This window comes from Pelobates fuscus, chromosome 5 (genome assembly GCF_036172605.1).
Source record: "Pelobates fuscus isolate aPelFus1 chromosome 5, aPelFus1.pri, whole genome shotgun sequence".
NCBI lineage: Eukaryota > Metazoa > Chordata > Amphibia > Anura > Pelobatidae > Pelobates > Pelobates fuscus.
The window spans coordinates 384,617,235-384,689,323 of NC_086321.1; positions in this window are offsets into that span (position 1 = coordinate 384,617,235).

Sequence of the window (72,089 nt, forward strand, 5' to 3'; positions counted from 1 at the left end):
GCCCATCCTACCCCCCTTGGCCCCCTCCCTATGGGTCTGATGCCCTCTGCATCTGCCCCGCCATTACCCATGGCCCATGCTGCCCCCTCTGGGGCTCCTTCTGCCATGCCAGTTTTACACACAGTCTTTACCACTTCTGCGGGTCCCCAGTTACCTGGGTTGGGTGGGCAGGGTTCTTTTTCACCTGTCCTGTCTTCACAGGTCACCCCTGGTCGGCTGACAAGTCGGTCCCCCGATGCTGTGACTGGTGCAGTGCTTCCTGCGGTCGCAGTTCCCTTGGGGCCGTTGCAGCCTGGTGGGCATGTTGAAGTCCCGCTACTACCTGCCAATTCAGCTCCTGCAGGTGAGTACTCTGGTATAACGGGGTCGGGTTTGGGGGGCGCTGGCGCAGGGGAGGTGCAAGAATTGGGTTCTGTACTCCAGGCTATGAAGCAGGTTTTGCTAACCCTTGAGCGGGGTTATCGCCCCGGGGCTTCCCCCCCGGTGTCGTTAGATAACCAACTTCGGGCGGGTTGGGCAGGTTCCGCAGGGTCTGATCCTTCTGCAGTCGCGGCGCCAATGCCCGCTAATATAACACAGGCCCCCATCCCCTCAACCTCGGCGTTACTGCCGGTGACGCCGGAATCTGCACTGGGCACGGCCGGGGACGCCGCTGCTCTCTCGGGTTTGGGGGTTGCTCCGGCTGCGCACGGTGTGGCGTACATGTGCTGGTCAGGCCCTCTGGGCCTCCATCTCACGCCGGAATTGCGCGCCAAAATAGACAAGGGGGAATTTGTTGAAATTTTTTCTCTCCTCCCTATGGAAGATCTTCCCCGGGTTGACGCTGACGCTAAAGAGTCCGAAAAGGACAAAGAAAAGTTTCGGTACCGGAAGATTCCGAAAACTTTCGGAAACTGGATCCGAGCCTTTTCGATCTTAGCCAGCGTGATAGGTGAGAAGACTCCCGCCAAATGTTCTTCCCTATTCTGCTACCAGGACGTCATATGGACCGCTTGTCGGGTGTACGGCGGTTTAGGTTGGTGGCGGTATGATGAGCAGTTCCGCCAACGTTTAGCGGTTCGGCCTTCCATGGGCTGGGATCAAATGGACATTGGCTTGTGGTTAGCTATCATGACCCGCCCAGCCTCACATCAAGGGGGCCTGTCGTCCTTTCTTGGGGGGGCCGGCGCGGGTTCTTCAACCGCAGCGTCGGCCGGGCAACGAAAAACAGGCTGCTGTTGGCAATATAACGATGGCCAATGCAAATTCGGGTCTAGTTGCCGCTTCAAGCATGAGTGTTCGGGGTGCGGTGGGTCTCACCCCGCTTCAAAATGCTTCAAACGAGCCAAAACTGGCGACAAAGGGGACTCCGTGGGCGCTAAGAGCGAGGACGCCGGTGGACGTCGACGCGATGCGCCCATGGCTAAATCGTTATAGGAATAAGAAGGCGGCTGCCTTATTGCTAGAGGGATTTGGGCAGGGGTTTTGGATCCCTCACCGGCCTCGGCAGGTCTCCGGTTTTTGCAGAAACCTGAGATCTGTTTCTGAATATCCAGGGGTGGTCAGGGAAAAACTGGCGAAGGAAGTGGCGCTGGGCCGAATGGCGGGCCCATTTCGGGATTCGCCACTCCCCGATCTAAGGGTGTCACCGTTGGGCGTGGTGCCCAAACGGGAACCGGGAAAGTTCCGGCTGATTCATCACCTGTCGCACCCTCATGGGTGCTCGGTAAACGATGACATTGCAGCTGAATTATGCCGCGTTTCCTATGCGTCCTTTGATGCTGCTGTGGGCATAGTCAGGGCCGCTGGCCCCGGGGCACTTATGGCAAAAACTGATATCGAGTCTGCCTTTCGCCTGCTACCAGTTCACCCGGAGTGTCATCATCTCTTGGGATGTGCATTTGAAGGTCATTATTACGTGGATATGTGTCTCCCCATGGGTTGTGCTATATCCTGTTTTTATTTTGAATGCTTCAGCTCTTTTCTAGAATGGGTAGTGAGAATGGAGTCCGGTTACGATTCCCTGCTTCACTACTTAGATGACTTTCTGTGTGTGGGCCCCGCGCATTCCCCGATATGCTCCCAGATCTTACAAGCAGTGTCGGATGTGGCCTGTATGTTCGGCGTGCCGCTGGCACCTGACAAGACAATTGGCCCTTCCACGTGCTTGAGCTTCCTCGGGATCGAGATTGATTCGGTCATCGGGGAATGTCGGCTTCCGTTGGACAAGTTGGCTGATCTACGTGGGGTGGTCCAGGAGGCGAGCTCCTTGCGGAAGATCACGCTGCAACGACTTCAGTCCTTGTTGGGCAAATTAAACTTTGCCTGCCGGATTATGCCCATGGGTAGAGTATTTAACCGACGCCTGGCGGCTGCCACGTCAGGGATACTGAAGCCGTTCCACTTCGTCCGCCTGACCAAACCGCTCAGGGAGGATTTAGCGGTTTGGGCGGTTTTTCTGGAAGAGTACAATGGTAGGTCTTACTGGCAGCAGCCCGAGGTAGCAAACTCAGTGCTGCACCTGTTTACGGATGCTGCGGGTTCGTCGGGTTTTGGGGCTATCATGGGAAAACAATGGTGCGCAGAACCTTGGCCAAGATCGTGGTTCGACTCGGGCCTGACCAAGAACATGGCGTTCTTGGAGCTTTTTCCCATTGTGGTGGCTCTCCATCTTTGGGGACCGGAGATCAAGAACAGGCGTGTCGTGTTCCACTGTGACAATTTGGGCGTTGTCCAGGCCATTAATCGGTTGACAGCCTCCTCTCCTCCGGTGGTCAGGCTCCTGCGGAGCTTGGTACTGCGTTGCCTGTCTTTGAACGTTACATGTCGCGCTGTGCATATTCCCGGTGTAGAGAATACCACGGCTGACGCCCTTTCTCGTTTCCAATGGCAGGTGTTTCGTCAGATCGCGCCCGAAGCAGATACGATGGGCCTTCCCTGTCCCAGAGAGCTATGGTCCCTTGGCCTGAGCGAATAAGGGAATGGATTCGGTCTTCAGTGTCGGATGCTACTTGGGCCCGGTACGGTAAGGCATGGGGTGACTGGGTCGCTCTAGAGCAGGACCAAGGTGGGTTTTCTTCATCTGCGGAGAGGGTTCAGGGGGTTTTACGGTTGCTCTGGTTTTGGGAGGCTAGTGGTTGTTCCCCAGCCACGGTATCAGGGAAGCTATCAGGTCTGAGCTTCTGGTTCAACCTGACTCGCGTGCCGGATGTGACCAAAGATTTCATGGTCCGGCTTGCTATGCGTGGCTGGCGTAGAGGTCCGCAGCCTCGGGATTCCAGGAGACCGGTTTCTGGCGCACTGCTACTTGGTATTGCGTCGGTCTTATCCAGGGTCTGTTTGTCCGATTTCGAAGCGCGTTTGTTTCGGGTGGCTTTCTCTTTCGCCTTCTTTGGTGCTCTGCGGATTGGGGAACTTGTGAGCCCTAGCAAGCGGATTCCAGGCGGCTTGTTGTTCCATGATGTGTCGGTCGTGGATGATACGGTGCGTTTTCTGGTGCGAAAGTCGAAAACTGACATTTTTGGTAGGGGGGCATGGGTGTCCCTTCGCGCCATTCCCGGCTCGGCTGTCTGTCCCGTCGCAGCTTTTCAATCTTACCTTCTGTGTCGCCCGGATGTTGTAGGCCCATTGTTAATCCATGGGGATGGGTCTTTTCTTTCCCGCTTCCAATTTCTCCGGGTTTTCCGTCTGGCACTCGAACATCTGGGTATTTCGAGCACAGACTTTGGGGGTCACTCTTTTCGGATTGGGGCCGCTACGGAAGCCTCTCGTTTAGGTCTCTCGGACCAGGCCATTCAAAGGATTGGTAGATGGGAATCGGGGAGGTTTCGGTCCTATGTTCGGCCCACTCGGCTGATCGGTATTCCCCTTGTGTTTTCTCCACAGGGCCCGGCCGACGGATCTGGATAATCGGTCATTCCTACATCTACTGGGCCCACCTGCGGGCTGGGGTTCGCCCGGGTGGGACAAGGCTTGGAATACCTCGGGAGCTGGCGGAGGTCCGGTGGTTCGGGTTCCGGGGCATGAAATGGGGTCAGCTGTTGCCTGAGGTCGTGCAGTTATCCACGTTATTAGGAATCCCGGATATCTTGGTGGTGCATCTGGGAGGGAACGATTTAGGTTCGCTGCCCGCGTGGGGCTTAGGGGAGCTGATCAGGCGAGACTTGGCGCGCTTGCGAGTACTTTTTCCAAAAATTTGCTTAATATGGTCAGGAATAGTTTCCAGGAACTATTGGAAGTGCGCACGCGATCAGGGTGCTATGGAGCGCTGTCGCATAAAGATTAATAAGCGGGTTTCCAAGTTTGTGCTAGGTATCGGGGGCTTGGCAGTTCGACACCGTACTTTTGAGCGGGAGGCGGCTATCTTTTTCCGCCCGGATGGGGTCCATCTCACTGATGTCGGTTTGGACTTGTTTAACCTAGAGCTGCAGGATGCGTTGGAACAGGCCATGGCGTTGCTTGGGGGTCGCGCCCGCTGATTTAGGCGTAAATGCAGCGGGGCTAGTGGCGGGTATGGTCCTTGCCGAACCAATTGGGAAGAGGAGTACAAGAAAAAGAAGGATGCTGGGTCGGGTCCCCTCCCCTAACCTCGGGAAAGGTTTGGGTATTTGCGCGTGCCCTCTGTGCCAGGAATGGTGGCCAGGGGTTGGCATGTGGTATTGGAAGGCCAAGGTGAAGGCCAGGTATCATGGACGAGGGGGGAGGGCTGATGCCTCGGTAGGGCGTGTACCCTAGAGGGTTGGTGGTACGGTTGGCAAGGACTAGTTCAAGTTAAATAATGTTTATACCTTGTTTTATTTATGGTTGGTTTTATAAATATGTTTGATAAATTATAAACGAAATATAAATAAAAGCTGTGGCCTTTTTATACCACACATATATGTTTCCTGGTTTTGATTGGGTTAAGGGTTTGAATGGGGGTGATGTATTGTGTCGCACCACACGTAACCGCTACCTACACACAAGGCCCAGAGGAGGCGGGCTGAAAGCTAGCCGGATAGGAGGCATGTGTGGGTGTGGTGGGTGTGGCTGTAAAATGGGTGTGGCATTTAGGTTAAGGGTTTGGGTGGGGTTGTATAAATAACGGACATTTTGTCCCCTTCACCTCAGCCATCTTAAAATAACGGCAAGGTGACAATCTCCCTCCCTCCCTCCCCTTTTTGCTGTTTTTGTTTCCTTCCTCTGTAGGTGTTCAATATCTTGTCACAGCTGGCGGGTATGGTCCTTGCCGAACCAATTGGGAAGAGGAGTACAAGAAAAAGAAGGATGCTGGGTCGGGTCCCCTCCCCTAACCTCGGGAAAGGTTTGGGTATTTGCGCGTGCCCTCTGTGCCAGGAATGGTGGCCAGGGGTTGGCATGTGGTATTGGAAGGCCAAGGTGAAGGCCAGGTATCATGGACGAGGGGGGAGGGCTGATGCCTCGGTAGGGCGTGTACCCTAGAGGGTTGGTGGTACGGTTGGCAAGGACTAGTTCAAGTTAAATAATGTTTATACCTTGTTTTATTTATGGTTGGTTTTATAAATATGTTTGATAAATTATAAACGAAATATAAATAAAAGCTGTGGCCTTTTTATACCACACATATATGTTTCCTGGTTTTGATTGGGTTAAGGGTTTGAATGGGGGTGATGTATTGTGTCGCACCACACGTAACCGCTACCTACACACAAGGGTTGTTCCCTAAAGGGGGATTTACTAGGAATTTTAAAGTGAGTGAATTTTAGGCCTTAATATATATTTTGCAGTTAGTACATTAACCTTCTGAGCTTTATCACTAAGCATTTTATACTACAACATGGTGGCAGCCATCATGGCCATTTAACGCTGTACCTCGTCATGTGCCAGGCTTGGACTCTGCAACAAAGAACTTCAATTTGGACAACATAAAGCATACCAAGGTTTTAACTAAGACTTCCGAATGATTCATAATCATAGCTTTTACAAGTATATATCCTGTTGAAAAGTGTTCTATAACCACACTTGATGGCCTTCTCCTGTTTCTCGAGACTAAACACATACTTTGCTTCCGATAGATAGATTTTTCACCAGCTGATAGGTATTGAGAATTCATTTATTAGCTTAGCAACAGCGCCGGCTCTTCCCGAATTTTCACCACATGAAAAAGTCTCAGTTCCTCACTCTCTTGATGTGGCTTCAACTTGTCCAAATGTTACACCGCCTTCTCTTTGCAGCCGCGGCGTTAAAAATAACTCTTCAACCCAGACGGCAAACCCTCAAATCCCAGTACTTGAAAAGGAGCATTTGGCCTTGGAGGAAATCTCACCGGTTATTTGCCACGAGACAGAACTACACCTATAAAGCGTTTTATGGCTTTATTCTCTCCATTTCACCCTTACTCTACACGAGTTCTGCTAGCGTTTTAGTTGAAATGGAAATTTAAAACTTGATTACTTAGGGGAAAATAGAAATCTGATTTGTGAGTGTCTCGGATGGAGGTGATAATTTTGAAAGGTTATTTTACTAAGTAACAAGTAATTTTTATGACCTTGGTGCAGACAGCAGATATTTCTTCTGCAAATATTTGGAAGAAACTGCATTGTTCTTTGTTACAAGTGCTTTAAATCAGTTTGCAAAGGAAACGGGAAACAACTGTGTCTGAAGCCATCCCTTTATAGTATGTCATTTTTTCTGCCCAAGCTGCCAAAAGGAACACATTAATGCTGTCACAAATAATCTATGACTGCCAAGAGTAAACTTTGGGCTGCGTTTTTGTGTGAGGTATAGGAATATTCAGCTTATCTCTCTCACTCGTCCTCACCTAAGGATAATCTGTGAGAAACTTGTGGATGGATAGATAGTGTGAGCGAGATGACACATCTCTGGATCTAGTTAATGCAGCGTCAACCCAAGGATAAAAACATATAAAAATAATAATAATAAAAAAAAACAAGTCATTGTGACCTTCTGTTATAACGGTACAGACAAGAGGTCGCCCACTGAGACTGCAAGAAAGGCGATTTCACTTACTAAGAAAAGGGATCTTCACGGTAAGAACAATAAAGATGTGGAATTCTCTGCCTAAAGAGGTTGTCTTATCTGATTCTGTTTTTTGTTTTTTAAAGGTCCTGGATGCTTCTTTGGAAAAACAAATTATTCAATGGTATCAATAATATTTATTTGGGTTGTTGATCCAAGTTGAAACCTGAATGTCATAATCGAGTAAAAAAAAAAAAAAAAAGGATTCTTTCCCCCCTATATGTGTCATAATTGCTCATTGCTTCAATTTATTTTTTGCCTTTTTTGGGATTAAAAGTCAGAGAATTAAACATTATCAGGATTGGCAAATTTTGGCTTAAGGTGGTTTGGCATGTTCCGAATTTCATTAACAAAAAAGATTTGAGAACTCGAAAAAAATTAACTGAAAGTGTGCAAAATTGGGCTAATCTGAGTACTCAAAATATATAGAAAATATAAAAATAAACACAATATTATAATTATTATGTATATATTTTGCAGTTATTGACTAATTTTTCTGCCATTTGGTTCCCAGATCAAGGAGAAAGAGTAACCGACAATGGGAAAAACAGGAGAAGAAGTAAGAGAAAACCTATGTGACAAACTGAACCTCGTCAAGGGTTCTTGGAAGGGCCTGCTGGACAGCCTATTGCCTCAGGACTATGGGCCCTGCAATATACCATGCCCAATGCACTTTAAAAGTCTCTCTTCATGTTAGTTATGCATTTTTGTACTCCAGACATAGAGACTGACCGTTAGCCCTGATTCCCTGGAACTGTTTTGGGCAAAGGACCATGTACACGGTCGGTCAAAAATAAGATTTCCAGGAAATTCCTGAACTGATCTGGATGATTTGGGGATATGTTGGTCACCCAGATCAGGGCTATCAGTGGATGTTGTGGTAGTTTTTCTTCTTTTAAATATAGTCTCCATCTTTACTGTGTTGATTCCCTTTATGTATTTAAATGTTTCTATCATATCCCCCCGTCTCTTCTTTCCTCCAAGTTATACATGTTGAGATCCTTTAACCTTTCCTGGTAAGTTTTATCCTGCAACCCAAGAACCAGTTTAGTAGCCCTTCTCTGAACTCTCTCCAAGGTATCAATATCCTTCTGAAGATACGGTCTCCAGTACTGCGTACAGTACTCCAAGTGAGGTCTCACCAGTGTTCTGTACAATGGCATGAGCACTTCCCTCTTTCTACTGCTAATACCTCTCCCTATACAACCAAGCATTCTGCTAGCATTTCCTGCTGCTCTATTACCTTTACGTCATCAGAAATAATCACCCCTAAATCCCTTTCCTCAGATGTTGAGGATAGGACTCTATCAAATATTCTGTACTCTGCCCTTGGGTTTTTACGTACAAGATGCATTATCTTGCACTTATCCACATTAAATGTCAGTTGCCACAACTCTGACCATTTTTCTAGTTTACCTAAATCATTTGCCATTTGGCTTATCCCTCCTGGAACATCAACCCTGTTACATATCTTACTATCATCAGCAAAAATACATACCTTACCATCAAGACATTCTGCAATATCACTAATAAAAATATTAAAGAGAATGGGTCCAAGTACAGATCCCTGAGGTACCCCACTGGTGACAAGCCCAAGCTTCGAATATACTCCATTGACTACAACCCTCTGTTGCCTGTCACTCAGCCACTGGCTTACCCATTCAACAATATTGGAATCCAAACTTAAAGATTACAGTTTATTGATAAGCCTTATATGTGCAACAGTGTCAAAAGCCTTACTGAAATCTGGGTAAGCAATGTCAACTGCACCACCCGGATCTATAATTTTAGTTACCCAATCAAAAAAATCAATAAGATTAGTTTGGCATGATCTCCCTGAAGTAAACCCATGTTGTCTCTGATCCTGAAATCCATGTGTTTTTGGATGTTCAAGAATCCTATCCTTTAACATGGTTTCCATTACTTTCCCAACTACTGAAGTAAGGCTTACTGGCCTATAGTTGCCCGACTCCTACCTATTACCTTTCTTGTGAATGGGCACAACATTCGCTAACTTCCAATCTTCTGGGACTACTCCTGTTATCAATGATTGGTTAAATAAATCTGTTAATGGTTTTGCTAGTACACCACTAAGCTCTTTTAATAGCTTTGGGTGTATTCCATCAGGTCCCATCAACTTATTTGTCTTTACTTTTGAGAGTTGAAATAGAACCTCTTCCTCTGTAAACTCACGTGTAACAAATGACTAATTTGTCCTTTTTCCTAAATGAGGTCCCTTTCCTTCATTTTCATCTGTAAATACTGAACAAAAATATTCATTGAGGCAGTCAGCTAGACCTTTTTTTAATAACGGTGTAGGTTTGCGTGTAACAGGTGGGTAGGACTAGCTGACATAATAACGGTGTAGGTTTGCCTGTTACAGGTGGGTGTCTTTTAATGACACAGCATATTTAGGCAGAGCATTAAAGAGGAACTTTCTCTTCTCTGGATGTTTAATATCCAAGCACTATAACCATCACCGCTTGCTGCAGTGGTCATGGTGCCAGGTGTGCCGTTGCATTGTTCCACAGTAAGTAATTAATCTACATGGTTGGACAACTTACCAACTTACCAGGGTCCCACTGGGCACGACACTTATCCCCGAATCTGATCTTCTCCAACAAGACAAGATGCAGCTGACGCCTGAACACTCCTGGCACCATAACCACTACAGCAGCTTCCAGCTATCTGTCGTTAGTAGCCGCTGTGAGTGGACCTCGAGGACCTCATCTGTGCTAAATGACGTGATCCGATTTTCATTAACAAAAAAGATTTGAGAAAACAAAAGAGACGAACTAAAAGTGTGAAAAATTGGGCCAGTCTGTGTACTCAAAATATATACAAAATATAAACATAAACACAATATTATAATTATTATGTATTATGTCATAACATTTATGACTTACATTCACATCTATAAATGTGTGTGTGTGTGTGTGTGTAAGCCAGGTGTGTATATGTAAGTGTATAAAAAGATACATATGTATGCATGTTTGCTTGTGCACATATGTGTATATGTGCATTTGTGGGAATTTATGTGCATAAATGCGTGTGTGTATGTGTGTGAATGCCTGTGTATAAAAGTTGTGTATTTGCATGAATGTGCATGTGTAGGACAATGTCTGTCTGAACATATGTGTGTGTGTGTATGTATATAAATGTTTGTATGTATATGAAGGTGTTTGTGTGTGTGTATGTGTGTATGTATAAATGTGTGTGCCTTGTCTTTAAATGTGTGTTTATGTGTGAATGTCTATGAATGTGTGTGCACATGTTTGGATGTCAATTAAGGTGTTTGTGTGTGTGTATGTGCAAATGTGTGTGTGTGCACACATATGTATCTTTTTATACACTTACATATAAACACCTGGCTTACACACACACACACACACACATTTATAGATGTGAATGTAAGTCATAAATGTTATAACATAATACATAATAATTATAATATTGTGTTTATGTTTATATTTTGTATATATTTTGAGTACACAGACTGGCCCAATTTTGCACACTTTTGCATATAAATGTGTGTATGTTTATGAATGTGTGTGAATGTCTGAATGTGTGTGTGCACATGTCTATTAAGGTGTTAGTGTGTGCATATGTGTGATTGTAAGTATGTGTATGAATATATGTGTGCGTGTATCGTATTAAGAGAACAATACTTTGAGATTGGCTCACACAGTATATTATTTAAATTCTATTCCGTATAAGTGACATCAAGGCATGTTTGGTGTGACATTTAATGTTTTATTGATTAATGTAAATGTGTGTTTTTCTATGTGATAATATAGATATACGTATAAAAGGCATTGAGAGCAGACGGTGACCCGGTGACATGGCCTTTCCTGCGAGACAGATCCTTCGATGTCAGGTGCGGGGGTCACACAGGTCAGACCACTTACAGAACAAATTACAAGGATTCAGCACGTGCTGTTCCTGTAACTTTACCAGATCATTTTCCTTGTTTTTGTTTTGTTTCTATAGCAACAATGGAGCAGAATGGTTCACAGACCCCATAGCCATTTTTCTGCGTCCCCGGAACACGAGGCTCTGTCTGTGTCCAAGTCAAGCTGTCACCCCAAGAATACATCTACAGCCCAACTGGGTTTTCTTACCCATAATCCAGGAATATCGATCTGCCTCGCAACTCTCACCATTCTCTAACAGGTTATTGTTTGCTGAGACTTATGGGAGTTCTAATCCATCAGCATTTGCAAGGCAGAGATTGACACCCCTGGCCTAGACACCCCATAAAATCCCAGAGTACCCCAAAAGTGTGTGAAATAGCAAAAAGACGATGATGGGACATATATTCATTTATTATGATATTTATCACTAGTTTTTACATAGTGCCAACATATTCTGCTGCTATTTATGATTATAGATAGGAAATATTAAGAGTGAAGATGGTCCGGCTCAGAAGAGCTTGCAATCTATGAGAATTTGAGGTAGGTGGATGTACATTGTGGAGGTAGGTGGATATATATCGTTAGGTGTCTTACCCGAGTTTCCCAATTCTAAGAAGCGATTTTATCACTGCTCTAACCAGCAGAGTACAGTAAATAAACAGTAAAAACATTACGTCCATGGTTAGGACCTCAAATGGACTGGACAGCCAGAACTCTGGTAGCGGGTCCCAACTGAGCGCTGGGTCCACAAGGGACCTTGTAAGATGACAAGTATCTCCCTTTTATTGACTCAGTCACTATTCATGGCAGCCTGTTTCTGTATGAAATTGTGTATCTGTGTGAGTGCGTGTCTGCGTCTGGTAGTGAGTGTGCGAGTCTATGTGAGTGAATGTATCAGTGAGTGTGCCTGGAGTGTGTATCTGTGTGAGTGCGTGTCTGCGTCTGGTAGTGAGTTTGTGAGTCTATGTGAGTGAATGTATCAGTGAGTGTGTATCTGTGTGAGTGCGTGTCTGCATCTGGTAGTGAGTGTGTGAGTCTATGTGAGTGAATGTATCAGTGAGTGTGCCTGGAGTGTGTATCTGTGTGAGTGCGTGTCTGCGTCTGGTAGTGAGTGTGTGAGTCTATGTGAGTGAATGTATCAGTGAGTGTGCCTGGAGTGTGTATCTGTGTGAGTGCGTGTCTGCATCTGGTAGTGAGTGTGCAAGTCTATGTGAGTGAATGTATCAGTGAGTGTGTATCTGTGTGAGTGCGTGTCTGCATCTGGTAGTGAGTGTGTGAGTCTATGTGAGTGAATGTATCAGTGAGTGTGCCTGGAGTGTGTATCTGTGTGAGTGAGTGTCTGCGTCTGGTAGTGAGTGTGTGAGTCTATGTGAGTGAATGTATCAGTGAGTGTGCCTGGAGTGTGTATCTGTGTGAGTGCGTGTCTGCGTCTGGTAGTGAGTGTGCGAGTCTATGTGAGTGAATGTATCAGTGAGTGTGCCTGGAGTGTGTATCTGTGTGAGTGCGTGTCTGCATCTGGTAGTGAGTGTGCAAGTCTATGTGAGTGAATGTATCAGTGAGTGCGTGTCTGCGTCTGGTAGTGAGTGTGTGAGTCTATGTGAGTGAATGTATCAGTGAGTGTGCCTGGAGTGTGTATCTGTGTGAGTGCGTGTCTGCGTCTGGTAGTGAGTGTGCGAGTCTATGTGAGTGAATGTATCAGTGAGTGTGCCTGGAGTGTGTATCTGTTATTGTGTAACTCTGTGTCTAGGAGAATGTGTGAGCGTGCGTCTGGAAATGTGTGTCTGGAGGGGTCTGGCCAATGTTTTTTTAGGGGCCTGAGGGACTTGTAAAGGCAGCCCTGCACAGGACACATTTAAACAAAACCAAAAGTATGTATCCCATTCTGTATTATCAGAATTAAAGGACCACTATAGTGCCAGGAAAACATACTCGTTTTCCTGGCTCTATAGGGTCCTTGGGTCCCCCTCACCCTCTGGGCCCCCCTCCCACCGGGTTCTAGGGTGAGGAAGGGGTTAATCCCTTACCTTTTTTCCAGTGCCGGGCTCCCTCGGTGCTGGGGACTCTCCTCCTCCTTTCCCGTCATCGGCAGAATGCGCATGCACGGCATGAGCCGTGCGCGCATTCAGCCAGTCCATAGGAAAGCCTTCTCAATGCTTTCTTATGGACGCTGGAGTCTTCTCACTGTGAAAATCACAGTGAGAAGCGCGGAAGCGCCTCTAGCGGCTGTCAATGAGACAGCCACTAGAGGCTGGATTAACCCATTTGTAAACATAACAGTTTCTCTGAAAATGCTATTTTTACAGCAGAAAGGGTTAATCCTAGGTGGACCTGGCACCCAGACCACTTCAGCTGGTTTTCAAGGTCAAATGTGTCATTAAGCTGAAGTGGTCTGGGTGCCTATAGTGGTCCTTTAATATCATTATAAGAATGAGATACATGATCTCCTTATCCTTATGTTATTGTCATATTGTATCGCCTTTCTGAACGCTGTATACTGTATTTCATTTTGTTGCACAGGATATAAAACTGACATTAGGGTAAAATGAAAAGCAACGTGCGCCCACTCTAAAAATATACGCTCCATCCTTTTTTTGCTGACAGAAATTCGATCTCAGAAATGACTCTTTCAGCAGATGTTTTGGCGCTGCAATCATCGTACCATTATATGATACTGATTTGATAGCAGAATGTAAAAGAGTTTAGTAAACTCGGGAGGAAGGGTCTTTCTCACTGCCTTGCACCCACACGTTTTACCATTGTCACACACTTTGCTGCTGTTACATGGACGATTAGAAGCTGGTTTTCAAGGTCAAATGTGAATAAACTCGGCGGCTGCTCCTCCCGGCCTCTCTGACAGCTGTTTGGGTTTAAAAATGTAGTTTTGCTCATAAATTGTTCTAATACAGTATATATTTTTGTTTAAGGAGAGAAGGTCAGAGGGAATTCTAATCAGCAGATAGACTCGGTCTAATTCAAGCATCAAGCGGCTTAAAGTGTGCGTCATTTGCTCCGGTCCCCATTTGTTACTTTCCAGATTAAGGGACGAGGTTACTGATGAGCTTACAGCTAAAATTACAACTAAAAGAGAAAAAAAAAAGGTTTGGGATCTGTTGCTGCAGCTGGGATTTGATTTAGTGGCAAACTGGACCAATAAATGCCAAAGGTGAAATGAAGGGGAGAAATCTATCCATGTGCCCCCGATGGCCAAACATTTCATCCCCCACTCACCTACATAAAAGCTGTGTAGTGTACTGTGTCTGTATTTTGTAAGAGCAGATTGCAGAGCGTTGTAGATCGTTTATTATATAAAATATAAATATAAAACTGTTTTTTCTGTGATTACCCAAATATTTTCAGTGTCAGAGTAAGCAGTGGCTGTCCTTGGTGGTACGGAACTTATTATCTTATAATTCTGTGTATTATCATATTTCTGTGATTAATAAGGGTTTACTTTTACAGTCACCCTAGTAATGTAAGCATTAATTATTAGCTAATTAGGCAAATCATCATAACCATCAAAGATCAGTTATTCATACATGAGTATACATATATAAACACACATTCACGCACAAACACTCTCATACACACACTTACACACGCAGATACACACAGTAACACACATGCACCAGAGTGTGGGTGTCCACCTTAGTATCAGCCTGTGGGTTCTAATCTGGACATCTCTGTACACACGCAGACACACACACACAATGTTCACCATTTACTATGAATGGGCCAGGTGCATCATGGGAGATATATTCAAAGTCCAAGAAGCCAATAATATAAAAATAATCATATTTTTATAAAAAATATCGAAAATCTACTGAACCGTAAGCCATTAGCCCCCATAGATTATCATTTTCCAGTCAAAGAGTTTCATGAACAGATTAGGAGATATGTATCAAAGTGTTCAGAATAGTGACAGTTAAAGGAACGCTAGCCACCAATACGACTACAGCTAATTGTAGTTGTTCTAGTGAGTATACCCTGTCCTTGCATGCATTTACATGTAAACGTTGCCTTTTTAGAGAAAAGGCAGTGTTTATAATGCTCCACTAGAGGTGCTTCCTGGGTCAGTGCTGCATTCAGCATCTCCATGGAGGCGCTGAACATTCCCCATAGAGATGAATTGAGTCAATGCATCTTTATGAGGAGATGCTGATTGGCCATCGTTGCATTTTGCTGCACATGCGCAATTGCCTCCCAATGCTTTCCTATGAAAAAGCATTAGATTGGCTGAGATTGTCAATTCTGATGATCTCAGACAAGAAGGCTGGGGGGGTGGAGCCAGCGCTGGCTTTTTAAGGGGGTTGTGTGGGATCAGCCACCTAAATAATGGTTTAGGGTCAGTAAAGAAAGTTTGTATTCTTGACCTTATAGTGTTCCTTTAAATGTATGCAAAGTATACTAAAACAGTATATATTGTATCTTTTAAGGTTTCCAGTAAATCAGACATTTATTAGCTGCAGCTGCAGATAGAAAGGATAATACTGGCAGTGCCTTAAAATGTCCCTCTCGTTACATCGCACCGTAAAATGTCCCTCTCGTTACACCCAGCACCGTAAAATGTCCCTCTCGTTACATCGCACCGTAAAATGTCCCTCTTGTAAAACTCCCACAACTCCCAGGCCTCACCTCACTCTCCCAGAAACAACAATACTAAAACTCTGCATTTAACATCCTGCAGTAACTCCCACAACTCCCAGGACTCATCCCACACTCCTAGAACCAACAATACTGAAACTCTGCATTTATCATCCTGCAGTAACTCCCACAACTCCCAGGCATCACCTCACTCTCCCAGAACCAACAATACTGAAACTCTGCATTTATCATCCTGCTGTAACTCCCACAACTCCCAGGCCTCACCTCACTCTCCCAGAACCAACAATACTGAAGCTCTGCATTTAACATCCTGCAGTAACTCCCACAACTCCCAGGCATCACCTCACTCTCACAGAAACAACAATACTGAAGCTCTGCATTTAACATCCTGCAGTAACTCCCACAACTCCCAGGCCTCACCTCACTCTCCCAGAACCAACAATACTAAAACTCTGCATTTAACATCCTGCAGTAACTCCCACAACTCCCAGGCCTCACCTCACTCTCCCAGAACCAACAATACTGAAGCTCTGCATTTAACATCCTGCAGTAACTCCCACAACTCCCAGGCCTCACCTCACTCTCCCAGAACCAACAATACTGAAGCTCTGCATTTAACATCCTGCAGTAACTCCCACAACTCCCAGGCCTCACCTCACCCTCCTAGAACCAACAATACTGAAACTCTGCATTTATCATCCTGCAGTAACTCCCACAACTCCCAGGCCTCACCTCACCCTCCTAGAACCAACAATACTGAAACTCTGCATTTATCATCCTGCTGTAACTCCCACAACTCCCAGGCCTCACCTCACTCTCCCAGAACCAACAATACTAAAGCTCTGCATTTAACATCCTGCAGTAACTCCCACAACTCCCAGGCCTCACCTCACTCTCCCAGAACCAACAATACTAAAACTCTGCATTTAACATCCTGCTGTAACTCCCACAACTCCCAGGCCTCACCTCACTCTCCCAGAACCAACAATACTGAAGCTCTGCATTTAACATTGTACTGTAACTCCCACAACTCCCAGGCATCACCTCACTCTCCCAGAACCAACAATACTGAAACTCTGCATTTAACATCCTGCTGTAACTCCCACAACTCCCAGGCCTCACCTCACTCTCCCAGAACCAACAATACTGAAGCTCTGCATTTAACATTGTACTGTAACTCCCACAACTCCCAGGCCTCACCTCACTCTCCCAGAACCAACAATACTGAAACTCTGCATTTAACATCCTGCTGTAACTCCCACAACTCCCAGGCACCACCTCACTCTCCCAGAACCAACAATACTGAAGCTCTGCATTTAACATCCTGCTGTAACTCCCACAACTCCCAGGCATCACCTCACTCTCACAGAACCAACAATACTAAAACTCTGCATTTAACATCCTGCAGTAACTCCCACAACTCCCAGGCCTCACCTCACTCTCCCAGAACCAACAATACTAAAACTCTGCATTTAACATCCTGCAGTAACTCCCACAACTCCCAGGCCTCACCGCACTCTCCCAGAACCAACAATACTGAAACTCTGCATTTAACATCCTGCAGTAACTCCCACAACTCCCAGGCCTCACCTCACTCTCCCAGAACCAACAATACTGAAGCTCTGCATTTAACATCCTGCAGTAACTCCCACAACTCCCAGGCATCACCTCACTCTCCCAGAACCAACAATACTGAAGCTCTGCATTTAACATCCTGCAGTAACTCCCACAACTCCCAGGCACCACCTCACTCTCCCAGAACCAACAATACTGAAGCTCTGCATTTAACATCATGCTGTAACTCCCACAACTCCCAGGCATCACCTCACTCTCCCAGAACCAACAATACTGAAGCTCTGCATTTAACATCCTGCAGTAACTCCCACAACTCCCAGGCATCACCTCACTCTCCCAGAACCAACAATACTGAAGCTCTGCATTTATCATCCTGCAGTAACTCCCACAACTCCCAGGCATCACCTCAAACTCCCAGAACCAACAATACTGAAGCTCTGCATTTATCATCCTGCAGTAACTCCCACAACTCCCAGGCATCACCTCAAACTCCCAGAACCAACAATACTGAAGCTCTGCATTTATCATCCTGCAGTAACTCCCACAACTCCCAGGCCTCACCTCACTCTCCCAGAACCAACAATACTGAAGCTCTGCATTTATCATCCTGCTGTAACTCCCACAACTCCCAGGTCTCACCACACTCTCCCAGAACCAACAATACTGAAACTCTGCATTTAACATCCTGCAGTAACTCCCACAACTCCCAGCCATCACCTCACTCTCCCAGAACCAACAATACTGAAGCTCTGCATTTAACATCCTGCTGTAACTCCCACAACTCCCAGGCCTCACCGCACTCTCCCAGAACCAACAATACTGAAGCTCTGCATTTAACATCCTGCAGTAACTCCCACAACTCCCAGGCCTCACCTCACTCTCCCAGAACCAACAATACTGAAGCTCTGCATTTAACACCCTGCAGTAACTCCCACAACTCCCAGGCCTCACCTCAAACTCCCAGAACCAACAATACTGAAACTCTGCATTTAACATCCTGCAGTAACTCCCACAACTCCCAGGCCTCACCTCACTCTCACAGAACCAACAATACTGAAGCTCTGCATTTAACATCCTGCTGTAACTCCCACAACTCCCAGGCCTCACCTCACTCTCACAGAACCAACAATACTGAAGCTCTGCATTTAACATCCTGCAGTAACTCCCACAACTCCCAGGCATCACCTCACTCTCACAGAACCAACAATACTGAAGCTCTGCATTTAACATCCTGCAGTAACTCCCACAACTCCCAGGCCTCACCTCACTCTCCCAGAACCAACAATACTGAAGCTCTGCATTTAACATCCTGCAGTAACTCCCACAACTCCCAGGCATCACCTCACTCTCCCAGAACCAACAATACTGAAGCTCTGCATTTAACATCCTGCAGTAACTCCCACAACTCCCAGGCCTCACCTCACTCTCCCAGAACCAACAATACTGAAGCTCTGCATTCAACATCCTGCTGTAACTCCCACAACTCCCAGGCCTCACCTCACTCTCCCAGAACTAACAATACTGAAGCTCTGCATTCAACATCCTGCTGTAACTCCCACAACTCCCAGGCCTCACCTCACTCTCCCAGAACCAACAATACTGAAGCTCTGCATTCAACATCCTGCTGTAACTCCCACAACTCCTAGGTCTCACCACACTCTCCCAGAACCAACAATACTGAAACTCTGCATTTAACATCCTGCTGTAACTCCCACAACTCCCAGGCCTCACCTCACTCTCCCAGAACCAACAATACTGAAGCTCTGCATTCAACATCCTGCTGTAACTCCCACAACTCCTAGGTCTCACCACACTCTCCCAGAACCAACAATACTGAAGCTCTGCATTTATCATCCTGCAGTAACTCCCACAACTCCCAGGCACCACCTCACCCTCCTAGAACCAACAATACTGAAGCTCTGCATTTATCATCCTGCTGTAACTCCCACAACTCCCAGGTCTCACCACACTCTCCCAGAACCAACAATACTGAAGCTCTGCATTTAACATCCTGCAGTAACTCCCACAACTCCCAGGCATCACCTCACTCTCCCAGAACCAACAATACTGAAGCTCTGCATTTAACATCCTGCAGTAACTCCCACAACTCCCAGGCCTCACCTCACTCTCCCAGAACCAACAATACTGAAGCTCTGCATTTAACATCCTGCAGTAACTCCCACAACTCCCAGGCATCACCTCACTCTCCCAGAACCAACAATACTGAAGCTCTGCATTTAACATCCTGCAGTAACTCCCACAACTCCCAGGCCTCACCTCACTCTCCCAGAACCAACAATACTGAAGCTCTGCATTCAACATCCTGCTGTAACTCCCACAACTCCCAGGCCTCACCTCACTCTCCCAGAACCAACAATACTGAAGCTCTGCATTCAACATCCTGCTGTAACTCCCACAACTCCCAGGCCTCACCTCACTCTCCCAGAACCAACAATACTGAAGCTCTGCATTCAACATCCTGCTGTAACTCCCACAACTCCTAGGTCTCACCACACTCTCCCAGAACCAACAATACTGAAACTCTGCATTTAACATCCTGCTGTAACTCCCACAACTCCCAGGCCTCACCTCACTCTCCCAGAACCAACAATACTGAAGCTCTGCATTCAACATCCTGCTGTAACTCCCACAACTCCTAGGTCTCACCACACTCTCCCAGAACCAACAATACTGAAGCTCTGCATTTATCATCCTGCAGTAACTCCCACAACTCCCAGGCACCACCTCACCCTCCTAGAACCAACAATACTGAAGCTCTGCATTTATCATCCTGCTGTAACTCCCACAACTCCCAGGTCTCACCACACTCTCCCAGAACCAACAATACTGAAACTCTGCATTTAACATCCTGCAGTAACTCCCACAACTCCCAGCCATCACCTCACTCTCCCAGAACCAACAATACTGAAACTCTGCATTTATCATCCTGCAGTAACTCCCACAACTCCCAGGCCTCACCTCACTCTCCCAGAACCAACAATACTGAAGCTCTGCATTTAACATCCTGCAGTAACTCCCACAACTCCCAGGCCTCACCTCAATCTCCTAGAACCAACAATACTGAAACTCTGCATTTAACATCCTGCAGTAACTCCCACAACTCCCAGGCCTCACCTCACTCTCCCAGAACCAACAATACTGAAGCTCTGCATTTAACATCCTGCAGTAACTCCCACAACTCCCAGGCATCACCTCACTCTCCCAGAACCAACAATACTGAAACTCTGCATTTAACATTGTACTGTAACTCCCACAACTCCCAGGCCTCACCGCACTCTCCCAGAACCAACAATACTGAAGCTCTGCATTTAACATCCTGCTGTAACTCCCACAACTCCCAGGCCTCACCTCACTCTCCCAGAACCAACAATACTGAAGCTCTGCATTTAACATTGTACTGTAACTCCCACAACTCCCAGGCCTCACCACACTCTCCCAGAACCAACAATACTGAAGCTCTGCATTTAACATCCTGCTGTAACTCCAACAACTCCCAGGCCTCACCTCACTCTCCCAGAACCAACAATACTGAAGCTCTGCATTTAACATCCTGCAGTAACTCCCACAACTCCCAGGCACCACCTCACTCTCCCAGAACCAACAATACGAAACTCTGCATTTAACATCCTGCAGTAACTCCCACAACTCCCAGGCATCACCTCACTCTCCCAGAACCAACAATACTGAAGCTCTGCATTTAACATCCTGCAGTAACTCCCACAACTCCCAGGCATCACCTCACTCTCCCAGAACCAACAATACTGAAGCTCTGCATTTAACATCCTGCAGTAACTCCCACAACTCCCAGGCCTCACCTCAATCTCCCAGAACCAACAATACTGAAACTCTGCATTTAACATCCTGCAGTAACTCCCACAACTCCCAGGCCTCACCTCACTCTCCCAGAACCAACAATACTGAAGCTCTGCATTTAACATCCTGCAGTAACTCCCACAACTCCCAGGCACCACCTCACTCTCCCAGAACCAACAATACTGAAGCTCTGCATTTATCATCCTGCAGTAACTCCCACAACTCCCAGGCCTCACCTCACTCTCCCAGAACCAACAATACTGAAGCTCTGCATTTAACATCCTGCTGTAACTCCCACAACTCCCAGGCCTCACCTCAATCTCCCAGAACCAACAATACTGAAGCTCTGCATTTAACATCCTGCAGTAACTCCCACAACTCCCAGGCCTCACCTCACTCTCCCAGAACCAACAATACTGAAGCTCTGCATTTAACATCCTGCAGTAACTCCCACAACTCCCAGGCCTCACCTCACTCTCCCAGAACCAACAATACTGAAGCTCTGCATTTAACATCCTGCAATAACTCCAACAACTCCCAGGCACCACCTCACTCTCCCAGAACCAACAATACTGAAGCTCTGCATTTAACATCCTGCAGTAACTCCCACAACTCCCAGGCATCACCTCACTCTCCCAGAACCAACAATACTGAAGCTCTGCATTTAACATCCTGCAGTAACTCCCACAACTCCCAGGCCTCACCTCACTCTCCCAGAACCAACAATACTGAAGCTCTGCATTTAACATCCTGCAGTAACTCCCACAACTCCCAGGCCTCACCTCACTCTCCCAGAACCAACAATACTGAAGCTCTGCATTTAACATCCTGCAATAACTCCAACAACTCCCAGGCACCACCTCACTCTCCCAGAACCAACAATACTGAAGCTCTGCATTTAACATCCTGCAGTAACTCCCACAACTCCCAGGCCTCACCTCACCCTCCTAGAACCAACAATACTGAAGCTCTGCATTTAACATCCTGCAGTAACTCCCACAACTCCCAGGCCTCACCTCACTCTCCCAGAACCAACAATACTGAAGCTCTGCATTTATCATCCTGCAATAACTCCAACAACTCCCAGGCATCACCTCACTCTCCCAGAACCAACAATACTGAAGCTCTGCATTTAACATCCTGCAGTAACTCCCACAACTCCCAGGCACCACCTCACTCTCCCAGAACCAACAATACTGAAGCTCTGCATTTATCATCCTGCAGTAACTCCCACAACTCCCAGGCCTCACCTCACTCTCCCAGAACCAACAATACTGAAGCTCTGCATTTAACATCCTGCTGTAACTCCCACAACTCCCAGGCCTCACCTCAATCTCCCAGAACCAACAATACTGAAGCTCTGCATTTAACATCCTGCAGTAACTCCCACAACTCCCAGGCCTCACCTCACTCTCCCAGAACCAACAATACTGAAGCTCTGCATTTAACATCCTGCAGTAACTCCCACAACTCCCAGGCCTCACCTCACTCTCCCAGAACCAACAATACTGAAGCTCTGCATTTAACATCCTGCAATAACTCCAACAACTCCCAGGCACCACCTCACTCTCCCAGAACCAACAATACTGAAGCTCTGCATTTAACATCCTGCAGTAACTCCCACAACTCCCAGGCATCACCTCACTCTCCCAGAACCAACAATACTGAAGCTCTGCATTTAACATCCTGCAGTAACTCCCACAACTCCCAGGCCTCACCTCACTCTCCCAGAACCAACAATACTGAAGCTCTGCATTTAACATCCTGCAGTAACTCCCACAACTCCCAGGCCTCACCTCACTCTCCCAGAACCAACAATACTGAAGCTCTGCATTTAACATCCTGCAATAACTCCAACAACTCCCAGGCACCACCTCACTCTCCCAGAACCAACAATACTGAAGCTCTGCATTTAACATCCTGCAGTAACTCCCACAACTCCCAGGCCTCACCTCACCCTCCTAGAACCAACAATACTGAAGCTCTGCATTTAACATCCTGCAGTAACTCCCACAACTCCCAGGCCTCACCTCAATCTCCCAGAACCAACAATACTGAAGCTCTGCATTTATCATCCTGCTGTAACTCCCACAACTCCCAGGCCTCACCTCACTCTCCCAGAACCAACAATACTGAAGCTCTGCATTTAACATCCTGCAGTAACTCCCACAACTCCCAGGCCTCACCTCACCCTCCTAGAACCAACAATACTGAAGCTCTGCATTTATCATCCTGCAGTAACTCCCACAACTCCCAGGCACCACCTCACTCTCCCAGAACCAACAATACTGAAGCTCTGCATTTAACATCCTGCAGTAACTCCCACAACTCCCAGGCCTCACCTCACCCTCCTAGAACCAACAATACTGAAGCTCTGCATTTAACATCCTGCAGTAACTCCCACAACTCCCAGGCACCACCTCACTCTCCCAGAACCAACAATACTGAAGCTCTGCATTTAACATCCTGCAGTAACTCCCACAACTCCCAGGCCTCACGTTATTAATATTAATTAATAAACTATAAATTTTTGGGGTGTTAGAATTTGGTTTCAATTGTATTCAGCACATGGTCTCCCCTCTCCTCTCCCCCTTTTTCCTATGCTCCTCCCGGCTTTAAATACATTGATATAACTTCCATCTCCATCTCTGTTCTTCAGGCCTCACCTCACACTTCCAGAACCAACAATACAGGAGCTCAGCATTTTCCCTCAGCACTACCCACCCGCCTACCCAGATTCCCCCTAAATATACAGCACGCTCCCCCAGCTGTTTGAGATTCTCACTCAATTACCTCTTCATTCCCTTTGTATTCCCTGCTACCTCTTGTCTCAAATCCCCACTGTATCCTTTAGATTGTAAGCTCACGGGCCATCTAGCCAAGCACTTTGTATAAAAGAGCTCCAATGGCTAGATATCAGCTTACGGGCAGGGCCATCTCTACCTTTTGTTTTTGTCTGTGTATATTGTACGTCCTCCACTAACTGTACAGCGCTGCGGAATCTGTTGGCGCTTCATAAATAGCAGTAATAAATAAATAAACATCTTAGAAGAGCCCTGTTCGATGAAATTGTTTGCATGGATTAGGTGAACAATCTCCAGATTACAGGTATGGACTACATCCAGTAGTTTGTTCATTTTTACACTCCCGAAATTGACCGACCGCAACCACTTTTCTTGCGGAACTATTTTTGGGCAGAAGCCACGTGTGCAGTCGGTCAAAAGTTGACTTCCATGGAAAATCCGAACCACTGGACCGATCTGTATGATTTTTGGATATGTTGGTCACTCAGATCGGCACTAGGCGACAATTTGATTCTTGTGGGGTTTCCATGGATTTTGGGGTGTTGTGAAATTATATGTTTTTATGTATCTAGTTGAGTTTGTACAGTTCCTGACTCAATTATCTCCCAGGCACAGGGGAGGAGGTTACTGTGTCTATAAATTCTGGGACTGTGCCTGCATTATGTATTTATTGATAATATTTTACCAGGATGGATACATTGAGATTTCTCTCGTTTTCAAGTATGTCCTGGGTCCACAAAACATTGCATTGATACAATAGGATACAATATTACAAAAATACAATATACAAACAATATATATATATATATATATATATATATATACACACACATATATAAATTTAACATATAACAGGTGATAAATATATTTAACCATGACGTTAAAGAGATCTACTCCCAGCATTAAGTCTCGGCTAACGTGTGAGGGGAATGCTATACTTGCTAAACCTGGGCATTTGTATTTGGACAAATTAATTTTCTCACGATTTGATTTTCTCCTACAGATGAATCTTACCTGTAACAGTAGAAAAGAAAAACTCTTAGCACAACTCTCAGACAGTTGAAGCTTCTGTAAAACTCTCCAGAATATCTCCAACCACACACTTAGAAGCAACACTTAGATGAAGCAATAATGTAATTCAAAAAGCCGAACTAGTAACCAAAATGGCACATATGGCACATATAATCATTCTTTAATTCGTTAGTTCTGTTCACTCCCATCAAATCTGTGCCTTTCGTTCATTGGTATTACTAGTTCGGCTTTTTGAATTACAGACAGGCACTGGCAGTGTACTGTCTGTTAAACTATATGCGATTATGTAATACATATTGCAAACTGCCGAACGAGCAATACGAATGCACGGATGCAATAATAATGGGAGTGAGCCGAACAACGTTCGCTCACAGAACAAACAAATCATTTGTGCATTCGTATGAATTTTTTCTGCTTTTTAATGTATTGCTTTAGCATAGGGGACGATATGGGGATGGTAGAAACAAATTAACTAATGAACTAATTTGCCTCAATGTGTTTATTCGTTCATTCAGATGCCTTGTATGAAACAAAGAGGAGGGGTATGGGAGTGAACTGATTTTAATTTATCCAATCAGCTCACTCCTGTGACATGATGCTGTGGAGGCTTATCCAATGGTGAGTGCTTTAGTTGGGATTTAAAAAATAACCAAACGGCAGTATAAAAGCAGGCAGGGGATCTTTCTCCGCCCTTCTTTGACTGAGTTTTGTTGGTGACACACTGTGCTTCTGTGCTGTGCTAGCCTCATTACTTGTTTTAGAGATTTTCTGGGAGTCTTGGTGTGCCTGCCAGTTCTCACTTGTTAAATTTGAGAGACTATTCCCGAGACTTTTTTTTTAATTTTAGTGCTTTCGAAGAGCTGTGCTGCTGTCAGTGTGCCACACGGTGCCTGGCTGGCACTGCCAGTGCCTGCCTTCCCTGCTTGCCTACAGCAACCAGGTTTTACTTTTTATAACAATTCTGCTTTTTTATTTACTAAAAAATAATTAGCTTAAATTGATTTAGATTTAGAGTAAAGGTAGAATCAATCAAGTACTTTAGCTTAGTGGGCCAGAGGGCTTCTGCCCTAGGGGTAGACACGTTTTTAGCCGAGAAGAAAATAAATATAGTTTAGCTGTTAGGTCTTTTTATCATTTTAAGTTAAAACTAGCAAAGCCACATTAGTTGTTTTTAGTTGTTTTTTTTATTTATTTTTTTGTTAGACATTGATCTCTCAGAGGTGCTGCTGTTGCTGCAGTGCGGTTTCATTCTGAGGGACCTGCTCTAATTTACTGCTATACAGCTATACTCTCTGGAGGAGAGCTTTAACCACTGGGAGCTGGACCCAGGACATCGGATCCAGGGTAGGAAGAGGCGTCGAGATCTCAGCCAAGCTGCGGCGGCTAGAGGCTGGAAGTGATTATGGTGTCCCGGTGATAACTAGGAAGCATGTTTGGTGGAGGTACCAAGTTGGGGTTCCAGGCTGTCTGTCACAAGGACAATATGCAAGAATATTTTAGGGCATTCAGGAACAAATGGACTAATCCAATACAATACTGGGTGATATCAGAACTCTCTCTACAGCGGACTACGTAAGCCTGCCTGATCCATGTATCTCATCCCCCCAGTCCTTCCATGTGTCTAATGCACCCCTTCAGCTCCTACATCTGTCTCATCCCCCAGCTTTTCCATATGTCCCATCCCCCTTCAGTCCCCCATTTATCTCATCCCCCAGTCCTTCCATGTATCTAATGCACCCCTTCAGCTCCTACATGTGTCTCATCCCCCAGCTTTTCCAAATGTCTCATCCCCCCTCAGTCCCCCATGTGTCTCATTCTCTCCCCAGCTCCTCCATGTGTCTCACCCCCTCAAGCCCCTCCGGGTGTCTCATTCCCCCTTCCATGTATCTCATTACCCCCACGAGTTCCTCCATGTGTCTCATCCCCATCAGCCTCCCAGTGTGTCTCATTCTCCCCTTCCATGTGTCTCATTCTCCCTTCCATATAGCTCATTCCCCCCAAGCTCCTCAATGTGTCTCACCCCCAGCCTCTCCTTGTATCTCTCTCACCCCCAGCCCTCCATTTGTCTTTCCACCATCTCCCTCTGTACCTGCTCTGGACCGCAGTACCAATCTGACAAGACGTGCTCTCAGTGAGCACTTCCTGTCAGACTGGGTGGAGGAAAACAGAGGCGCTTCTACCGGTGGTATGCTCAGCCACACTACATGCTGCGACCGGCTCCCAGGTTTTGCTGCCCGTGGTCGCAGAGGTAGACAGGCAACCCCTGCGACTGCGGAAGGTACACCACTGGGCTGATTCTTTATCACACCTTGGACAGTCTCCTCTGATTGCTGGACAGGGTCGGAGACAGTGATAATGGTCAATGCGGCTGCAGGGGCCTCTTTTCGATCCTGATTTATTTCAACCTTTGCCAAACAGTTTTATGGACAGGGATAAGCTCATAGACTATTGGTATCATAATGACCGTGAGAACGATCTGATGGGGTTGTATTACATTTTACCCAAATTAAAAGCATGATATGTGTCATCTGACATTTGTATCAGGATTTCTCATCCATTTGGCCATGCCCTCGAAGAAATAAATTAGAAATGAGAATGTTCATGCATTTCCCTTATAATACATCAGGGATGTTGAATTTTATGGTGTGGTTGAGGATTTGCTGGGATTTAGCCGTTAATCCTTGTTGATCAGTGAAATAAATATAAATCCTTTCTTAGAAAGACAATGACATTTCCTGATTTTCAACGCTCAGAAATTGCCACAATATGATCTCTCTTTGTGACATCAACCGTGGAAAACAAGCAAATCTAACAAAGGACTTGGAAAGGTTGGCAATATCTGTACCGGCAGAGCCGGCGTTCTGCTACCCTGCAACTAATACCAAACTCTCACTAGAAACATATATACATCATGTTCTCTTTATTTAGAAACTGATGCCTGAGAGTTTAATCACCAATCTGAGTCAGGCATGGACATGTGTGTCTGGGTGTAGCTCTAAGATTAAAGGGACACTATAGTCACCAGAGCAACTACAACTTAAAGTATAATATACAGTATAATATTGTAGTTGTTCTGGTGTCTATAGTAGTCTCTACAGGCATTTTCATCTAAACACTACCTTTTCATTGAAAAGGCAGTGTTTACATTGCTCCTTAGACCTCCAAGTGGCAGTCACTCAGACATTCACTAGAGATGCTTACTGGGTCAGTGCTGCGCAGTGTGCAGCACTGATGTTCATCGTCTCCATGCTCTGTATGGAGGTGCTGAATGTTCCTCATAGAGATGCATTGATTTATCGGGAAAGCATTGGATTAGCTGAGATCATCAAAATTGATGATCTCAGCCAAGGACGTGGAGCAGGAGCATGGTCAGTCATGAGGCGACCCAGGAAAAGGCAAGTAAAATACCTTTATCAAAGGAGTGCAGGCGTACTGGGGAGCTAAATTGTGTTTCACACCTACAGTGTCAGGAATACATGTTTTTATTCCTGACACTAGTGTTCCTTTAAAGAAGCCCTAACCTTACTCTTCAACCTTAACCTAATTTTAAAAAGCATGTAATATAAAAACACAATGGCCCCATGGTCATGGTCATGTGATTCAATATGCATAAATTGAAGTGACACTCGCAAAAAAGGCCATCGGTAGGGCGACGAGACCAGGGTGGACCATTCCCAAATTATCAGTAATCTTTATAAAAACTGGAGATTGGCCAAGTATAGATTGTGTTTAGACCAGATTGTATTGGAAATCCAGATATATATTGGAAAATGGTTTGTTGTGATATCTCCACAACCTATCGATGTACTTATAGGACTTAGTGCTACCAAACAAAAGCAACACTGCTACTCTGAGGGTGCTTACCTGGAGGAAGCAGCCAGAACTGAAGATCCGACCCATTACCCCCAGGGACATCTTTTTCTACAGGTCGTGTTTCTTTCCAGATTATGCTTGCTGATTGGCCATGCATTCAATGATCTGCGAGGTGGTGGGATACACAGGTATCCTTGAAGTCCGTCAGTGGCCACACAATCATGGAGGATACACAGGGATCCTTAATGTCCCTCAATGGCCACATATTCAATGATTGGTGTGGTGGAATGCACAAGGATCCTTGATGTCCATGAGTGGAGTTGGGAGTAGGCTGTAGCATTTAGCTAAATAGTATCTTGCTTTCTATCATCTTGGATCATCTTGGACCCAGGTTTGAGTCCTCCCTTCTCCTCCAAGGTAGGTGAGTCAAGGTGTCCTGGTAATAAAAGGTTCAGCTCTTTCCATTAATCTTCGCAGCAAGCTGCACTTTCCAACTACCCAGCTCCACATCACACAGCTAAAACCCAAACCCCAAATTCCCTCCTGGCACACCTCTACCCACACTCATAACAACCTTTACAAAAACAAACATTTGATGCACTCTACATGTTAACCCCTCCTTCACTGCCCCGCCTCCTCTATTCTAAAAATGTCCTTCCTGCTGGTTCTAGTACCTGCGTACACCTCTTTTTCTGTTTCCTCTCCTAATCTGTAACTTCAAATGACACAATTGGAAGCAGAGCAAAGCTTTTAAACGTAATTCCTATAAATTATCCTCTGAGCATTACTCAATAAGATTTAAAATCTGCTATCAACCCCTCATTACACACACACGCGCATGCACACACACATGCACGCACACGCACACACATGCACAAACACACACACACACTTATACTTTAACACTTGCAGTGCTGGATAAACACTCCTAACAATCAAGAGAATAGTATTCAAAGCTCCTGATTGGCCACATTATTCCCGGAGTGGGTCAGGTGGGAAACTGGTGATGCAATGTGATGATGCAATGTGATGATGCAATGTGATGATGCAATGTGATGATGTTATGTGATGATGTAATGATTGATGCAATGTGATGATGTAATGTGATGATGCAATGTGATGATGTTATGTGATGATGTAATGATTGATGCAATGTGATGATGCAATGTGATGATGCAATGTGATGATGTAATGTGATGATGCAATGTGATGATGCAATGTGATGATGTTATGTGATGATGTTATGTGATGATGTAATGATTGATGCAATGTGATGATGCAATGTGATGATGTAATGTGATGATGCAATGTGATGATGTTATGTGATGAAGTAATGATTGATGCAATGTGATGATGCAATGTGATGATGTTATGTGATGATGTAATGATTGATGCAATGTGATGATGCAATGTGATGATGTAATGTGATGATGTTATGTGATGATGCAATGTGATGATGTTATGTGATGATGTAATGATTGATGCAATGTGATGATGCAATGTGATGATGTTATGTGATGATGCAATGTGGTGATGTTATGTGATGATGTAATGATTGATGCAATGTGATGATGCAATGTGATGATGCAATGTGATGATGCAATGTGATGATGTTATGTGATGATGTAATGATTGATGCAATGTGATGATGCAATGTGATGATGTAATGTGATGATGTAATGTGATGATGCAATGTGATGATGTTATGTGATGATGCAATGTGGTGATGTTATGTGATGATGTAATGATTGATGCAATGTGATGATGCAATGTGATGATGCAATGTGATGATGCAATGTGATGATGTTATGTGATGATGTAATGATTGATGCAATGTGATGATGCAATGTGATGATGTAATGTGATGATGCAATGTGATGATGCAATGTGATGATGTAATGTGATGATGCAATGTGAGGATGCAATGTGATGATGTTATGTGATGATGTTATGTGATGATGTAATGATTGATGCAATGTGATGATGCAATGTGATGATGTAATGTGATGATGCAATGTGATGATGTTATGTGATGATGTAATGATTGATGCAATGTGATGATGCAATGTGATGATGTTATGTGATGATGTAATGATTGATGCAATGTGATGATGCAATGTGATGATGTAATGTGATGATGTTATGTGATGATGCAATGTGATGATGTTATGTGATGATGTAATGATTGATGCAATGTGATGATGCAATGTGATGATGTTATGTGATGATGCAATGTGGTGATGTTATGTGATGATGTAATGATTGATGCAATGTGATGATGCAATGTGATGATGCAATGTGATGATGTTATGTGATGATGTAATGATTGATGCAATGTGATGATGCAATGTGATGATGTAATGTGATGATGTTATGTGATGATGCAATGTGATGATGTTATGTGATGATGTAATGATTGATGCAATGTGATGATGCAATGTGATGATGTTATGTGATGATGCAATGTGGTGATGTTATGTGATGATGTAATGATTGATGCAATGTGATGATGCAATGTGATGATGCAATGTGATGATGCAATGTGATGATGTTATGTGATGATGTAATGATTGATGCAATGTGATGATGCAATGTGATGATGTAATGTGATGATGTAATGTGATGATGCAATGTGATGATGTTATGTGATGATGTAATGATTGATGCAATGTGATGATGCAATGTGATGATGTTATGTGATGATGCAATGTGGTGATGTTATGTGATGATGTAATGATTGATGCAATGTGATGATGCAATGTGATGATGTAATGTGATGATGTTATGTGATGATGTAATGTGATGATGCAATGTGATGATGTTATGTGATGATGTAATGATTGATGCAATGTGATGATGTAATGTGATGATGCAATGTGATGATGTTATGTGATGATGTTATGTGATGATGTAATGATTGATGTTATGTGATGATGTAATGATTGATGTTATGTGATGATGTAATGTGATGATGCAATGTGATGATGTTATGTGATGATGTAATGTGATGATGTTATGTGATGATGTAATGTGATGATGTAATGTGATGATGCAATGTGATGATGTTATGTGATGATGTTATGTGATGATGTAATGTGATGATGTTATGTGATGATGTAATGTGATGATGTAATGTGATGATGCAATGTGATGATGTTATGTGATGATGTTATGTGATGATGTAATGTGATGATGTTATGTGATGATGTAATGTGATGATGTAATGTGATGATGCAATGTGATGATGTTATGTGATGATGTTATGTGATGATGTTATGTGATGATGTAATGATTGATGCAATGTGATGATGCAATGTGATGATGTAATGTGATGATGCAATGTGATGATGTAATGTGATGATGCAATGTGATGATGTAATGTGATGATGTAATGTGATGATGCAATGTGATGATGTAATGTGATGATGCAATGTGATGATGTAATGTGATGATGCAATGTGATGATGTAATGTGATGATGCAATGATTGATGCAATGTGATGATGCAATGTGATGATGTAATGTGATGATGCAATGTGATGATGTAATGTGATGATGCAATGTGATGATGTAATGTGATGATGTAATGTGATGATGCAATGTGATGATGTAATGTGATGATGCAATGTGATGATGTAATGTGATGATGCAATGTGATGATGCAATGTGATGATGTAATGTGATGATGCAATGTGATGATGTTATGTGATGATGTAATGTGATGATGCAATGTGATGATGTAATGTGATGATGCAATGTGATGATGCAATGTGATGATGTAATGTGATGATGCAATGTGATGATGTAATGTGATGATGCAATGTGATGATGTTATGTGATGATGTTATGTGATGATGTAATGATTGATGCAATGTGATGATGCAATGTGATGATGTAATGTGATGATGCAATGTGATGATGTAATGTGATGATGCAATGTGATGATGTAATGTGATGATGTAATGTGATGATGCAATGTGATGATGTAATGTGATGATGCAATGTGATGATGTAATGTGATGATGCAATGTGATGATGTAATGTGATGATGCAATGATTGATGCAATGTGATGATGCAATGTGATGATGTAATGTGATGATGCAATGTGATGATGTAATGTGATGATGCAATGTGATGATGCAATGTGATGATGTAATGTGATGATGTAATGTGATGATGCAATGTGATGATGTAATGTGATGATGCAATGTGATGATGTAATGTGATGATGTAATGTGATGATGTAATGTGATGATGTAATGTGATGATGCAATGTGATGATGTAATGATTGATGCAATGTGATGATGTAATGTGATGATGCAATGTGATGATGTAATGTGATGATGCAATGTGATGATGTAATGTGATGATGTAATGTGATGATGTAATGTGATGATGTAATGTGGTGATGTTATGTGATGATGTAATGATTGATGCAATGTGATGATGCAATGTGATGATGCAATGTGATGATGTAATGTGATGATGTAATGTGATGATGTTATGTGATGATGTAATGTGATGATGTTATGTGATGATGTAATGTGATGATGTTATGTGATGATGTTATGTGATGATGTTATGTGATGATGTAATGTGATGATGCAATGTGATGATGTTATGTGATGATGTTATGTGATGATGTAATGTGATGATGCAATGTGGTGATGTTATGTGATGATGTAATGATTGATGCAATGTGATGATGTTATGTGATGATGCAATGTGATGATGCAATGTGGTGATGTTATGTGATGATGTAATGTGATGATGCAATGTGATGATGTTATGTGATGATGTTATGTGATGATGTAATGTGATGATGCAATGTGATGATGTTATGTGATGATGTTATGTGATGATGTAATGTGATGATGTAATGATTGATGCAATGTGATGATGTTATGTGATGATGTTATGTGATGATGTAATGTGATGATGCAATGTGATGATGTAATGTGATGATGCAATGTGGTGATGTTATGTGATGATGTAATGTGATGATGTTATGTGATGATGTTATGTGATGATGTTATGTGATGATGTTATGTGATGATGTAATGTGATGATGTTATGTGATGATGTTATGTGATGATGTAATGTGATGATGTAATGATTGATGCAATGTGATGATGTTATGTGATGATGTAATGTGATGATGCAATGTGATGATGTTATGTGGTGATGTAATGATTGATGCAATGTGGTGATGTTATGTGATGATGTAATGTGATGATGCAATGTGATGATGTTATGTGGTGATGTAATGATTGATGCAATGTGGTGATGTTATGTGATGATGTAATGTGATGATGTTATGTGATGATGTAATGTGATGATGTAATGTGATGATGTTATGTGATGATGTTATGTGATGATGTAATGTGATGATGTTATGTGATGATGTAATGTGATGATGTAATGTGATGATGTTATGTGATGATGCAATGTGATGATGTTATGTGATGATGCAATGTGATGATGTTATGTGATGATGTTATGTGATGATGTAATGTGATGATGTTATGTGATGATGTAATGTGATGATGTAATGATTGATGTAATGTGATGATGTTATGTGATGATGTTATGTGATGATGTTATGTGATGATGTAATGTGATGATGTTATGTGATGATGTAATGTGATGATGTAATGTGATGATGTTATGTGATGATGCAATGTGATGATGTTATGTGATGATGCAATGTGATGATGTTATGTGATGATGTTATGTGATGATGTAATGTGATGATGCAATGTGATGATGTAATGTGATGATGTAATGATTGATGCAATGTGGTGATGTTATGTGATGATGTTATGTGATGATGTTATGTGATGATGTTATGTGATGATGTTATGTGATGATGTAATGTGATGATGTTATGTGATGATGTAATGTGATGATGTAATGATTGATGTAATGTGATGATGTTATGTGATGATGTAATGTGATGATGTAATGATTGATGTTATGTGATGATGTTATGTGATGATGTTATGTGATGATGTAATGATTGATGTTATGTGATGATGTTATGTGATGATGTAATGATTGATGTTATGTGATGATGTAATGATTGATGCAATGTGATGATGTTATGATTGATGCAATGTGATGATGCAATGTGATGATGTAATGTGATGATGCAATGTGATGATGTAATGTGATGATGTAATGTGATGATGTAATGTGATGATGTTATGTGATGATGTTATGTGATGATGTAATGTGATGATGTAATGTGATGATGTTATGTGATGATGTAATGTGATGATGTAATGTGATGATGTTATGTGATGATGTAATGTGATGATGTAATGTGATGATGTAATGTGATGATGTTATGTGATGATGTTATGTGATGATGTAATGATTGATGCAATGTGATGATGTTATGTGATGATGTAATGTGATGATGTTATGTGATGATGTAATGTGATGATGTAATGATTGATGTAATGTGATGATGTTATGTGATGATGTAATGTGATGATGTAATGATTGATGTTATGTGATGATGTTATGTGATGATGTTATGTGATGATGTAATGATTGATGTTATGTGATGATGTTATGTGATGATGTAATGATTGATGTTATGTGATGATGTAATGATTGATGCAATGTGATGATGTTATGATTGATGCAATGTGATGATGCAATGTGATGATGTAATGTGATGATGTAATGTGATGATGTAATGTGATGATGTAATGTGATGATGTTATGTGATGATGTTATGTGATGATGTAATGTGATGATGTAATGTGATGATGTTATGTGATGATGTAATGTGATGATGTAATGTGATGATGTTATGTGATGATGTAATGTGATGATGTAATGTGATGATGTAATGTGATGATGTAATGTGATGATGTAATGTGATGATGTTATGTGATGATGTTATGTGATGATGTTATGTGATGATGTAATGTGATGATGTTATGTGATGATGTTATGTGATGATGTTATGTGATGATGTTATGTGATGATGCAATGTGATGATGTTATGTGATGATGTAATGTGATGATGTAATGTGATGATGTTATGTGATGATGTTATGTGATGATGTTATGTGATGATGCAATGTGATGATGTTATGTGATGATGTAATGTGATGATGTAATGTGATGATGTTATGTGATGATGTTATGTGATGATGTTATGTGATGATGTAATGTGATGATGTTATGTGATGATGTTATGTGATGATGTTATGTGATGATGCAATGTGATGATGTTATGTGATGATGTAATGTGATGATGTTATGTGATGATGTTATGTGATGATGTTATGTGATGATGTAATGTGATGATGTAATGTGATGATGTAATGTGATGATGTAATGTGATGATGTAATGTGATGATGTTATGTGATGATGTTATGTGATGATGTAATGTGATGATGTAATGTGATGATGTTATGTGATGATGTAATGTGATGATGTAATGTGATGATGTTATGTGATGATGTAATGTGATGATGTAATGTGATGATGTAATGTGATGATGTAATGTGATGATGTTATGTGATGATGTTATGTGATGATGTAATGTGATGATGTAATGTGATGATGTAATGTGATGATGTAATGTGGTGATGTAATGTGATGATGTTATGTGATGATGTTATGTGATGATGTTATGTGATGATGCAATGTGATGATGTTATGTGATGATGTAATGTGATGATGTAATGTGATGATGTTATGTGATGATGTTATGTGATGATGTTATGTGATGATGTAATGTGATGATGTTATGTGATGATGTTATGTGATGATGTTATGTGATGATGCAATGTGATGATGTTATGTGATGATGTAATGTGATGATGTTATGTGATGATGTTATGTGATGATGTTATGTGATGATGTAATGTGATGATGTAATGTGATGATGTAATGTGATGATGTAATGTGGTGATGTAATGTGATGATGTAATGTGGTGATGTTATGTGATGATGTTATGTGATGATGTTATGTGATGATGCAATGTGATGATGTAATGTGATGATGTAATGTGATGATGTAATGTGATGATGTAATGTGATGATGTAATGTGATGATGTAATGTGATGATGTAATGTGGTGATGTAATGTGATGATGTAATGTGATGATGTAATGTGATGATGTAATGTGATGATGTAATGTGATGATGTAATGTGGTGATGTTATGTGATGATGTTATGTGATGATGTTATGTGATGATGCAATGTGATGATGTAATGTGATGATGTAATGTGATGATGTAATGTGATGATGTAATGTGATGATGTAATGTGATGATGTAATGTGATGATGTAATGTGGTGATGTAATGTGATGATGTAATGTGGTGATGTTATGTGATGATGTTATGTGATGATGTAATGATTGATGCAATGTGATGATGTTATGTGATGATGTAATGTGATGATGTTATGTGATGATGTAATGTGATGATGTAATGTGATGATGTAATGTGATGATGTAATGTGATGATGTTATGTGATGATGTAATGTGATGATGCAATGTGGTGATGCAATGTGATGATGTTATGTGATGATGTTATGTGATGATGTAATGATTGATGCAATGTGATGATGTTATGTGATGATGTAATGTGATGATGTTATGTGATGATGTAATGTGATGATGTAATGTGATGATGTAATGTGATGATGTAATGTGATGATGTTATGTGATGATGTAATGTGATGATGTTATGTGATGATGCAATGTGATGATGTTATGTGATGATGTAATGTGATGATGTTATGTGATGATGTAATGTGATGATGTAATGTGATGATGTAATGTGATGATGTAATGTGATGATGTTATGTGATGATGTAATGTGATGATGCAATGTGGTGATGCAATGTGATGATGTTATGTGATGATGTTATGTGATGATGTAATGATTGATGCAATGTGATGATGTTATGTGATGATGTAATGTGATGATGTTATGTGATGATGTAATGTGATGATGTAATGTGATGATGTAATGTGATGATGTAATGTGATGATGTAATGTGATGATGTAATGTGATGATGTTATGTGATGATGTTATGTGATGATGTAATGTGATGATGTAATGTGATGATGTAATGTGATGATGTAATGTGGTGATGTAATGTGATGATGTTATGTGATGATGTTATGTGATGATGTTATGTGATGATGCAATGTGATGATGTTATGTGATGATGTAATGTGATGATGTAATGTGATGATGTTATGTGATGATGTTATGTGATGATGTTATGTGATGATGTAATGTGATGATGTTATGTGATGATGTTATGTGATGATGTTATGTGATGATGCAATGTGATGATGTTATGTGATGATGTAATGTGATGATGTTATGTGATGATGTTATGTGATGATGTTATGTGATGATGTAATGTGATGATGTAATGTGATGATGAAATGTGATGATGTAATGTGGTGATGTAATGTGATGATGTAATGTGGTGATGTTATGTGATGATGTTATGTGATGATGTTATGTGATGATGCAATGTGATGATGTAATGTGATGATGTAATGTGATGATGTAATGTGATGATGTAATGTGATGATGTAATGTGATGATGTAATGTGATGATGTAATGTGGTGATGTAATGTGATGATGTAATGTGATGATGTAATGTGATGATGTAATGTGATGATGTAATGTGATGATGTAATGTGGTGATGTTATGTGATGATGTTATGTGATGATGTTATGTGATGATGCAATGTGATGATGTAATGTGATGATGTAATGTGATGATGTAATGTGATGATGTAATGTGATGATGTAATGTGATGATGTAATGTGATGATGTAATGTGGTGATGTAATGTGATGATGTAATGTGGTGATGTTATGTGATGATGTTATGTGATGATGTAATGATTGATGCAATGTGATGATGTTATGTGATGATGTAATGTGATGATGTTATGTGATGATGTAATGTGATGATGTAATGTGATGATGTAATGTGATGATGTAATGTGATGATGTTATGTGATGATGTAATGTGATGATGCAATGTGGTGATGCAATGTGATGATGTTATGTGATGATGTTATGTGATGATGTAATGATTGATGCAATGTGATGATGTTATGTGATGATGTAATGTGATGATGTTATGTGATGATGTAATGTGATGATGTTATGTGATGATGTAATGTGATGATGTTATGTGATGATGTAATGATTGATGCAATGTGATGATGTTATGTGATGATGTAATGTGATGATGTTATGTGATGATGTAATGTGATGATGTTATGTGATGATGCAATGTGATGATGTTATGTGATGATGTAATGTGATGATGTAATGTGATGATGCAATGTGATGATGTTATGTGATGATGTAATGTGATGATGTTATGTGATGATGCAATGTGGTGATGTTATGTGATGATGTTATGTGATGATGTTATGTGATGATGCAATGTGATGATGTAATGTGATGATGTAATGTGATGATGTTATGTGATGATGTTATGTGATGATGTTATGTGATGATGCAATGTGATGATGTAATGTGATGATGTAATGTGATGATGTAATGTGATGATGTAATGTGGTGATGTTATGTGATGATGTTATGTGATGATGCAATGTGATGATGCAATGTGGTGATGTTATGTGATGATGTTATGTGATGATGTAATGTGATGATGTTATGTGATGATGTAATGTGATGATGCAATGTGATGATGTAATGTGATGATGTAATGTGATGATGCAATGTGATGATGCAATGTGGTGATGTTATGTGATGATGTTATGTGATGATGTAATGTGATGATGTTATGTGATGATGTAATGTGATGATGCAATGTGATGATGTAATGTGATGATGCAATGTGATGATGTAATGTGATGATGTAATGTGATGATGCAATGTGATGATGCAATGTGGTGATGTTATGTGATGATGTTATGTGATGATGTAATGTGATGATGTTATGTGATGATGTAATGTGATGATGCAATGTGGTGATGTTATGTGATGATGTAATGTGATGATGCAATGTGATGATGTTATGTGATGATGTAATGTGATGATGTAATGATTGATGTAATGTGATGATGTTATGTGATGATGCAATGTGATGATGTTATGTGATGATGCAATGTGATGATGTTATGTGATGATGCAATGTGATGATGTAATGTGATGATGTTATGTGATGATGTAATGTGATGATGCAATGTGATGATGTAATGTGATGATGTAATGTGATGATGCAATGTGATGATGTTATGTGATGATGTAATGTGATGATGTTATGTGATGATGTAATGTGATGATGTAATGATTGATGTAATGTGATGATGTTATGTGATGATGCAATGTGATGATGTTATGTGATGATGCAATGTGATGATGTAATGTGATGATGTTATGTGATGATGTAATGTGATGATGTAATGATTGATGTAATGTGATGATGTTATGTGATGATGCAATGTGATGATGTTATGTGATGATGCAATGTGATGATGTTATGTGATGATGCAATGTGATGATGTAATGTGATGATGTTATGTGATGATGTAATGTGATGATGCAATGTGATGATGTAATGTGATGATGTAATGTGATGATGCAATGTGATGATGTTATGTGATGATGTAATGTGATGATGTTATGTGATGATGTAATGTGATGATGTAATGATTGATGTAATGTGATGATGTTATGTGATGATGCAATGTGATGATGTTATGTGATGATGCAATGTGATGATGTTATGTGATGATGCAATGTGATGATGTAATGTGATGATGTTATGTGATGATGTTATGTGATGATGTTATGTGATGATGTTATGTGATGATGTTATGTGATGATGTAATGTGATGATGTTATGTGATGATGTAATGTGATGATGTAATGTGATGATGTAATGTGATGATGTTATGTGATGATGTAATGTGATGATGTTATGTGATGATGTTATGTGATGATGTAATGTGATGATGTAATGTGATGATGTTATGTGATGATGCAATGTGATGATGTAATGTGATGATGTTATGTGATGATGTAATGTGATGATGTTATGTGATGATGTTATGTGATGATGTAATGTGATGATGTAATGTGATGATGTTATGTGATGATGCAATGTGATGATGTAATGTGATGATGTTATGTGATGATGTAATGTGATGATGCAATGTGATGATGTTATGTGATGATGCAATGTGATGATGTAATGTGATGATGCAATGTGATGATGTTATGTGATGATGTTATGTGATGATGTTATGTGATGATGCAATGTGATGATGTTATGTGATGATGCAATGTGATGATGTTATGTGATGATGCAATGTGATGATGTAATGTGATGATGTTATGTGATGATGTTATGTGATGATGTTATGTGATGATGTAATGTGATGATGTTATGTGATGATGTAATGTGATGATGTTATGTGATGATGTTATGTGATGATGTTATGTGATGATGTAATGTGATGATGTAATGTGATGATGCAATGTGATGATGCAATGTGATGATGCAATGTGATGATGTAATGTGATGATGTAATGTGATGATGCAATGTGATGATGTAATGTGATGATGTAATGTGATGATGCAATGTGATGATGTAATGTGATGATGTAATGTGATGATGCAATGTGATGATGTAATGTGATGATGTAATGTGATGATGCAATGTGATGATGTAATGTGATGATGTAATGTGATGATGTAATGTGATGATGCAATGTGATGATGTAATGTGATGATGTAATGTGATGATGCAATGTGATGATGTAATGTGATGATGTAATGTGATGATGCAATGTGATGATGTAATGTGATGATGTAATGTGATGATGTTATGTGATGATGTTATGTGATGATGTAATGTGATGATGTAATGTGATGATGCAATGTGATGATGCAATGTGATGATGTAATGTGATGATGCAATGTGATGATGCAATGTGATGATGTAATGTGATGATGTAATGTGATGATGTTATGTGATGATGTAATGTGATGATGTTATGTGATGATGTTATGTGATGATGTTATGTGGTGATGTAATGTGATGATGTAATGTGATGATGTAATGTGATGATGCAATGTGATGATGCAATGTGATGATGCAATGTGATGATGTAATGTGATGATGTAATGTGATGATGTAATGTGATGATGCAATGTGATGATGTAATGTGATGATGTAATGTGATGATGCAATGTGATGATGTAATGTGATGATGTAATGTGATGATGCAATGTGATGATGTAATGTGATGATGTAATGTGATGATGCAATGTGATGATGTAATGTGATGATGTAATGTGATGATGCAATGTGATGATGTAATGTGATGATGTAATGTGATGATGTAATGTGATGATGCAATGTGATGATGTAATGTGATGATGTAATGTGATGATGCAATGTGATGATGTAATGTGATGATGTAATGTGATGATGCAATGTGATGATGTAATGTGATGATGTAATGTGATGATGTTATGTGATGATGTTATGTGATGATGTAATGTGATGATGTAATGTGATGATGCAATGTGATGATGCAATGTGATGATGTAATGTGATGATGTAATGTGATGATGCAATGTGATGATGTAATGTGATGATGTAATGTGATGATGTAATGTGATGATGCAATGTGATGATGTAATGTGATGATGTTATGTGATGATGTAATGTGATGATGTTATGTGATGATGTAATGTGATGATGTTATGTGATGATGTTATGTGATGATGTAATGTGATGATGCAATGTGATGATGCAATGTGATGATGCAATGTGATGATGTAATGTGATGATGTAATGTGATGATGTAATGTGATGATGTAATGTGATGATGTAATGTGATGATGCAATGTGATGATGTTATGTGATGATGTTATGTGATGATGCAATGTGATGATGTAATGTGATGATGTAATGTGATGATGCAATGTGATGATGTAATGTGATGATGTAATGTGATGATGTAATGTGATGATGTAATGTGATGATGTAATGTGATGATGCAATGTGATGATGTAATGTGATGATGTAATGTGATGATGTTATGTGATGATGTAATGTGATGATGTAATGTGATGATGCAATGTGATGATGTAATGTGATGATGTAATGTGATGATGTAATGTGATGATGTAATGTGATGATGTAATGTGATGATGTAATGTGATGATGTAATGTGATGATGTAATGTGATGATGTAATGTGATGATGTAATGTGATGATGTAATGTGATGATGTAATGTGATGATGTAATGTGATGATGCAATGTGATGATGCAATGTGATGATGCAATGTGATGATGTAATGTGATGATGTAATGTGATGATGCAATGTGATGATGTAATGTGATGATGTTATGTGATGATGCAATGTGATGATGTTATGTGATGATGTAATGTGATGATGTAATGATTGATGTAATGTGATGATGTTATGTGATGATGTAATGATTGATGTTATGTGATGATGTTATGTGATGATGTTATGTGATGATGTAATGATTGATGTTATGTGATGATGTTATGTGATGATGTTATGTGATGATGTAATGATTGATGTTATGTGATGATGTTATGTGATGATGCAATGTGATGATGTAATGTGATGATGTAATGTGGTGATGCAATGTGATGATGTAATGTGATGATGTTATGTGATGATGTAATGTGATGATGTTATGTGATGATGTAATGTGATGATGTTATGTGATGATGTTATGTGATGATGTAATGTGATGATGTTATGTGATGATGTTATGTGATGATGTTATGTGATGATGTAATGTGATGATGCAATGTGATGATGTAATGTGATGATGTAATGTGATGATGTTATGTGATGATGTTATGTGATGATGTTATGTGATGATGTAATGTGATGATGTTATGTGATGATGTAATGTGATGATGTAATGTGATGATGTTATGTGATGATGTTATGTGATGATGTTATGTGATGATGTAATGTGATGATGCAATGTGATGATGTAATGTGATGATGCAATGTGATGATGTAATGTGATGATGTAATGTGATGATGCAATGTGATGATGTAATGTGATGATGCAATGTGATGATGCAATGTGATGATGTTATGTGATGATGTTATGTGATGATGTTATGTGATGATGTAATGTGATGATGTTATGTGATGATGTAATGTGATGATGTAATGTGATGATGTTATGTGATGATGTTATGTGATGATGTTATGTGATGATGTAATGTGATGATGCAATGTGATGATGTAATGTGATGATGTAATGTGATGATGTTATGTGATGATGTTATGTGATGATGTTATGTGATGATGTAATGTGATGATGCAATGTGATGATGTTATGTGATGATGTAATGTGATGATGTAATGTGATGATGTAATGTGATGATGTTATGTGATGATGTAATGTGATGATGTTATGTGATGATGTTATGTGATGATGGTATGTGATGATGTTATGTGATGATGTAATGTGATGATGCAATGTGATGATGTTATGTGATGATGTAATGTGATGATGTAATGTGATGATGTAATGTGATGATGTTATGTGATGATGTAATGTGATGATGTTATGTGATGATGTTATGTGATGATGTTATGTGATGATGTAATGTGATGATGTAATGTGATGATGTAATGTGATGATGTAATGTGATGATGTTATGTGATGATGTTATGTGATGATGTAATGTGATGATGTTATGTGATGATGCAATGTGATGATGTAATGTGATGATGTAATGTGATGATGTTATGTGATGATGTAATGTGATGATGTTATGTGATGATGCAATGTGATGATGTAATGTGATGATGTAATGTGATGATGTAATGTGATGATGTAATGTGATGATGTTATGTGATGATGTAATGTGATGATGCAATGTGATGATGCAATGTGATGATGTAATGTGATGATGCAATGTGATGATGTAATGTGATGATGTAATGTGATGATGCAATGTGATGATGTAATGTGATGATGTTATGTGATGATGCAATGTGATGATGTTATGTGATGATGTAATGTGATGATGTAATGATTGATGTAATGTGATGATGTTATGTGATGATGTAATGATTGATGTTATGTGATGATGTTATGTGATGATGTTATGTGATGATGTAATGATTGATGTTATGTGATGATGTTATGTGATGATGTTATGTGATGATGTAATGATTGATGTTATGTGATGATGTTATGTGATGATGCAATGTGATGATGTAATGTGATGATGTAATGTGGTGATGCAATGTGATGATGTAATGTGATGATGTTATGTGATGATGTAATGTGATGATGTTATGTGATGATGTAATGTGATGATGTTATGTGATGATGTTATGTGATGATGTAATGTGATGATGTTATGTGATGATGTTATGTGATGATGTTATGTGATGATGTAATGTGATGATGCAATGTGATGATGTAATGTGATGATGTAATGTGATGATGTTATGTGATGATGTTATGTGATGATGTTATGTGATGATGTAATGTGATGATGTTATGTGATGATGTAATGTGATGATGTAATGTGATGATGTTATGTGATGATGTTATGTGATGATGTTATGTGATGATGTAATGTGATGATGCAATGTGATGATGTAATGTGATGATGCAATGTGATGATGTAATGTGATGATGTAATGTGATGATGCAATGTGATGATGTAATGTGATGATGCAATGTGATGATGCAATGTGATGATGTTATGTGATGATGTTATGTGATGATGTTATGTGATGATGTAATGTGATGATGTTATGTGATGATGTAATGTGATGATGTAATGTGATGATGTTATGTGATGATGTTATGTGATGATGTTATGTGATGATGTAATGTGATGATGCAATGTGATGATGTAATGTGATGATGTAATGTGATGATGTTATGTGATGATGTTATGTGATGATGTTATGTGATGATGTAATGTGATGATGCAATGTGATGATGTTATGTGATGATGTAATGTGATGATGTAATGTGATGATGTAATGTGATGATGTTATGTGATGATGTAATGTGATGATGTTATGTGATGATGTTATGTGATGATGTTATGTGATGATGTTATGTGATGATGTAATGTGATGATGCAATGTGATGATGTTATGTGATGATGTAATGTGATGATGTAATGTGATGATGTAATGTGATGATGTTATGTGATGATGTAATGTGATGATGTTATGTGATGATGTTATGTGATGATGTTATGTGATGATGTAATGTGATGATGTAATGTGATGATGTAATGTGATGATGTAATGTGATGATGTTATGTGATGATGTTATGTGATGATGTAATGTGATGATGTTATGTGATGATGCAATGTGATGATGTAATGTGATGATGTAATGTGATGATGTTATGTGATGATGTAATGTGATGATGTTATGTGATGATGCAATGTGATGATGTAATGTGATGATGTAATGTGATGATGTAATGTGATGATGTAATGTGATGATGTAATGTGATGATGTTATGTGATGATGTAATGTGATGATGCAATGTGATGATGCAATGTGATGATGTAATGTGATGATGCAATGTGATGATGTAATGTGATGATGTAATGTGATGATGCAATGTGATGATGTAATGTGATGATGTTATGTGATGATGCAATGTGATGATGTTATGTGATGATGTAATGTGATGATGTAATGATTGATGTAATGTGATGATGTTATGTGATGATGTAATGATTGATGTTATGTGATGATGTTATGTGATGATGTTATGTGATGATGTAATGATTGATGTTATGTGATGATGTTATGTGATGATGTTATGTGATGATGTAATGATTGATGTTATGTGATGATGTTATGTGATGATGCAATGTGATGATGTAATGTGATGATGTAATGTGGTGATGCAATGTGATGATGTAATGTGATGATGTTATGTGATGATGTAATGTGATGATGTTATGTGATGATGTAATGTGATGATGTTATGTGATGATGTTATGTGATGATGTAATGTGATGATGTTATGTGATGATGTTATGTGATGATGTTATGTGATGATGTAATGTGATGATGCAATGTGATGATGTAATGTGATGATGTAATGTGATGATGTTATGTGATGATGTTATGTGATGATGTTATGTGATGATGTAATGTGATGATGTTATGTGATGATGTAATGTGATGATGTAATGTGATGATGTTATGTGATGATGTTATGTGATGATGTTATGTGATGATGTAATGTGATGATGCAATGTGATGATGTAATGTGATGATGCAATGTGATGATGTAATGTGATGATGTAATGTGATGATGCAATGTGATGATGTAATGTGATGATGCAATGTGATGATGCAATGTGATGATGTTATGTGATGATGTTATGTGATGATGTTATGTGATGATGTAATGTGATGATGTTATGTGATGATGTAATGTGATGATGTAATGTGATGATGTTATGTGATGATGTTATGTGATGATGTTATGTGATGATGTAATGTGATGATGCAATGTGATGATGTAATGTGATGATGTAATGTGATGATGTTATGTGATGATGTTATGTGATGATGTTATGTGATGATGTAATGTGATGATGCAATGTGATGATGTTATGTGATGATGTAATGTGATGATGTAATGTGATGATGTAATGTGATGATGTTATGTGATGATGTAATGTGATGATGTTATGTGATGATGTTATGTGATGATGTTATGTGATGATGTTATGTGATGATGTAATGTGATGATGCAATGTGATGATGTTATGTGATGATGTAATGTGATGATGTAATGTGATGATGTAATGTGATGATGTTATGTGATGATGTAATGTGATGATGTTATGTGATGATGTTATGTGATGATGTTATGTGATGATGTAATGTGATGATGTAATGTGATGATGTAATGTGATGATGTAATGTGATGATGTTATGTGATGATGTTATGTGATGATGTAATGTGATGATGTTATGTGATGATGCAATGTGATGATGTAATGTGATGATGTAATGTGATGATGTTATGTGATGATGTAATGTGATGATGTTATGTGATGATGCAATGTGATGATGTAATGTGATGATGTAATGTGATGATGTAATGTGATGATGTAATGTGATGATGTAATGTGATGATGTTATGTGATGATGTTATGTGATGATGTAATGTGATGATGTTATGTGATGATGCAATGTGATGATGTAATGTGATGATGCAATGTGATGATGTTATGTGATGATGTAATGTGATGATGTTATGTGATGATGCAATGTGATGATGTAATGTGATGATGTAATGTGATGATGTAATGTGATGATGTAATGTGATGATGTAATGTGATGATGTAATGTGATGATGTAATGTGATGATGTTATGTGATGATGTTATGTGATGATGTTATGTGATGATGTTATGTGATGATGCAATGTGATGATGTAATGTGATGATGTAATGTGATGATGCAATGTGATGATGTAATGTGATGATGTAATGTGATGATGTAATGTGATGATGTAATGTGATGATGCAATGTGATGATGTAATGTGATGATGTAATGTGATGATGTAATGTGATGATGTAATGATTGATGCAATGTGATGATGTAATGTGATGATGCAATGTGATGATGTAATGTGATGATGTAATGTGATGATGTAATGTGATGATGTAATGTGATGATGCAATGTGATGATGTAATGTGATGATGTAATGTGATGATGTTATGTGATGATGTAATGATTGATGCAATGTGATGATGTTATGTGATGATGTAATGTGATGATGTAATGTGATGATGTAATGTGATGATGTAATGTGATGATGTAATGTGATGATGTAATGTGATGATGTAATGTGATGATGTAATGTGATGATGTAATGTGATGATGTAATGTGATGATGTTATGTGATGATGTAATGTGATGATGTAATGTGATGATGTAATGTGATGATGTAATGTGATGATGTAATGTGATGATGTAATGTGATGATGTAATGTGATGATGTTATGTGATGATGTAATGTGATGATGTAATGTGATGATGTAATGTGATGATGTAATGTGATGATGCAATGTGATGATGTAATGTGATGATGTAATGTGATGATGTTATGTGATGATGTAATGATTGATGCAATGTGATGATGTTATGTGATGATGTAATGTGATGATGTAATGTGATGATGTAATGTGATGATGTAATGTGATGATGTTATGTGATGATGTAATGTGATGATGTAATGTGATGATGTAATGTGATGATGTAATGTGATGATGTAATGTGATGATGTAATGTGATGATGTTATGTGATGATGTTATGTGATGATGTAATGTGATGATGTTATGTGATGATGTAATGTGATGATGTAATGTGATGATGTTATGTGATGATGCAATGTGATGATGTAATGTGATGATGTTATGTGATGATGCAATGTGATGATGCAATGTGATGATGTAATGTGATGATGTTATGTGATGATGTAATGTGATGATGTAATGTGATGATGTAATGTGATGATGTTATGTGATGATGTAATGTGATGATGTAATGTGATGATGTTATGTGATGATGTAATGATTGATGCAATGTGATGATGTTATGTGATGATGTAATGATTGATGCAATGTGATGATGCAATGTGATGATGTAATGTGATGATGTTATGTGATGATGTAATGTGATGATGTAATGTGATGATGTTATGTGATGATGTAATGTGATGATGTAATGTGATGATGTAATGTGATGATGTAATGTGATGATGTAATGTGATGATGTAATGTGATGATGTTATGTGATGATGTAATGTGATGATGTAATGTGATGATGTTATGTGATGATGCAATGTGATGATGTTATGTGATGATGTAATGTGATGATGTAATGTGATGATGTTATGTGATGATGCAATGTGATGATGCAATGTGATGATGTAATGTGATGATGTTATGTGATGATGTAATGTGATGATGTAATGTGATGATGTAATGTGATGATGTTATGTGATGATGTAATGTGATGATGTAATGTGATGATGTTATGTGATGATGTAATGATTGATGCAATGTGATGATGTTATGTGATGATGTAATGATTGATGCAATGTGATGATGCAATGTGATGATGTAATGTGATGATGTAATGTGATGATGTAATGTGATGATGTAATGTGATGATGTTATGTGATGATGTAATGTGATGATGTAATGTGATGATGTTATGTGATGATGTAATGTGATGATGCAATGTGATGATGTAATGTGATGATGTAATGTGATGATGTAATGTGATGATGTAATGTGATGATGTAATGTGATGATGTAATGTGATGATGCAATGTGATGATGTAATGTGATGATGTAATGTGATGATGTAATGTGATGATGTAATGTGATGATGTAATGTGATGATGCAATGTGATGATGTAATGTGATGATGTTATGTGATGATGTTATGTGATGATGTAATGTGATGATGTAATGTGATGATGTAATGTGATGATGTAATGTGATGATGCAATGTGATGATGTAATGTGATGATGTAATGTGATGATGTAATGTGATGATGTAATGTGATGATGTTATGTGATGATGTAATGTGATGATGTAATGTGATGATGTTATGTGATGATGTAATGTGATGATGCAATGTGATGATGTAATGTGATGATGTAATGTGATGATGTAATGTGATGATGTAATGTGATGATGTAATGTGATGATGTAATGTGATGATGCAATGTGATGATGTAATGTGATGATGTAATGTGATGATGTAATGTGATGATGTAATGTGATGATGTAATGTGATGATGCAATGTGATGATGTAATGTGATGATGTTATGTGATGATGTTATGTGATGATGTAATGTGATGATGTAATGTGATGATGTAATGTGATGATGTAATGTGATGATGTAATGATTGATGTTATGTGAACTGAGGGTTTTTTTAAACTTGTTTATAAAATAAATTTGAAAATGAATTCATTACAGCCCTGGGTGTCCTTTTATTACAGAAAAACATAGGAAAACAGCCAAAATTAAGTATTCATGAAGAAGTTAATTTAATCAAAATGGGAAGATTTTCCATTTCAATTTGTTCGCTTGGTTTTTATGCATTTTTGTCTATTAATTAAAAAAAATCTTTCATTATATTTTCTAATATGTTTTAATTTCTATTTTCTCAAAGACTTTTTGTCCAAATAAAGAGCTTTCTAAGTTTAAAAAAATAAAAATAAAAGTGCCATTTTTTCTTTGAGGCTGTTTTTCTTTCTTTTTTAATGGAATATTTTTCAAGTACGTCTATAAATGTCTCCTGCCTCTGCCCAGCTCGTACCTCGAGTATTTCCAGCCATTTATTATGAGGTTTAAGAGGCTCGTCTCCCTTTGTGACCCCACGTTACTCTGTTTGTGTACCCACTCTTCTCACATGTTAATTTCGTTGCAGCGGTTATTTCGACAAGCCTGGCTTGATATTTCTGAGAATTGCACATTCCACGAAAAAGCGAGCATTCATTTAGGAAGAAACGTTCGAGTTCCTTTAAATGTATTTGTATGTGTCCTTAAGTAAAGTCTATGGTGGAGCTGAATGATTTATAAATGGACTAGGACACTCTGTTACCTAGAAGCAGGGGGCAGAACTAAGTCATCCAGTTCAGTCTGTAATTTCCCTACTTGTTCTCGAAGCGTCGATTACCGAGTTTGAACTTCCAGAGGAAATGGGAAACTGACCACCAGATCCAATTGTCAACAGTGAAACTATCTCAGGACTTTTTAAAGAGAAAAAACAATGCGGGTGCATTGCCCCAGGCTTGAGAAGAATATTTACTGCAATCATCAATACATTTATAGAGATTGGTCTGTTCCATATAGCTTGCATTCAGTTAGATACACATAGCCACGAGGGGTTTACTACAGTTAGCCTTGTAGATCCTACTATTTTGGGGTGATCCCTGCAATGTTGGCGAGGACATTTTGTATTATTTTACAACTCTCCTACTTTTCAGTCTACTGTGGACAAATAAATCCATTTCCTGGCTCTTTTTTTTACACGTCTTTACCGCTGGTTTCAGGTGGAGACATGGTCCATGCATGACCTTTGAGTATGTGCTCTGCTTATTTTGTTTTTTTCTACATGAAGTTTAAGGTCCAGCTCTAAGGGAAGTGTTTCCAGTTGACCATCCTGGCCCACTAACTGAAGAAAGGAGAGGACCAGTCGTGGGATGATCACATTTTAACTATAGGATGGAGACACCCCAGGGTGGCTGTCTGGCACCGTGCCTCATGACCAACAATGTGGAGACTATAGGGTTGCTGATACTTTCAGACTGGCAAGAGTAGCTAGAGGTCATTCTTCAGATCCTGTTTATACCAAAATTATTTCTCCATCCCATCATGATCCCTACAACTAGACTTGGGCACAACAAGAAAATTTGGCTTTGCCAAACCATTTTTTTCCTGAAAAAAAGGCATTTTCAACAGAATGTTTCTGATTTGCAAAATGAATCAGAGGAACAAAAATTTAGTGGAAAATGTCCAATCAGTGTGCTGCAAACTATATGCAAATATAACATGATATATTATTTTCACCACCTTTTGGTTCACAGATTAGCTGATAAAAATAACTAACATAGAGAAAAACAGGAGTAGCAGTAAATATACCTATATGTATGTAATATATATTAATTAAAACATTTCACTTGATCTATAAATATAATTTACAGTGAGTGACTATCCCTTGTATGTACGTAGCGGGGAATGTGGTGCGACTAAGAGTAAGGAGACTACCCCAATTCTCCCCCCAATAATGACAAACAACGAATATTGGATGAAACAGGCCACAGCATTTATTAAACTTACAACTGTAGGACTCATCCGAACTTTATTCTTTTTCTTTAATTCAAATATAAATAAACATATAAATATATACATATACATACCATAATTAACATATAAATTAACACTTATTGCCCTACAGCCTCCAACTTAAATAACCGTCCTTGCCAACGAACTTAACCAGGTGCCTATGCACCAAAACTTTACCCACTGGTGTCTCGCCTCCCCCCTCGTCCAAACCAAAAATTCCCATCATCTTAAATGCTCTACCACCAGCCGGCTTTTTGCTCGGTGGGCACGTCCTATTCGGTAACTTAAAAGTTTACCTTACAGAGCAGGGGAGGTTGAGACCCACCATGTCCATCTCCTGACATTCCATCTGGTCCCCAACCCTGTTGGCAAGGACACGCTCCCCGCCACAAACCTCGCTGTTTTAAACCTAAAATCAGCGGGGAGCCCCACCAAAACCAACCAGGCCTGTTCCACCACTTCCTGCATGGCATGACGAAAAAAAGGTCTAGCCCGACCTTCATCACCCAGAAACACAGTAGCTGCCACATGCGCGAAAACACCCTGTGGCAAACCAAAATCCCCTTACCTTCAAACACCTCGAAAGGCCCTCCAATTTTGCTTCATACGGTAGCGTACCATGCACTGATTATGGGCCCGCTGCCAAAAGATACGGGAAATTACCTTTTTTTTTTTTGTAATTATTATTTATTATTATTATTATTTTTTTAATTTTTTTTTACATTTTTTTTTTTACTGCTGTTGTTATAACATACAAGTCCTGTATAACACATCCAGAACTTATTATAATAATCTCTATAACCATAATCTCTCTTCTTTTCTGAAACCAAAACGTTAAACATAAATAACCATAACTTAACATATATAACACACAGGGTCATACAGTGAACCAAACACCACGCATCACGAAACAACTAAAACACGCACCAATAACCTTTTAGGGGCAGACGCCAAACACCACCTTGGTATCGTCCCAAGCTCAATTCCCGCCAGGTGGATAACCCGAACATTAGGGACAGGTGGGACAGCTGAACCTGCTCTGGGAGGAGCCGAACACATTTCATACCTCTGGTACCAAACCAACGAACCTCCGCTCCAGAAGGTGCACAACCCAATAGCTCACCTCCCGGACGGACACCCGCATCCCACCTGGGAGTATAACCAGGAAAAGGACATCCAGATATTATCTGTTTTCCAAGTGCACCCTGGGAATTGTTACTTGTACCCAAGGAAGCGGTACTTAATTATTATCTACCTCAAAGGAATGAATGGATGAGCCACCGCCGCTGAGAATTGAAACCTGAACCCCCCCCAAGGATTGAACAAATTCCACAAAACCAGCATTACTTCACCGAGACATCTCACCATACCCCCTCCCGGGTCTTTGCGCCACGTGCGCTGACATACCCATCCTAAAAGCCTCCAAGGCAGCGCTAAACCGAAAGGAATGCCACAAGATTCCTTGCCGACAATCCCCAGAACCATCAGACTTGAGCGAAAGACCCCAACAATTGGGAAGGGGAAAGAAAAAATCCCATCCGCATAACCCAAAAGAGGGCCCGTGCATACTGGGCGCAGCTCACAGTTCTCTACAAAGGAAAAGTGCAACAGCCGAACCGCCATACCCTTCCCGAAAAATATCCAACCTGGATTGTCAAATACTTATAGTGATATGACCCGCAGGGCGCCGAATGGTGGCAAACAATACCCCACCACCGCATGGCCTACTAGGAATCACCAATACCCCAACATGCACGGCCCCCAGGAGCATAACGTCCAGGTGGCCGTGGAAACTGATCCACGGACCCATTCCGTCACTCTGCCAGACTGAGCGACCATGAGTCCGCCGGCAAGGCGTCCCCTCCAGATCCGCCTGTGAGGCGATTGCCCCTTAAGCAAGTGAACCACTGGAGGGAAGGAGGCTGTGAGCCGAGTAATGGCTTGAACAACCCCTAAATTGTCACATTGAAACACTACCCTTAGATCCTTAAAATGTGACCGCCAGGAGGGGGCGTGTCCAGCTTCCGGTGTGAGCGGTCGCATGGCTTAGGAGCTCCGATTCCGACCCGACCTGAACGCTACTAAAAACATCTTTTCCGACATTATCTTGGGAGAAGGTCCTTCCAATAAGTGCACGGTGGTGGTGGAGTGGCAATGCCTTCCTCGAAACAACTGAAACTGTCGGACACGGCTAAGCTGAAAAGGACAGAACGCCGTCGCGAAATACAAGATGGCGATGAGGCCTCTATCGCATCGGATGGGCAATCTGACCAAGAATTACACTCTGCTACCTATTCTAACGCTCCGGTAACAGAACGTAGTTTACACAAGATGTTACAGGAACTCCGCGCAACATTAACAGCGGACTTTCAGCGAATAAACAGTGATCTCAGAAGAGAAATCTCCAATATCGGGGACAGGACGAATCACCTCGAAAACAAGACGGACGAACTCTGTGTGGCACATAACGAGGTTGTGGATAAAGTGCAAAAACTGTCTGATGAAAATGAAGCGCTGAAATTAAAACTTGCGGACGTAGAAGACAGGTCACGGAGGCAGAATGTTCGATTCAGAGGCATACCTGATGACGTTTCCCACGATGCCCTCCCTGCCCATATTCTTTCTATCTGCAAGTCACTTGTTCCAGATCTGCCGGACTCAGCATGGGCATTCGATAGGATGCACAGGCTTCCGAGGCCTGCACGCCTTTCTAACTCAGCCCCCAAAGATGTGATTGTCAAATTCCACTACTATGCGCACAAAGATACGCTAATGGCAGCGGCACGAAAACTGCAAACGTTTCCTGAACCTCACCAAAATATCGCCCTATTTGCAGACTTATCAGCCACAACGATGGCGAGGCGTAAAGAATTCCTCACAATAACGAAAACGCTCCGGAACAACAATGTGGCTTACAGGTGGGGGTACCCCACTAAACTGCTAATTTGGAGACAAGGAAAGAATCATATAGTCAACGAGCCAGCGGATGGGATGAACCTACTTACAACATGGGGTCTGTGGATCGCCCCAAACCCTCCCCAAGGCACGACTGGCAGCACATCTCCGAGAAAGATGAAGGCAGACTGGCAAATGGCTACCTCCCCACCCAAAAAGACGTAAACTCTACCATTGACTTTTTTACAGGTCTTTACAAATGCAGATCGCGCATACTCTCTCTTGGTTTACAGGTACTACCAGTCTGTACGTAGCTAGAGAGAAGGTTATGTTTTCCCCATCCCAAGTTTGTAATTACCAATAGTTTTGTTCGAATTTACACGATGTGCCATGCAACTGATCCATATGTTAACTATGTTATGATAAGGGTACGTAGCTAATGTAATACAAGGCTAAATAGAGCTTCCCACGAATACTACCCGTGCTAATATTATTTAACTCTTGTTGCCTCATGGTCTCCGGACACATAGGCTTAATGTACTATGGCTTATAGTCATCTGCCACGATGGGGTCTATAGTCACAGACCACTTAACTCGCAGAATGTCAAAAAATATATTTACGCTCCAGTGTGTAATGGCTTATCTCACGATCAAATGATGCCGCCTATGCGGTGTTACAGTAGCCTGCGTTGGGGATAGTATCAGTCACGATACAATTGCAGCAGTGCATGCCAAATTTCTAGGGCCGCTGCCGTTAGAGCTTAGTTGTGTCATATGTTTGTTTGCCACGAAATTGTGCTCAAATGCATACCGACCACTTACCAATTCAGCTCATTGCTACACCCAGTGTTAACTTTGTGTGTAAATGTGCATTAGCAATTAATACCTATCACGCCATACGTGCTAATTACTACCGCAATAAGTTGCCTTCCCCTTATAGGCTTCCATATTTCCCCCTTCCCCCACAGTTTCGAAGGCATAGCTAACACGCCGCTTAATATACCTACTCGAACATGGGGTGATTGGCATTAGCGTCACGATTGTATGGGAAACCAATATAAGAAAAAAAAAAAAATAATAAATAAATAAATAAATAAAAAAAATTAAAATAAAAAAAAAAAAAAAAAAAATATATATATATATGGAAAAATAATAAATGGGTACAGGAATAAACAACAAATAACTGCTATGTACAAACACGACTACAAGGATATAGTGGCGAAGACATTTTAAACCCATTGCTGTAATCATACTTTGCAATGATAGTCTGCAAATCTGGGTTAAATCCACCAGTGGGCAAAAATGCAGAGCCTTTGCAAAAAAGTTACGTGTCCAAGTGAAATTTTGCTTAACTTATGTCCCTAATATGGGGTGTACCACTTAGTTAACGTGTGTTGAACGCTTTGTTGGCTATATGCCATCTAACCGCACTCAACTTTTAAACGGTATGTGGATGGTTACCAAACACAACACCCTGGTTAATTTGCTGTAATCGGTAATCGATGTTGTTCAACTATCTCATTTATGTTCAATTTTCGTGAAATATTTAATATGTACTGTTGACATGTTTTCATTTCAGGTCGGGAGACACTCTCAGCCTCCCTCTGTCACCCTTGGAGGAGATACTAGTTCTCATTCAGGGATGATTATTGTGTATCTTCCAGCCCAGGAAGATGTGTGTAAATACCTTTGTTCTTATTATTCTTCTTTTTTTTCTTCTACCCGTACGTCTCCCCTTCCCGTAGGTCCAGATACTAAACATACGCGAATCGCATTGTGTTGGTGGTGGGTCCAAAATGTTTCTAGACAAGTTTGTACAGTGACGATGGGGTTCCTTGAGATATATGCTTGGAGGACAAATAGTCTAACTATATGGGTTCAATGGTATCCCTCTTTCAATGCTCTTCATAATTTTCACCCATGACGCAACATGTTATGAAAGTCCTTTCAATTAATGCTAGAGGATTAAACAGCCCCTTTAAAAGAAGACAACTCATAAATACTATGCATGACACTGATGCGGCAATAGTATGCGTCCAAGAAACCCATTTTGACACAAAAAAACCCTCCCAAATCCGATCCGCAAAATACCCTACAGCCTACTATGCCAATGCCCCGAACAAATCTAAGGGGGTGGCGATAATTTTCCACAAAGACTGGATATTCACGGTACACAAACAATTTGCAGACACGACCGGTAGAGCGCTTATCCTAGTAGGTGATTTAAATGGCATTTCACTGACCGTAGCCTCAATTTACGCCCCCAATGAGGCGCAGTTTTCTTTCCTGAATAAAACAATTAAAAAAATAAAGCGCATGTCACAAGGTCACATTTTTATATGTGGTGACTGCAACTGTATCCTTGACCCATCACTTGATATAAAACGTAAAGATAATAAATCGCCCAATAAACTGACCACCCATAATGCAAAGCTTTTCTCCAATTTATTACATTGCCAAGACTTATATGACACATGGAGGAGTCTTTTCCCCTCGGCGTATGAATTCACATATTTCTCGCAAGTACATCTGACATATTCGCGGATCGATATGTGCCTCGTAGATAAAGCAACTCTCCCTCACCTAATAGATCAATCAATGGGACAAAGAACATGGTCGGACCATGCCCCAATCACCATCACGTTCAAAGTACCTTATCCCACGAAAGGTCGGGGAAAATGGAGACTAAACGAATCCCTATTAGATGACCCCATAAACCTGCAGAAGATAACCTCCACATTATCCCAATACTTCTCCCTCAATACCACCGATGATACCTCCATCGAAACCCAATGGTTAGCCCATAAGGCAGTGATTAGAGGTGAATTTATTAAATTAGGCTCCACCACTAAAAAGCGGCGCCAGGCCATGGATACGGCATTACGGCAGGAACTTGATACTCTAGAACAATCCAACAAACGAGCCCCCTCTAAAGCTATATCGACTCAAATCACCAAAATACAAAATAACATTCAGAATATTCAAGCTCAAATGTATACTAAACAGGTGATAAAAACCAAACAAAAATTTTATCACATGGGTAATAAAGCAGGCAAACTACTAGCCAACCAACTAAAATCTAATTATTTACAAACCAAAATACCTTATATTACCTCCAAAGACAACGTTAAAATATACAACCCCCACAATATAGTGGACGAACTGGCTCTCTACTACGAAGAACTCTATAATCTTAAAGACAACAATACAACTCATATTCCCAACAACATGGAGGTCTCTGACTATCTCTCACACATTAGACTACCGCAAACCACACAAGAACAAAATGACATCTTAGACGCCCCGTTCACAGAAGATGAAATAACTCAGGCCATAAAATCTATTCCCAAACATAAAGCTCCAGGTCCTGATGGACTCTCTAACTACTACTATATAAAAATGGCGAACCAAATTGCTCCTCACATCACTAAGCTGTTTAATTCGATCAAACACTCTGGCGTGTTCCCACGGGAAATGCTGGAGGCTTACATCATAACGTTGCCAAAACCGAATAAGTCCCCAACAATCTGCAGCAATCTAAGACCCATTTCTCTGCTCAATGCAGATGTGAAACTATATGCAAAGATAATTGCGAACAGGCTCAAACCCCTTTTGCCCAACCTAGTCTCAGAAGAACAAGCGGGGTTTGTACAAGGAAAACAAGTGGGTGACAACACCAGATACTGTATGGATCTGGTGGACTGGGCAAATGATCGTGAACAAAGTGGAGTTCTCATGGCCTTGGATGCCGAAAAGGCATTTGATCGCCTGAATTGGGATTATATGGCGGCAACATTAACAGCATTTGGCCTTTCCAAGGCTTTCATAAAAACTATATTAGCCCTTTACTCCTCACCCTCTGCTAAAGTTTTCAATACAGGGTTCACATCCAGAGGTTTTTGTATTACAAATGGTACGAGACAGGGGTGTCCCTTGTCGCCCCTGATCTTTATTCTTTGTTTAGAACCTCTGGTACAACATATAAAACTAGACCCATTACTTCCCGGTTTATGCACTCCTGCAGGAGAAAAGAAAATTGCATTATTTGCTGATGATATTATAGTTTTTCTGGCCAACCCTAATGACACAATCCCACGTCTACTCAAGATCTTGTCCTCCTTTGGATCTATATCCTATTACAAGAATAATATTAGTAAAACCCAAATACTTCCTATTAATCTACCCTCTCAAATAGTAGGCACCTTGAAAAATAGCTATCCATTCGACTGGAGAACCACGTCACTATCCTACCTCGGCGTTAAAATTACCCTTTCCAACGCACTCATTATCAAAGAAAATCATGAAACGGTACTTTCCGCATTGACTAAACAGATGAGTTCATGGGATAAACTTCATATGTCATGGCTTGGGAAAATCAACTCTGTAAAAATGATGATCCTACCCCATATTTTATATCTTTTTAGAACACTTCCAATTGCTCTTCCTAATAAACTTATCAAGCGTTTTCAATTTGCTATCAATGCCCATATTTGGAAAAAAAAGCCCCCAAGAGTATCCTTACAATCGATGTGGCGTCCAATTAGACAGGGAGGCCTTAGTATACCAAATATTCAACACTACTACAGAGCAACGATACTGGCACAAAGCCTAGATATATTGACAGGCAGAACGAATCCTCTATGGCTCAACCTTGAATCAGCGTGTAGCCAAACTCCTTCCCTGGCCAACGTCTTATGGACCTCATCCTCCCTCCCACGATCCGCTACATTACCAGCTACAAATTTCCTTATAAACTCTTGGAGGACCTGGAACAAAACAGTGTGGCCTCCTGAGGAAATACTATACCTTGCACCTCTTTCAGCCCTCTCGTTGTTCTCTCCTGATCTATCCACACAAAGGTGGTCAGATTTGGGCATCACACACATCCATTATATGTTCACTAACAATGGCATTCGCCCCTTTCCAGAGCTGCAAATTTCGTTCAAATTGCCCTCTCGGGATCTATTTTTATATCTAAGAGTTAAACACATTTTGCTTTCCAAATCGATATCTTTCATGAACCCCCTATCATTTAGTAAGCTAGGTCAAAAATGGTACACTGTAAAGAAAATCCACCCATCGTGGAAATTTCTCTCATCTTGCTACACAGCACAAGCAGGTCTTAATGCTACAAACAAATTGCCATATATGCTCAAATGGGAAAACAATATAGGAATGGAATATGCATTGTCGGAGTGGGAGATGGCTATTAAATACACTAAACAATCTTCTAATTGTGTTACGCTATGGGAAGCCTATTTTAAGATTCTCATGCGTTGGTACATGGTCCCATCAAGATTATGCAAAATATATACTACTTTATCCCCACTATGCTGGAGATGCAACAAGGACTCAGGTTCTCTAGAACACATTTTTTGGGAATGTACCTACATACAATCATTCTGGCGATCCGTACAGAGTTCGATATTCTTGCTGTGTAAGCTCTCACTCCCTCTCACACCGGACAACTATATTCTACACCTCATACCCCACCTGAGTGATATCCCAGCTAGGGACGCAGTACTTAATATTTTGGTGGTCGCTAAGACCCGCATCGCAGCACACTGGAAAAGTACCCATTGCCCCGATATATCAGAAGTGCTTTCGAAAGTAGATTCCACATACCACCATGAAAAGGAATGGGCAAAAAAGGGTAACGCAACAAAATTCCTCACTAATTGGCACAATTGGGAGTCTTTTTATAAATCCTATTCTAAATGAGATGACATAGTGGTTGACCATATCACAGGTCTACCAAGAAGACATGATATTATATCTAATATACTTCCATACACGTTAAAGGTCTGGACCAGTTACCTCTACGGTAATCCTACATTACCCCCCCCCACCCCCCCCCCCCGGTTTCCCTCTCTTCTCTTCCTACATATCATGTATGGAGGTTATAAAACAATACAATAAGACAACACCCACGTATTTAGTAAGCCTTTACAGAACTAAGATAAACTGGCTCATCGTAACTCTGTACAACCACAGTGTAATCGTCTGAGCCTTATATTACATTGATAATATATACTACTAGGTACACGATTTGGGTACGATCGCTCACTTCCACGCACCTTGTAACATAGGCGTTCACAGGTTATTATGTATGTAACGTAACGATGATTATGATTACTTATACACTGTGGAATGTCAAAGCCAATGTAACAGTCATCTTTGCATATCGTGATTGTACTTGTCTTATACTTCCCTACTCAATGACGTATAATTCATGTAAATGCTTACATTTATCTAACAATCTGGATGTACTCCCTATTCCCTTTTCTTTTTTCTGTTATTTCCTGTTTTTACTTGACAAAACCAATAAAAAGTAAACATTGAAAAAAAAATGTGACCGCCAGACCTCCCCCACCACCAAAATGGGGAAACGCTCCAAAAAGGCCACATTCTTTGTGAGCCCAGAATGGCCCCAAACCCCACTGCGCCAGCCGCGTCCGTAAATAGGTGGAGGTCGGCGTTAGAAACCTCGGGCCTTTGCCAGGAGGACCGGCCATGATATGCAGCTAAGAAGGAGTCCTAAACCGCCAAAATCTCCCGCAGCGGCCGACTGAGTCGAATGAAATGGCGAGGCCCGGAGAACCCAGCTGTCGCCGCAGCCAGACGCCGGTTAAAGACCCGCCCCACGGGCATGATCCAACAGGCAAAATTCAGCTCACCCAGGTGCGACTGCAGGCAGTGCAGCTGAATCTCGTGCCGCCCCATGGCCGAGGCCCCCTCGCGCCGCCAGCCTATCACATTCAAAGGCAAGCGGCAGTCCCCCGCCAAAGGGTAAATCTCAATGCCCAGAAAGCTGAGACAAGTAACCGGGCCCACCGTCTCGCTGTGTGCCAACGGGATCCCAAACTAATGGAACACCTCACCCAGAACCCGTTGCAGCAGCACACAGGCTGTCGAATTGGCAGGACCCACACAAATGAAATCAGCGAGGTAGTGTAGCAAGGAGTCTATCCCAGTCTCCTCCCTCACCACCCAGTCCAAGAACATGCTGAAGCATGCAAAGTAACAACAGAATATGGAACTACCCACAGGGAGGCACATATCCATGTAATACATGCCTACAAAACACAGCCCAGAAGATGGTGACATTCCGGGTGCACCGACAGTAGACGGAAGGCCGAATCCACATCAGCCTTGGCCAACAAGGCCCCAGGGCCCATGGCCCTGAACATGTCAACCGCCACGTCAAAGGTTGCATAAGATACCCGGCAGAGTTCCCAAAAGATGTCGTCATTTACCAAACCCCCCCCCCCCACTCGGGGGTACGATAAATGGCGAATCAGACGGTATGTGTCCAAAACCCATGCTCAACCCATCCAGTAGGATGCCAGCCGCCCGACGATTCCTATAAACTGGTGAGCCAAGGGCGTATCGCGCTCATGACCTCTGGCGCCATCGCCCTCTGACCCCAAATCCCCTATCTCGCCAACTTTACCCCACTTGAAGCAGTAGGAGGCGGGATGGGCTCCCCCACAAGTGGAACATTCGTGCTGGAAACGGTAAGATGCCCCCCATTTGCAGTGACTGTCGTTGAATTTCAACAACAGCCCGGCCTCTGATTCGCAGCCGGTGAGGAGGAGGACCCTCCCCATCGCCCCCCTGAGAAAGGCAGAGAACCCACCCTGCTGTGTGGCCGGGCAGGTCACAGTGGAGAGCCAGAGGCCAATGTCAATCTGTTCCCACAAAATTGAGGTGCGCACCGCCAACCGTTGACGGAACTGCTCGTCATATTTCCACCACCCCAGACCGCCATAGGTACGACAAGCGTTCCAAATGGTATCCTGGTAGCAGAATAATGCGGAGCACTTCTGCGGAGCCCTTTCCCCAATTACACTGGCTAGGATTGCAAATGCGCAAATCCAATTCGCGCAAGTTTTAGGGATCTTTCGGTACTGGTATGTCTCCTTGTCTTTTTTTTTTTTTTTGGGATTCCTACCCGTCCTTTTCCATTAAAGGAGGCGCCTCCTCCATGGGAAGGAGGGAAAAATCTCAACAAAGTCTCCCCTCCAAAGTTTTTCACGAGTCTCCTGTTGAAGGTGCAAGCCCAAGGGCCCTGACCAATACATAGGCGGACTCACACGAAATGGCAGCAACACCCGGGGGGTCACCTAATGCTAGGGACCCCCCAGCAACAGCAGGCGCTGTGGCACCCGACGCCATAGCAGGGGTGCCAGCATGCCTGCCCACTCCGGGAGAGGGTAACCCCGTGACCCTAGAAACAGTCAAAACCCCCTGTGGCTGCAGCGCCTGGGACCACACTAACCGAAGCTGACCATCTAATGGGGGGGGGGGGGACCCTACCTGCTTGCGCACCCTGCTCCCTTTATTTATTTATTTAATTTCTTTCATTTATTTATTTATTTATTTATTTTTTGACCGATCAAGAAAACCCCTAAGCCCGGACAGAAACCCCCCAGCGAGGAACCCCCGGACTGAAAAGAAAAAACATTAGTGAACTCATCAGCCGATGCCCGAGGAACCTCCCGCGGCAAAGGAAATGAAGATGATCCAGGCAGGACAGAGTTAATTTCATTTTCAGCCCTGCTCAGCCTTGCAGCAGCACCAGGCGCTATCTGCTGGACGGTTCCAGGAACTGCAGCCAGATCCTGTGTGAAGAGCCGTGGAGAGGAGCTCACACCCCGCAGAGGAGGGCAGCCGAGGTGAGTACCCAGGGGGGGACATAGGGACCAGGAATAGGGACAGGGGGAGACAGAGAGAGCCAGGAGGGGGCTTAGAGAGAGGAGGAACACCCAGCACAGCAGGAACAGGGGGGGAGGAGGGAGACAGAGAGAGAGCACAGAGAGAGGAAGGGGAAGCAGACCAGCAGCAACAGGGGGGGGGGGGACTCCAGAGGGAGAGGGGACCAGGGATGGCACCCCAGGGGGAGGGAGGAATTGTGGACAGAACCCGGGGGAGAAGAGGGGGACCCCCCCCGCCGACCCTCATCCCCAGAGGAGCCATCAGAGCCCGGGGAGGACCCCCCTCCACCCCCCAGCGGCAGCACAGCCATGCCCCACGTGGCCCTGAGGGGCCCACTCACCACTCACCTCCCAGACCCCCCAGGATCCTGAGCAGGTCTTCTGGCCCCCCCTGGCCCGCTATCCACGGCCGGGGGGTGCGCGGGGGGTGGCAGATGATGCAGGCCGCATGTCAGATGGAGCAGATGGAGCTGACACGTGGCCTGGTAGTGCCTTGGGCCTGGGCTCCAGCTCCCATACTGGGCCCGAAGGGGGGTGATCAGGGCTGTAGCCGCGTGGGAGGCCCCAGGAGAGGTCTGACCACGGGGGGTGATCCCACACCGGCGGCCACAGGTTGGAGGGGAGCACATGGCTCCTGAAGGTGCCTGCCATCATCCAGGGCAGCAGCAGCTCTGAGGGCAGCAGGAGTGAATCCACAGCCATCCCTCAAGCAGGAAAAGTCACCAGGCCCAGGACAAACAGGAGCAGAGGCAGGGGAGGGGTTTGCTGCCAGAATCCCAAAAGGCACTGAGGTAAGATGATCCCTGCCCCACTATAAACCCATAACCACTCCCCTAAACACATATAGCCACACCCCCAAACACATACAGCCACTCCCCTAAACACATACAGCCAATCACTAGCACCATCCCCGCACTCATACATGTGCCCTTGTCCGTTTAGCTGTGCTGACTCCCCAGGGCCTTGTGCATCGATTGTCTTTTTTTCCCATCAATCATTACTTTTTTGGCTCCACAGTGGGATTCACAAACATGTTCGCCATTGTGCGGGTCCGTTGTTGCTTGATTCGGGTAAGTTTCGGCTTGGAGATCGAAAATGTGACCATTTACGCCATCAGCCTAAATTTGTCTGAATTGCAGCCGGAATGATTCTCCAAGTCTACCTGCAACTAGATTTTATTGACCACTTTCCTGTTGAGTAAACATAATTTGGGATTCAGGCCTCCTGGCATGCGCAATCATCAATTTCCATGAAGTTACCAGTAAAATAAAATGTAAACAATAAAAATGTAACCGGATAAATCCTGGTGTATCGGGAATAAGGTAGACTGGTCCCTAGTTTGGGGTCCAAACCTGCCCTGCCCCCTCATTTATCCCTTCTCTAAGAGCCCCAGGAATCAGCATGTCTCCCAGGAACCAATCCCTCTGTCCTTTCTCTGTCTTACAGGCAGGAATTGATCCATCTACCCGTTCTTCCTTAAAATACAGCCTTTACGAGGGCACTCGATGCTTAGAGGTGCCCCGTACCAGAAAATAGTTCTAAATCTTTGATACTGGAAGAAATAGACAAGACACACAGGTCCTAATGGAAATATCTAACAGTACTTTATTTCCCTCTGGGAATAGTCCTTATCGATGTTACATCACACTTGTAGTGACACAACCAAATAATATATAAAATGTAACTGCATAGTATAACAGAAAACACAATACAATGTTACTAATATAATAGGGTGGGAGCAGTTTAGGAAAACACAATTAAATAAAGCTCGGCACGCTGACTGTATTTTTGTTACTAGGCCGATATATGCAAACATGCAAATTATCTGGGTTACATTTTCAGATATCAAACACCAATGGAACTAGATGGTGACCTTCGAAGGCAGTGATACTGTCAGACAGAGATTCCGTTACACCTGGCATATCATTAAATAATTCGTTTTAACTTATTTATTCCGGGGCCAGTTCGCGTTTCCATGTATTTTAACACGAGTTTCTCGTTCTGTGCATTAAACAGTTTGTAAAACAGTGAGACGGATAATGCATACATGTGGCTAATAATTTATTCTTTAATTAGAAGAGTGGGATCCATTTCAACATCCCATTTACAAACAGCATGAAAAGGTGGATGGAAAAAGCACCATGGTTTCACTAAGAACATGCAATTTACTAAGCACGGGTCATCATTGTGATTGGGTTTCTATATCAGAAATGCCCATGAGACGAAGCGATGAATATGGAAGAGGGAAAATCGTCTCTGAAATCAGAGAAAGAGGTCAGACTAGAGACCAGGAAACACTTGACATGTAGAACCGTAAATATTTTATGATGGCAGCGCTTTCATTTCATTCAGGAAACAATTCGAGAGAATCATGAGGTGTGCAGAATATGAACGGGCGCTCCGGGTTCACACATGACAGTATTTGCTTTATATCATTTCTCTACGACAGGCTATTAAAGAAAACTCTGGAAATATGAATAGCCGGAGACTCGATTAGGCTTGGTTTGGCTTTGAAATTACCTCCATCTGATTATCTGGCTTCTTTTGTTAAGAACTACGGCTTTAAATTTCTTCCCTCTGTAAGGTTACACGGCAAGGCATGATGGAACGAGATAAGGGCAGGATGAAATGGACTTGAACCAAGCACTTTAAAACTGCCTGTAAATGACAAGGGAGTTTATAAATAATGGTTACAGTCAGATTTAGTGATTGTCAAAAGTGGAACACAAACATTTTAAATACAATTTGCAAAAATATAGATTAAGTTTTAAAGTGCATAATATGAGAGATTTCACCCAAGCAGAGTTACAGGGTCTTCTACAGGACAGTATCTGTGCCTCTTTTAACATAGAAACATAGAAACATAGAATGTGACGACAGATAAGAACCATTCGGCCCATCTAGTCTGCCCAGTTTTCTAAATACTTTCATTAGTCCCTGGCCTTATCTTATAGTTAGGATAGCCTTATGCCCATCCCACGCATGCTTAAACTCCTTTACTGTGTTAACCTCTACCACTTCATCTGGAAGGCTATTCCATGCATCCACTACCCTCTCAGTAAAGTAATACTTCCGGATATTATTTTTAAACCTTTGTCCCTCTAATTTAAGACTATGTCCTCTTGTTGTGGTAGTTTTTCTTCCTTTAAATATAGTTTCCTCCTTTACTGTGTTGATTCCCTTTATGTATTTAAATGTTTCTATCATATCCCCCCTGGTGAAAGTAACCTCGCCACTGGTACTTGGAGGGGCCTGCTTGCCAGCCTCTTGCCCCGGGATTATGGGCCATGCAAAAAGACATGTGACTTCCATGGAAAAACCAAACCACTGGACCGATCCGGGTGATTTTTGGATATGATGGTCACCCAGATCAGGGCTATCCGAGGATGTGACTCTTGTGGGGTTTCCATGGATCTTGGGGGTACTTTTGGGGTGTTTGTAAATTGTGTGTTTTTCTGTATGCTGAATGTATTGCTTGTCTGTGCCTCTCCCCCTCCCCCTTTTCCTGTCCTATTGTATCCCCAGCAGGGCGTTGTCCCAGGGACACTGCCAGACCAGTTTAAACAGGCTGCTCTGTCCCTCCTCAATCTCCCATCAGCCCTTGCTATTGTCTGACCCCACCCTTCCTTGTACTATAGTGCTCTATGTAACCTATTGTATTCCAAGCAATAGAAGTATTGTATGTAAATTAGGCTGTTGGGGGTTTAAATGTTTGTATAAATTGTAAGTGCTAGCTTGCATTAAACAGACCTGCTTGACCCTTTCCTGAAGCCTTGGCTCAAGCTTGGGGAATGGGATAACTACACTCTGGGGATTGCTATATTCACACTATACTCCCCAGGGTAAGCTCTAGTAAGAGCTGTTCTTGTTCCTGCTACGCTCTCTGGAGTAGGAGAGGTCTACCCACTGGAAGCTGGATCCAGGCCTTGGGTCCAGGGTGGGTGAAGGACGGCGAGACTCCGGCGCAGCTGCATCGCTGGAAGTGGGGTCTGCAGTACTTATAGTGTCTGGTGGAGTGCTTGGAGTCCTCGGCAAGCAATAGAAGTATCGATTGGCAGAGGTACTCGGTCGGAGTGCCAGCGTTTTGTCACACAGCCTATTTTGGGGTTAAAATGAAACTTAGATTTATTTAATGTGCTCCATGTTTCTCACTAGCCCTAAAAAAGATTCTTAGTCGCTGACACTGAAGAGAAAAAGAAGACACAAATTTAACCGAAAACTGAAAAAATGGTTAAAATACAAATGTAATATTTATTAACACATGTGCTGATCACTAAGGATTGAATATTGCTTATTGAAAACCCCAGTAGGATAGAACTAAGGGGAGAATAAACACAGTCCCTTCACTATCAGAACAGAAACACAGTATAAAACACAGGATGGTGGCTTTCAAATTGTCTTCCTGGCGGGCTCAAAATGATAATTTCATTCAAAAATTCTAAATCCTCTAATACGATTAACAAAAAAAATCAAACATATGAATATTATTGTATTAACATTATAATTGTTGCTATTATTTGTGCACTTGATACTCAGGCTTGTATAAAAATGCTAAAACTGTATCAAATAAAGTGCAAAACGTGAACAATTCCAAAATGTATCGGCTTATTGAACCTTCCAAGTGTTAAAGGCTGTAGAAGGTGCGTCCACAGGCGCGGACTGACCAGTCGGGCACTTCGGACATGGTCCGAGGGCCCGGCCGGGAGGGGGGCCCGCCATCAGGGGGCTGGGTGGCACACTCTGAGGGGGCCGGCCGCGTAAATGCTGCAGCCGCCTGAGTGCTCTGTTAAGAGCCTCAGGCGGCTGCAGCACATCTTCTCCCCTCCCCTGTAGCTTGGCCGAGCTGCTCTCCGGTCCGCGGTGCCCGGACGGAGTGATAGGAAGGTGCACACTCAGTGTGCACTTCCTGTCAGTCCGGCCGGGTACAGGAAACAGAAACTCCTGTTCTGCGCGGAGTTTCTGTTTCCTGTACCCAGCCGGACTGACAGGAAGTGCACACTGAGTGTGCACCTTCCTATCACTCCGGCCGGGCACCGCGGACCGGAGAGCAGCTCGGCCATGCTACAGGGGAGGGGGTAAGAATAAGGGGAGGAGGTAAGAAGTAGGGGAGGGGAGGGGGTAAGAAGAAGGGGGCAGTAAAAAGAGGTGGGAGGGGGTTAAGAAGAGGGGGAGTAAGAAGAGAGGGAGGGGGGGAGTAAGAAGGGTGTAAGAAGAGGGGGAGGGGGAGTAAGAAGAGAGGGAGGGGGGAGTAAGAAGAGAGGGGGGTAAGAAGAGAGGGAGGAAGAGTAAGAAGAGGGGGGGAGTAAGAAGAGAGGGGTAAGAAGAGGGGGAGGGGGTAAGAAGAGAGGGGGGAGTAAGAAGAGGGGAAGGGGGGAGTAAGGGGGGGAGAGAGGACCCGGGAGCTCAGCCTGCAGCTCCTCTGGGTCCTTCTTGCACGAGCACAGAGCGTTGTCGCGCTTACCACGGCAACGTTACGGCTCTTGTAAGAGTAAACTTGGAGCCTTGGAGCTACGGGCTAGAGTTCACTCTCAACACTGTGACCACCAGGTATTCCTGGAGTATGAAACTGAGTGGAATTCTGTGCCGGACTGGAGGATAGCCGCTACATGGTGGAATTTTATCTGGGTGATTTTTGGACAGGGACAAACTTTCTATGGATGTCTGGTTTGTGGGGATGCTCTGCTGTGAAAGGGAGTTTTGGGGCTCAGATTCCATGATGTCCTGTCTGGAAAGAACACAGCAGGGGGGAATGTAATTAAGATAATACGAACAGCCAGACAAAGTGGCACTAGAGAGTGGACTGTGCGGGATTGTATTGACTTGCGTGGATCACCCCCTGCAGGATGAATACGTATCTGAGGGGTATATATACACGTGGTGTGTGTCCAATAAAGGAGTTCTGTTTAACCCTTACATTATGCCTCAGCTAATGGTTTGAGGGAAAGAGCTCGACTCTTGTCTGTGAATAATGCAATAGGATGAGAAGAATATCGAATTTACTGGCAGCATGACCAAAGTCCAGTAAGTGGGGAGACTGCAAGCATAGCAATACGATCCCCAGATAGGACCAAGGATATTGACCAGAGGGAGGTACTCGATCTGAGTACAGGAGCTCTGTCACAGGCTCCATCAGTAAAAGGTTTTATTGGAAGTCATTTATAACAGACAAAATGTATTGTCATATATAAACATTGTATATCCTCCTACCTTCTATGTTCCCATTGTCCTATCCTATGCTTTCATACACTGGACCAATGTTCCCTCTAATTATTCTTAGTTTGCGTGACATTTTCTCCTGTGTAAAATGTTATATTTATATTATATAAAATAGTAACTATGTGTGTGTCTCAAACCATTGAGATTGTGTCTGTCATTGAGAGTTTGCATCTGTGTGACATGTAAATGTCCCCATTTATTGGGCAAAGATCTCCTTTTGAAAAAAATTTGAGTGACATTTCTCCTTATAATGTTTGCTATTGGTGTCTGCTGATGTTTCTCCTGTGTGCTTTGGACATATCACACTCGCAGACACACTCTCTGACAAAAACACTGACACACTCTCAATGACAGACACACAATCTCACTGTTTTGAAACACTCACTGCCACACAAACTCACTGAAAAACATACTCACACATTTACACATTCCTGCACACAGGCACAAATTAATGTTATGTCTTGTTGTCTTATTTTTTTAGCTCCATCCAGCCGTCCTACCTTTAGGAGAGCTGGTGTGGGTTCTCTCTCTGGGGTCCAGTGGGGAATGAATCATAAAGTTCCCCTCTGCTCCCTTGCGTGCATTCTGTGGATATGCCAAGGCCAGAGTGACCATATACGGGCTCCCGGCATCACTACCATGTCGTCTCTCTCTCGCTGCCCCCACCGGTTGCCTCCTCTCTCACCTTCTTGGCCCCCTGTGATAGACCATTGACCAGCTTCTCATGGAGCCTCATCACCTTCTGGCGGGCACCACGAGGAGCTGTGCACAGAGTCATATTCTCTTTGCATTTACTCATAGAGGGAGCAGTGCATTGGACACCTTCTATCTACAATCCTTACTTTTATTTCAAAAATATCCATCTCTAATTTTAGCCTCCTTTACTAAAGCAAGATCAGGTTTCGGAGAACGTCTATGTATGAAATCAGGAGCAACAAAAATGGGTCTATTTCCACTAGAACTTAAAGGGGCACTATAGTCACAACTCAAGCTTCATGTATAATACACATCTTAATGCAGTGGTTCTGGTGTTATAGTATGTCCCTGCCGTCATTTTTACGTAAACACTGCCTTTTCAGAGTAATGGCAGTGTTTACATTGCTGTCTAGGGAAACCTCCAGTGGAAGTCACTCAGGCGGCCACTAGAGGTGCTTCCTGGTCTGCATGGAGGCGCTGAACTTTCCCCACAGAGATGCATTGAGTTAATGTATATGCATGAAAAGATGCTGATTGACACAGAGCTGTGAGTTTTGCCTCGCATGTGCGACAGTCTCCCTATGTCTCCTGTGGCAGGGCCAGGCGAGGCCAGCTGTGGTGAGATCTGCGTGGCATGAAAGAAAAGGTGAGTTGAGTCATCTTGTCACAAGATCAGAGCAGGGCCGGAAAGCTAAAATACTACATGAGGACTACAGAATCACAAATACAGGTTTGTGTACCTTTAATAGCGTCCAATGTAGAAGAAAGTCCAAGAGTTCGACCACCTTCTGTCCCCGTCCTGAAACCCTTGTGTATGATATTTCACAAGAATTTACCCTTAAATCTTCTAATTTCACTTATTTTATGTGGTCAGAGGGGAACAGATCAAGTTCTAAAATATCATCATTTCTTCATTTTCGCATCCCACACTTTGCATCTGTTTTTTCTCATTAAATCATATTTGATTGATAGTTGAAAGGGTCTGGTTTCAATTTACCTTTATTAAAAAATAGATTTAGACTAAGCCTCTGGCGTTTCAGTACTTTTGTAACTTTATAGCCGGTGACATTTCTCTAG